The 72,089-nt window shown below is 35.7% G+C and overlaps 5 protein-coding genes and 1 long non-coding RNA gene across 6 annotated transcripts; 4 read left to right on the top strand and 2 right to left on the bottom strand.

Moving 5' to 3' along the window:
* The first annotated feature begins 17,115 nt into the window (after positions 1–17,115).
* Positions 17,116–18,066, top strand: LOC127079490 (uncharacterized). Its single transcript, XM_051019868.1, has one exon. It carries the CDS (start codon positions 17,116–17,118, stop codon positions 18,064–18,066), a length of 951 nt encoding a protein of 316 aa, XP_050875825.1.
* A 2,221-nt stretch (positions 18,067–20,287) lies between these two features.
* Positions 20,288–23,376, top strand: LOC127079489 (uncharacterized). Its single transcript, XM_051019867.1, has 3 exons — positions 20,288–21,587; positions 21,678–22,257; positions 22,956–23,376. Exons 1-3 carry the CDS (start codon positions 20,288–20,290, stop codon positions 23,374–23,376), a joined length of 2,301 nt encoding a protein of 766 aa, XP_050875824.1.
* Positions 23,377–40,690: 17,314 nt separating this feature from the next.
* On the bottom strand, positions 40,691–44,695 carry LOC127080960 (uncharacterized). Its single transcript, XM_051021243.1, has 9 exons — positions 44,516–44,695; positions 44,165–44,399; positions 43,254–43,401; positions 43,003–43,153; positions 42,713–42,838; positions 42,535–42,615; positions 42,132–42,324; positions 41,787–42,057; positions 40,691–41,256 (listed from the first exon to the last, which is right to left on the bottom strand). Exons 2-9 carry the CDS (start codon positions 44,369–44,371, stop codon positions 40,979–40,981), a joined length of 1,455 nt encoding a protein of 484 aa, XP_050877200.1. The 5' UTR covers positions 44,372–44,399; positions 44,516–44,695; the 3' UTR covers positions 40,691–40,978.
* Positions 44,696–45,253: 558 nt separating this feature from the next.
* LOC127087511 (uncharacterized) lies at positions 45,254–49,004 on the bottom strand. Its single transcript, XR_007789980.1, has 3 exons — positions 48,887–49,004; positions 47,487–47,546; positions 45,254–45,998 (listed from the first exon to the last, which is right to left on the bottom strand). It is a non-coding gene; the product is annotated as an uncharacterized LOC127087511 (long non-coding RNA).
* Positions 49,005–56,437: 7,433 nt separating this feature from the next.
* On the top strand, positions 56,438–57,127 carry LOC127079488 (uncharacterized mitochondrial protein AtMg00810-like). Its single transcript, XM_051019866.1, has one exon. It carries the CDS (start codon positions 56,438–56,440, stop codon positions 57,125–57,127), a length of 690 nt encoding a protein of 229 aa, XP_050875823.1.
* A 1,412-nt stretch (positions 57,128–58,539) lies between these two features.
* Positions 58,540–59,430, top strand: LOC127079487 (uncharacterized). The gene has a single exon (XM_051019865.1). The coding sequence runs from the start codon at positions 58,540–58,542 to the stop codon at positions 59,428–59,430; it is 891 nt and encodes a 296-aa protein (XP_050875822.1).
* Positions 59,431–72,089: the final 12,659 nt, after the last annotated feature.

Below are 72,089 nucleotides of genomic sequence, written 5' to 3'. Positions count from 1 at the left end.
ACTGACACGCATCCTTCGAAGATCCCCGATGAAGTTACTTATCTTTCCCCAACAAATGGTCACCTATTTAGAAGCTTGTTCATTGATCCTTTCCGAGAGAAAGACTTGGTTAAAGAAGAAACCAAGGCCCATTCGTTGGCTTATGACTTGAATCGTGGATAGGTTTATTTTGCCTTTTCTAAGTGTAATACTTAAGTAAAGAAGAAGTTGAATCATGTTTTGATCATGTAAGCTTATTTGGACTTGTTATTTGAACAGGCGGCCATCTGTACCTTTGACAAACTTGTTATGAAGATATTTCCTTAATTGAAGTCACGATCATTTGGAATGAACTATTGCCCAGGAAGCCCGGATCCATTGGAATTTGCAAATCTTCTTCCTCAGCTAAAGTTGTAATCTTTTCCTCAGTGGAATTTCCTTTTGTCTGTCTCTACAATGGTGTTCCTTTATCCTTGTGTGTTTTCTCAACTAATACTACTCCCCTGTGACATTGTTCCTCATAAATTTCCTGAATCCTGCATGCATATCATATCATAAGCATTTGGCAGCCTCTTAGGGCCAAAAATTATGCATGTTTGTATTTAAGTCTCTCTAATCATGCCGAGATGAAAATTTCAATATCCATATCTCCGGATTGAAGAAAATTAAATAGGGACATCTGTCATACCCTAATTTCAACCCTAAGATGCCACTCATTTGTATCATTTGCATGACATATAGCATCTTTGCATTACTAACCTATTGAAAATACAAAAAGATTTTCTACTTTGTTTGTCTTAAGCCTGGGTTTTGCACCAAGAGCTTTCAAAGATTGATCAATCAAGACTTGGCATGAGTTTCAAAATTTCAAAATCCTCATCTTTACCAAGTGATCAAGTGACTTTCATCAACAAGAATCAATTTCAAGATCATTCCATCTCAAATTCATCAAGGCCATAGTCCATCTGATACCCTCAACTAGGGTTTTGACCCAAAGTCGAATGTTTGACTTTTTAGCCAAGGTATGATCCAAAAGCTTGAAGTATGGTTCAAATACTTTAAATAAATCATAATTAATACATTCACTTCATCCAATATGCCCAAGAGGTCCTATTCATTAACGATTGCAAGAATTGAATTCATTTGATACAAAATCAACTGAGGCAAAGTCAAAGTTTGACTTTTGACATTTTTGGTCAACCATGGACTTCTCAACTCAAGGGTCATAAAAATATGGTTGATGGATGCATTTGATCAATAAAAAATAAGAAATTGGAGATTACTTGCAAAAAGGGCAAGATTTGGTTTTGTAAATTTGTCTAAGTTATGAAAAAAATACATGTGCAAGCACCCATCTTTCGAAGGTCATAACTTGTGATCCAGGCCACCATCTTCTTTGATCAAAATATACGATTAAATTCCCTACTTCATACTTCAACTTTATACTTGATGATTGATTCCAAAAAAATGCAAGGATTTCAAGTTATGAAGTCATGATCTTGGTACCATACAATTAAAACACTTAGAAATATTTTCAACCAAATCTGCCATCAAAAAGTGGTTTACTTGACTATCACTTTTCACCATGATCCACATTGATTAAAGGAAAACTCCAAACATGAAAGTTGTGGAGGATGGTCTTAGCTTTGCAAAAAGTCCAAGATCATGAAATTATCCTATTTTAGCTAGGTGTTTCGAAGAGATGAAGTTGGCTCTCCAAATCTGAAATTTTGGGTCATTTTCATGACAAGTTCATCATGCAACCTTGAGCCAAAGCTACATAATCTTACTTTGCAGGCTATCTTGCTTCTAAGTCTCACCTTAATAAGAAGATTACACAAACCCTTGGTGCATTACACAAGGGATTGAGCCATTGACCAAGTCTTAATGCCCTATTTGAAATGTTTTGCAAAAAGCTTCATATCCATTTTGATAAAGGCCAACTTTTCCAACCACTCTTGCATTGAGCTTCCAACTTGTTTCTTCTGATTACACTTAACCTCTAAACCATAAGTAACATCCTAAACCTCAAGAAAAGTACGTTTAAACTCCTCCTTTCACTCCACCTTTTCATCATGATCCATTATGAATTTTTGTGCAAAATAAAACCAAGTCACCAAACTAGCATTCCAATTGATCCAAGATTAATTTCTGCAAGTTACATGAACCATATGAAGCCTCTATAAATAGAGAGACAAGCCTTGTAACTCAACACACCATAATTGGCACAAAAACTCCATTGTAGCAAATTCTCCAAACCTCAAACTTCCAAATTCTATTGTGCTTGTGTTTTCTCCAAACCAACACTTCAAACAACTTCTGAACATCCATTAGAAGTTGTCTAAACACTTGAACAACTTCTGTAACAAACCTACCATCATCTTACAAATCACATTTTTATAGCTTGCAACTTGATTTGGAAAGGAAGAACCAAGCACTCTAAGCTCAAGCCAGGCATTCAAACACCTTGCTTGAGGTGTAAGAAAGTTGTTCAGATCATAAAATCACATTTGAAACACCCGTATTCCAAAGGACGATTTTCATTTTTGAGGTATGTATTCATTTCTTCAATTTATGATTTAAGGCACCATTTTTGATCATTCTTGTTACCATTTCACTTGCCAAGATGTGAGGAACAAACCCCTATGATCATTGGTCTTAATCGGTGATGTGTGGAATTTAATTTTAAATTCAATTTTTAGGGTTCATATGCATTTTGTTTTATTTCTGGATATTTATGAAAAATAAATTAAATTGGTGAGTACCATTAGATTCCTTGCTAAATTCTAAGCGATTTTGGTCTTTACAACTTTTGATTTCGTTAAGAATTGAGAGAGTTAGAGTTTTGATGATAAGTGAAAATGGTGGAAATTATGGACTACGGGATAAATGAGGAAGATGAAGTTTGGAGCCATTTTTAAATTTTAAAAGTGACTTTAATATATATTTTAATTTATGTAACTTATTACATGAATTGGCATTGCACTCCAGTGGTAAAACACTTGTTTGTTAAGTTACTGGGTGTGGGATTGAATATGGGCAGTGTAATGTTTATTTTTTCTCACTTGTTAAATGTTCATTTTTCTTCATAACTTCATGATCCCTTAACATTTTTGACCCATTCTCTTTGCCATGTGTTCATGAGAATGTCTATTGTATGATGACACCAAAAAATCTCAAAAATATTATTTATTTCACCACTTTTGATTGGATGGAAAACATGGGTTTTTAAGTGTTTTTTTAAGGCTCCTAATTGATTCTTTTGGCTTATGTCTTGTTTGTTCTTGATATTGAAAGTTTGTATGATTAAAGCACACTCTTTTAAATGTTAATTGTTATCCTTAACATGTTTGAACTTGATTATCTTCATACAATGTAATAATTGATTCACCTTGAAAACATGTTTGAATGAATGGTTAGGAGGTGATTAGGTTTCCACTTAAGTTTAGTCTTATCATGAACTTTGATTCAAGTTTAATGTTTATTTTGTGAAGACTTATAATGTGATGCATGTTTGAACTAAATTGATTCATGTTGTGTTTACCATGTACCAATGAATGCTTTTACCATGCTGTAAGACCCCAATTTTGGCCCTAAGATCCATCATGGCATCATAACATTGCATTTGCAAAGCCTCAAGGATCATGAGTGTCTTGGTTCCCTTTGTCTTTGGGTGGGACCTCTTGTGAATGGTTTGAGATCACCAAGCATACTTGAATTGTATATCATTGTTTTTCTCATTTTATTTACTAACCAAAAGCACAAAAAATATGTCACTAACATTTCTTGTTTGTAGCTTGAGCAATCACAAGGTCCAAAGCTCCTAGGAGATCATGAGTGCAAAGTTATGGCCAAGAGAAGATGAAGGCAAGCATGGCAATGGTTCCCAAAGCTCTCATCCATCAAATATGCCTCCCTAGCATCTCAATTCATCATTTTGATCAAAACAAGTCAAAGGGTTTGAAATAAGGGTTTGCCATAATCTGAAATTTTTTATCCTGTCAAACCATGTTACTTTGAATTTTGCATCTGAGTTAACGATCATCTAATATCAATTGTTAGAACGACAACCAATATAGTAAACAAAAGTAAAAGACAATGAACACAATCGATCTTTGTTAACACGGTTCGGTTAATGGTGCCTACCTCTTCTACTATAGAGGAACTATAGTTCCTTTTATTTATGTTTTATGAATTATGATTTTGGTGTTACAAGCCATATATATAATACTAGGATCCAGTTTACCTAAACTTTAATCCCCAATTACCTATAACAAAAAGTTATCTATATCCATAATAATCTATGCAATATGAGCTATACTAAAAATTTCCCATTATAATATCCACAATATGAGTCATACTTAACAAATAAAAAAAATATTTTATTCTTAAAAATTTAATTCAATTAAGTTCTAAATCCATTTGAGCCAAAAATCTCTAAATTTGAATTTTACAATTGATCATTAGTGCAAATTTCTTCTATATATACCTCGAATCTTTCATCATTGTGAATCCCCAATTTTTCACCGCTCCTAATTGTTCATCACTTGAACATAAAGCATTCATCACTTAACCATAAATCCTTTATCTCAACACAATTGTGTTTCCATTTTTTTTATTTTATCGTGTTCTTCAACATCAACATGTCTAATGAGAAGTATGTTTCCATGTATGATATAGTTTTTCATTTCGATTTTTGTGTCTCCCTTATCTCATTTGTGTTTTCATTTGTAGTACTTTTCATAATTGTTATTGTTTTTTAATGTTTGTTGTGACCCCTTGTAAAAATGTTTTTGTTATTATTTTATCCATATGGATAGGACAACTTCTAGCATAAATTAATATGCAAGACAAATTTTGATCCCATCATTTTAATATTGGCGTGTGCATAAACACAAAGAAACAAGTGGTTATGCTTAGATTTAACATATGATATACTTCTAAATAAACATGTGAGATGGTATTTAGACAACACCGTGTTTTAAATAGATTGAAATTGAAATGTGAGAATAATATTTTATATGCAAATTGAAGGAATGAAAAAAAATATCAAATGTTTATAGTACTAAAGTCCTAAGTTTTAATTTGCTCGTGAACTAAGACAATTGAAAATGGATCAGGGTGTTCAAAATTTTGTTGATCAAATTAAAGGATATAATTGATTGATTTCTATGTGCAGCATAATGTTGACAACCCCGTAATATCCAATGAAATAGTAGTATAAGATATTGACCTAATAGGTGGTGAAAAACACGGTGAAGAAGTTAATTTTGAAGAACAACTTTTTGTTCAACTAGTTGGAGAAGGAATTGGTAAGGAGGTTGAAATTTATGGTGAAAATGGTGGTGAAGAAATAAATGTTGAAGAAGATCCTTTTGCTCAACATAAAGAAGAAGGGATTTATGAGGAAGTTGAACTTTGTGGGAAAAATGGTAGTGAATAAGTCAATATTTAAGAAAATTCTTCTGTTTAACAGGATGGAAAAGAAATTTGTGAGGAGATTGAACATGGTGATGAACAATTCAATGTTAAAGAATATCATTGTGTTCAAAAGACGAAGATGAAAGTTAACTTAATCCTAATTATATTTTTAGCAATGCGAATTTCAGGATGATGAAATTTACTTTGAAGAATGGGATTTTTATGAATCTCTTGACGTTGAAAGTGGCAACACTAAGGCTAAACAACAATTCAATCACACATCAGTTTTTAAGACCAAAGATGTTAATACATATAATTTTTGTTATTTATTCACTCTACCAACATGTGATGATGAAGATGTCATGGATAAGTTTCCAACTTTTAAGGTAAGCACTAAGTTTGAGCTGAGAATGGTGCTCAAGGATAAGTTTCAAGTAATAGAAGCAATTAAATATTACACACTGAAGATTAACAAAAATAATTCATATCCATTTTGCATTCCTTGATGACATTTACCTCAATTTCTTTGACTATGTTCATCCTTAGGTGTTATGTTTCCTTCCCCATAGGATTCATCAACCTTAAGCAGAGAGTTTATATCCTTTCTAATTCCCCACTGAGTTCATTCTTCATGAAAGATGGTTGCTTTAGTTGTCCTTTTCCATCTTGGGATAGGATAAAATCCCAATTGATCTTCATTCCCCATTGGTATAGTCTTAATTGATTGTTTTCTCTCTAGTTATTCCTGGAGTGAGACAAATATTTGGAAATTAATGGTGAATCTCTCTAGGTTGTTAAACCTAAATCGAGAGTGCATTTATTTTGCATTTCTCCCCAGAAGAAACATCTTCATTATCACCAGTGAAGACATATAATTTTCCCCGGTATTGAACACAAGTGGTTATCTCTTTTGAGAAGCATGTCTATTTCGAAGGAATTATCAACATAGAAGTTTTCTTCCCTCGGATGGTTTTCTCTCCAGAGAAGTTTGATGAAGACTTTCAACAGGTAGTTGTCTCTTTATTTGAGAAGCCTGTTTCATGATCTCTAATCCCCAATAAGTAGTTGTCTTTTCCCAAGAAGCTTATTGACACCCATTTTTGATAACAGATGACAACCTCTTTTTGAGAAGTTTGTTTACCCCTAATGAAATTATCAACATATCAAACATTCTTTCCAACAGATGGCCATCTCCCAAGAAAATTTCGTCAGAGAAGTTTGTTGAAGACTACTACAAGCACCTTTCTTTTATCACATGACTTTATATCTCCGGTTAGGTATTCTATCGCAGGACTTATATCACCAGTGAGGTGTTAGTCACAACCAATGGTACTTTCCCCAATAAATCACGGTGGAAGTTTGTCGAAGATCCTCACTGTGATTTTCTCTTTATTTGAGAAATCCCGTTTTTTATAAGAATAACTGACACGCATCCTTCGAAGATCCCCGATGAAGTTACTTATCTTTCCCCAACAAATGGTCACCTATTTAGAAGCTTGTTCATTGATCCTTTCCGAGAGAAAGACTTGGTTAAAGAAGAAACCAAGGCCCATTCGTTGGCTTATGACTTGAATCGTGGATAGGTTTATTTTGCCTTTTCTAAGTGTAATACTTAAGTAAAGAAGAAGTTGAATCATGTTTTGATCATGTAAGCTTATTTGGACTTGTTATTTGAACAGGCGGCCATCTGTACCTTTGACAAACTTGTTATGAAGATATTTCCTTAACTGAAGTCACGATCATTTGGAATGAACTATTGCCCAGGAAGCCCGGATCCATTGGAATTTGCAAATCTTCTTCCTCAGCTAAAGTTGTAATCTTTTCCTCAGTGGAATTTCCTTTTGTCTGTCTCTACAATGGTGTTCCTTTATCCTTGTGTGTTTTCTCAACTAATACTACTCCCCTGTGACATTGTTCCTCATAAATTTCCTGAATCCTGCATGCATATCATATCATAAGCATTTGGCAGCCTCTTAGGGCCAAAAATTATGCATGTTTGTATTTAAGTCTCTCTAATCATGCCGAGATGAAAATTCCAATATCCATATCTCCGGATTGAAGAAAATTAAATAGGGACATCTGTCATACCCTAATTTCAACCCTAAGATGCCACTCATTTGTATCATTTGCATGACATATAGCATCTTTGCATTACTAACCTATTGAAAATACAAAAAGATTTTCTACTTTGTTTGTCTTAAGCCTGGGTTTTGCACCAAGAGCTTTCAAAGATTGATCAATCAAGACTTGGCATGAGTTTCAAAATTTCAAAATCCTCATCTTTACCAAGTGATCAAGTGACTTTCATCAACAAGAATCAATTTCAAGATCATTCCATCTCAAATTCATCAAGGCCATAGTCCATCTGATACCCTCAACTAGGGTTTTGACCCAAAGTCGAATGTTTGACTTTTTAGCCAAGGTATGATCCAAAAGCTTGAAGTATGGTTCAAATACTTTAAATAAATCATAATTAATACATTCACTTCATCCAATATGCCCAAGAGGTCATATTCATTAACGATTGCAAGAATTGAATTCATTTGATACAAAATCAACTGAGGCAAAGTCAAAGTTTGACTTTTGACATTTTTGGTCAACCATGGACTTCTCAACTCAAGGGTCATAAAATATGGTTGATGGATGCATTTGATCAATAAAAAATAAGAAATTGGAGATTACTTGCAAAAAGGGCAAGATTTGGTTTTGTAAATTTGTCTAAGTTATGAAAAAAATACATGTGCAAGCACCCATCTTTCGAAGGTCATAACTTGTGATCCAGGCCACCATCTTCTTTGATCAAAATATACGATTAAATTCCCTACTTCATACTTCAACTTTATACTTGATGATTGATTCCAAAAAAATGCAAGGATTTCAAGTTATGAAGTCATGATCTTGGTACCATACAATTAAAACACTTAGAAATATTTTCAACCAAATCTGCCATCAAAAAGTGGTTTACTTGACTATCACTTTTCACCATGATCCACATTGATTAAAGGAAAACTCCAAACATGAAAGTTGTGGAGGATGGTCTTAGCTTTGCAAAAAGTCCAAGATCATGAAATTATCCTATTTTAGCTAGGTGTTTCGAAGAGATGAAGTTGGCTCTCCAAATCTGAAATTTTGGGTCATTTTCATGACAAGTTCATCATGCAACCTTGAGCCAAAGCTACATAATCTTACTTTGCAGGCTATCTTGCTTCTTAGTCTCATCTTAATAAGAATATTACACAAACCCTTGGTACATTATACAAGGGATTGAGCCATTGACCAAGTCTTAATGCCATATTTGAAATGTTTTGCAAAAAGATTCATATCCATTTTGATAAAGGCCAACTTTTCCAACCACTCTTGCATTGAGCTTCCAACTTGTTTCTTCTGATTACACTTAACCTCTAAACCATAAGTAACATCCTAAACCTCAAGAAAAGTACCTTTAAACTCCTCCTTTCACTCCAGATTTTCCTCATGATCCATTATGAATTTTTGTGCAAAATAAAACCAAGTCACCAAACTAGCATTCCAATTGATCCAAGATTAATTTCTGCAAGTTACATGAACCATATGAAGCCTCTATAAATAGAGAGACAAGCCCCATAACTCAACACACCATAATTGGCACAAAAACTCCATTGTAGCAAATTCTCCAAACCTCAAACTTCCAAATTCCATTGTGCTTGTGTTTTCTCCAAACCAACACTTCAAACAACTTCTAAACATCCATTAGAAGTTGTCTAAACACTTGAACAACTTCTGTAACAACCCTACCATCATCTTCCAAATCACATTTTCATAGCTTGCAACTTGATTTGGAAAGGAAGAACCAAGCACTCTCAGCTCAAGCCAGGCATTCAAACACCTTGCTTGAGGTGTAAGGAAGTTGTTCAGATCATAAAATCACATTTGAAACACCCTTATTCCAAAGGACGATTTTCATTTTTGAGGTATGTATTCATTTCTTCAATTTATGATTTAAGGCACCATTTTTCATCATTCTTGTTACCATTTCACTTGCCAAGATGTGAGGAACAAAATCCCTATGATCATTGGTCTTAATCGGTGATGTGTGGAATTTAATTTTAAATTCAATTTTTAGGGTTCATATGCATTTTGTTTTATTTCTGGATATTTATGAAAAATAAATTAAATTAGTGAGTACCATAAGATTCCTTGCTAAATTCTAAGCGATTTTGGACTTTACAATTTTTGATTTCGTTAAGAATTGAGAGAGTTAGAGTTTTGATGATAAGTGAAAATGGTGGAAATTATGGACTACGGGATAAATGAGGAAGATGAAGTTTGGAGCCATTTTTAAATTTTAAAAGTGACTTTAATATATATTTTAATTTATGTAACTTATTACATGAATTGGCATTGCACCCCAGTGGTAAAACACTGGTTTGTTAAGTTACTGGGCGTGGGATTGAATATGGGTAGTGTAATGTTTATTTTTTCTCACTTGTTAAATGTTCATTTTTCTTCATAACTTCATGATCCCTTAACATTTTTGACCCATTCTCTTTGCCATGTGTTCATGAAAATGTCTATTTTATGATGACACCAAAAAATCTCAAAAATATTATTTATTTCACCATTTTTGATTGGATGGAAAACATGGGTTTTTAAGTGTTTTTTTTAAGGCTCCTAATTGATTCTTTTGGCTTATGTCTTGTTTGTTCTTGATATTGGAAGTTTGTATGATTAAAGCACACTCTTTTAAATGTTGATTGTTATCCTTAACATGTTTGAACTTGATTATCTTCATACAATGTAATAATTGATTCACCTTGAAAACATGTTTGAATGAATGGTTAGGAGGTGATTAGGTTTCCACTTAAGTTTAGTCTTATCATGAACTTTGATTCAAGTTTAATGTTTATTTTGTGAAGACTTATAATGTGATGCATGTTTGAACTAAATTGATTCATGTTGTGTTTACCATGTACCAATGAATGCTTTTACCATGATGTAAGACCCCAATTATGGCCCTAAGATCCCTCGTGGCATCATAACATTGCATTTGCAAAGCCTCAAGGATCATGAGTGTCTTGGTTCCCTTTGCCTTTGGGTGGGACCTCTTGTGAATGGTTTGAGATCACCAAGCATACTTGAATTGTATATCATTGTTTTTCTCATTTTATTTACTAACCAAAAGCACAAAAAATATGTCACTAACATTTCTTGTTTGTAGCTTGAGCAATCACAAGGTCCAAAGCTCCTAGGAGATCATGGGTGCAAAGATATGGCCAAGAGAAGATGAAGGCAAGCATGGAAATGGTTCCCAAAGCTCTCATCCATCAAATATGCCTCCCTAGCATCTCAATTCATCATTTTGATCAAAACAAGTCAAAGGGTTTGAGGTTTGTTCCTCAAGGAAACCCTAATTCATCTGATCACCCACAATACCTTGCTAATGAAGCAACCTCAGCCCATGGTCAAATACAATCAAGGTAAGTTCTATAATTCATCATTCATGCATATTTGAGCTTATTTGAGTGTCCCCAATCATCAGTTTATCAAGATATGAGTTGTGGACTTGAGAAATTGATCAGTCAATTCATCTGACTATTTTGAAATGCACTGAGACCTAACTTTTTATGTGTTGGTAAAATAGAGATTATCCCAAAATAAAAAATGTTCTTAAGGACAATATGAACAACGTTAATGTTCATCAAAAATTGATTTGAATCTTGGAAAGTCATCTCCCATTCCAAGACATTATAGGTCATTTTGACTGAAACCCTAATTTTGGGTCAACTTCCCAAGAACATAACTCATTCATTTTTTTATGATTTTGAGGTGGGATAAAATGAATTGGAAATCTTATTGTGTCTACTTCAACTATTATGTTGAACAAAATTTCAAAATCTCAAAATAAATACATGTGATAATGCAAAACATTATAGGTCACTTTGGACCAAATGCATTGAAAGGCAAAAAAGTCCAACGTCAAGTGCCCATAACTTCTTCATCAAAAATCCAAATGATGCAAAATTTAAATCCATCTTGATTGTCTTGAAAATATCTACAACTTTGAAGTTGGAGGTTTTTCCATTTGAGGCTTTCATCATCAAAACAGAAGGGCTTGAAGTTGGTTCAATTTGGCAAAATTCTCAAAAGCATGTTTTGCACTATGAACTTCATGGCCTGTTTTCATAAATTTCCACACTTCAAATGAGTTTGTGTCCAACATAACATTTGTTCCTTATGTCAAGACCATTCCAACCATTACCCATATGCTTATGTTTGGATTTTCTAATTGACATTTTCGAAGAGATGAAGTTTTAGGCACAATTATGCAATTCATGATGAAGCTTCATGCACAAGCCATTGCCTTGCAAATCACACGTCCAAACCTTCTCCAAACAAGCTCAGCATCCATTTGCACCAAGTTTTGGGCGTCACATGCGCCTGTACAGGCCCATGCATGGAGGATCCAATTCTCATGCACACGAATTCTTTATGACTTTGCATCAGCTCCATCTATAAATAGAAGGCATTGCTCACTTCAAAACTCAACCTAAAGGCGCCTGAAATGCTGCAAGAGTGAATTCCCAACCATACCAAAGGAACTAAGTTCACATTTCTTCAAAATTTCAGATCTGAAATTCAATTGAATTTGGTTGAATCTTCAGATCTAAAGTTCCTAAACCTTCATCATCTGATCCATTGAGGTTCTGTTTTGCAAAAGGAGCTAAGAAAAGGGACTCAAAACTTCACAATTCAAAGGTGTTCATCAACTGGTTTTTTCTTCGAAACTCCTTATTCTTTGATCTGTTGGCCTTGATATTGTGTTTTCTGAAGTCCTCTCTATAGAGGCATCATTATTATATGCTCAATTTTTGAAATCCATGAAGTTCAGCATGAACACCATATTTTTCTCCTTCTGATTTCTCTTACTATGGGGATCTAGAAGAGAAACTAATGGTACAGGGGTGATGTACATCACCCCAGCTTTAATTTGGCATATGGATCGTGAGTTTTGGTTAACTTTTGCAAACCTGCAACTCTGGTCGGAGCTGGTGTGCTCGCCGGAGAAGACGGTGGTGTACACCACCGTCTACCATGCCAGATTGAATATGGACCATTGGATGCGCTTCCCACGATCTAATCCTGGCCCTTGTTATGTTTGACTCCATTTAATGCATGGTACCACGCGCTTGACTCATGTACATGGTAAGCGCGCACTTGTGGAGCGTTTGATCAGCCACGTCAATTAATGAGGCTTGATCAGACGCCTCTCCTTTTTTCTGATTTTCTTAATTTCCATTTTATTTCTTTTATTTCATTTAACTTCAAAAATTCATAACTCTCTCATTTTTAATCCAAAAAATATGGGACCAATTGCATTATTTCTCTTTTTAATTCTAGTTTCTAAAAATGATTTTTATAATTTTTTTATTTCATCATTTGATATTTTTTGTGAATTTTCTCTTTTCTGGCTATTTTTAATTCATTTTAAATAGTTTTTGATATTCAAAAAATACAAAAATATTTTCTCAACCTATTTGAATGATGATGGATCTATGAAAAATATTCTCATCAATTTATTAATTGATTTGAGATTTATTTGAGATTTTAGTTCAATTAGGTTATTTTTTATTCATTTTTAATTGATTAAAAATAGTTTCTGACTTTCAAAAATGCTGAAATTTTTTGTCAAACCTTGTTTGACCTTGTCGAACTTGGGATGAATCACTTGGACTTTCCAAAGTTGATTTGAAGTGATTTTGAAGTTTGACCTTTATTATTTTAATTCAAGTTTATTTTGCATATTGAAAATGCCAAAAATATTTTGTTCATTTCTTGACTTCCAATCTTCATCTCACTTCTGTTTTTTATTGTTTGACCATGATCCTCAATTACATTGGTCAACACTTGTTGATTGGTACATTCCATTTCATTTAATGCACTTTATTCTTTCCATTTTCATTATCCATTATTCTTCTTCTCCTTCTTCTTCTTTTCTTTTTGATCAATGAGTTAAAGGTTGATAAGTTAGCATTGATTAGGGAGGCTTAATCTTCCTTGATTCAAATCTAATTCATCTTGATCAATTGATCAAATGAATGGCTTTGCATTAAGGATAGGTTGCTTCCTAAATCATGCAAAGGACTTAAACCAATACAAGATCAATTCTCTTCTTCTTTTTGGCATGGCAAGTTGTTGAAACTTGGTTCACTAATCAAGACTTCTAACTTGTGTTGTTGCCTACATTATTATTGACCGGCCTCAGATAGTTGTGACTTCTACATAAGTTCAATTACGATTGCTTAACATAGCGCTAGATTTGCCTTATGGCACACTAACTACTAACACTAATCATTAACCATTAACATTTACTTTTTCCATTTTACATTTATGCAATTTACTATTCTTGTACATATTATTCATTTGCTTTTTCCTTTGCTCATTTGAGCTCATGTTTATGTTAATGCAATTTGCCTTTTGCTCACTTGAGCACATAATTGTGTATATACTTTTGTGTTTGTGTTTTGTTTGATTGTTGTTGACCACAATGCAAAGAAATGGACAAATGGACTTAGACTTTAGGACTTTCCCTATGCAAAATTTGGAGTCAAAGAGAAACTAAGCATTGGGCCTTTAGAATGCTTAATGTTGAAAGATGACCTTGAAAGGACCAACTTCTAAACTCTTCTTGTCCATTCCTTGTTTATTTTGCTAGAATATTTTGATGTGTGTGTTCTTGTGCTAGGGATTCCAACTTGATCCAAATTGAGGAACCATTACCATGAGCTTCTAAGAGAGAGGGACCCAAGATACATTGAGGAGCTTTCCAAGAGTTCATTTGATTGCTTGAGTTTATGCTTATGTGATTGCTTATTCCAAAGGATGGGAGCTACTTGGATCATCAATATGATCTCAAGAGAGGAACTCCATTTGTGGTTTTACTTCTTATTCCTTACCTCTTGTATGTTTAGGACTTTAGCCATTCTTCTTCTTCTCTCCACTCTAACCCAAGCCAAAACCTTTGTGCAAACATTTAACACTTGTTTTCAACATTAGAAACCTAAGCCTTATGCTTTTGATTTTCAAACTTTTCTTTTCATAACACTTATTTTGAATTGAATCTAAGTCAACTTTGACCATATTTTGTAAATACTTTTCATTGGTAAATATAACCCATTCAAATGTCCTTTTTGTGGTTTCAATGGCCACTTTCTTAATCAAAATTTTCACAACCTTTAGCTATTAGGTGTGAGTTATCCTTGAGGTAGATGTGATGCTCACCTATATCCTTAGTGATGGACAATGAGTCTTCCATGCTTATTATAGGGTTAACCCCTAACTAGCATGTTGAAGTTATCCTCACATGGTGGATTTGTGGTTTTAGGTTGAGTTTTCTCCCTTGGATAACAAAAGACCTTAAGGCTTTTGGACTAATCAATTCACCAACTCATTTTTTGAGATTTTTACCCCGAACTACGAGGTTTTGATCCTAACCTTTTTTTAAGGTGGTACGTAGGCAATGGGTTTATCCATCCAAACACAAATGTAAATAAACTTGTACATTCTCTCCTCATCTCTTCAATCATTGTTTGCACAAATAAATTTTCACAAAATACCAACCTTACAACCAATGTGAAAAGGGTTCCCCATGAGTACCTAGGATGTTTTGGGTGCTTAAAACCTTCCCATTGCATAACCAACCCCCTTACCCAGATCTCTGACATTTTTACTAGTTTTTGATTCGATAAAACTTTTAGGTTTTTGTTCGCTTTCTAACCATTCCTTTGGATAAATAGAAGTGCGGTGGCGACTCGACTTGTATGATTTACCTTGGATTTAGTCAATATCTCTAATGGTAACGAATACTCCGCTACACATGCCAAATATGATTTTGTCTTCACCATCAATATGTTGTGTCTTGTGATGTTATGTGAAACTTCGTCATGTTTTGTGATTGCCATTGTATTTAGCCATATTTTGTGCCTTAATGTTAATGAATGTTCAACCTTATTATTTTTTATATCCAAGGGAAAGGAATCATGACATTATTGTCATTTTGTATATGTGTGTTCATCTGCATTCTATACAACTTTGCTTCCCCTTAATCCAAAAACTTCTAGATATAATCTTAGGTTCCCATAAATTTAAACCTTAGGATTCTATATCTATCTCCTTCTTATAACCACTTTCATAATAAACTTTGACTTAGGTCATTGTTTCCCCTTTTATTTCTTAATCAAATGCTTCAAAACACTTAAGCATATTCAAGGATCTTTTCATACGGCCTAAAAAACACAAACTTAATTCAAACCCTTTTGCCACTTTGACTTTTCCATGTTTAAAACATTTTCATAAAAGGATTAGACATGAGTCATCCCTAGTTGATATTTAAATCTCCTACGCCATAACATTGTTGAGATTTTGATATTGATTCTTTTCCATTTGGAAGAGGTATGTGGCATACTTGTTAATTTTATATCCAAGTGAGAGCCCTTCTTTCAATTTGATACAAAGATATATCTTCTACATGTTTGTGGTGGTTTAAAAGTGAGTTTTCTCCTTAAGATGACAATTTGTATCTTTCTCATAAAATCAACCCCAACAAATCCCTTCTTACTTTTGAACCCGAACTACGAGGTTTTGATCACTCACGGGTACGTAGGCATAAAACTCAATGTCTTTCCAAATCATCAAACAACAAAAAGATGTTCTTTTTTTCATCTCCCTAATCAAATAGCAAACAATTTTAAACCAAACACATATATTTAAAAGGTTCCTGTAGAGTACTACAGATGATTAGGGTGTTAATACCTTCCCTTTTCATAACACACCCTTGTACCTTTAGAATCTCCCCCCTTTTTGCTTAGCTTTAGTTTAATCTTCTAGCTTTGCATATACATATTGGGTTTATTTTTTAATCTATTCCCCTTCCCTTGGATAAATTAATGTTCAGTGGTGATATTTTTATCCATGAGTCAAGTTTAATCAATAGCTTGGTCTCCGATTCTTCACTGCGACAGAAATGGCGACTTCACTAGGGAAGAAATATTAAGTGGGTGATACCTAACTTGTTTATATGTGTTTATTATTATTTTTTGCTATGTTTTCTTGGGTTTCATTATGGAGATCTATAAGTGGTGAGGAAATCCTAACCCGGATTAAAGAATACAAATAAGATAGGATGGTGGTGTAATCAAAGTTACATGTCTGGAGTAATCCTAAGCATGATTAACATATGATATAACCCCACTCATTGGAGACCCCTTTGATGGTAATATTTGTTGTTACGAGTAAATCGTAGTGGCATTATCATCTTCGATCTGGGAGTCTAAGAAACTGAGGACCTTTAGAACCTTTTCAACCCCTCTAAGCCTTTTTAGGATGTAGTGCGAAGATTATCTAGGTGTAAGATCTGAGGTAATTATTACGCGATACTACACTCAGACGAGTTTCTCTTGAGAATATTATTGGTCTGCGAGCAAGTCGTTAAACCGATAATATCTGAAAGATGGATCTATGACTATGGGGACCACTTTAGAACCTTATTCTACAGGTACAAAATAAACCTATTAGTTAATACATTGTGGTATGGTTAGACCCTTGTCTCCATGCTTAATGTCAAAATCCTAAACCCATATTTGTGAAACATTCATTCATGCATTCATGCATCCATAAAAACCTTTTTGCATAAAAACCAAGAAACTCAATAGTTTTCTTTTACAAATATCGATAGATAAAATGGAACTTGGAAGGAGGAATACCAAGAAATACACTTTCAAATGTCCTAACTTAACAGAGTTGAAGAAGCTTGGTTCTATGATAGTTAGTCCAGGAGATTTCAGAGCTCAGTATGGAAGACTTATGGGTATCTTGAAGACCAAGGTTGAAGATGGAGTTCTCAACACCCTGGTACAGTTTTATGATCCACTCTACCATTGCTTCATATTTCCAGACTACCAGCTTATACCTACTCTAGAAGAATACTCTTATTGGTTTGGTTTACCAGTCTCTGACAAATTACCATTCAGTGGTTCAGAGAATACCCTTATACCGGCAGCTATTGCAGAAGCATTTCACCTAGAAACGTCTGTTGTGAAGGACAACTTCACTAAAAAAGAAGGAATTTTAGGTCTAACCTCTAGATTCCTGTTGGAGAAAGCCTTTATCTTTGTAGAAGCAGATAGTAGAGATGCCTTTGAAGCCATTTTTGCTCTACTCATTTATGTAATTGTGCTCTTCCCAAACATTGATGACTTTGTGGATGTTAATATTGTGCGAATCTTCTTAATTAGTAAACCAGTGCCCATATTACTTGGAGATACCTACCATTCTATCCATCATAGGACTAAGAAAGGTGGTGGAACCATTCTTTGTTGTGCACCTCTCCTATATAAGCGGTTTATTTCTCACTTACCCAAATCTAGGCTCTTCAGGGAGAATCCACAAAAGCTCAAATGGTCTCAGAGGTTCATGTCCATTGATCAAGGGAGTATACATTGGTATGACCCCTCCTATGATGTTGAAGTAATTATTGACAGTTGTGGTGAATTTCCTAACGTACCTCTCCTTGGTGTACATGGGGGAATTAACTATAACCCCATCCTTTCCAGACGCCAATTAGGATATCCTATGGCAGATAAACCTGATAACCTTCTGTTGTCGGGTTTCTTTTACCTCAATGGAGAATAAAGGTCTGATTTGAAGGATAGAGTCATACATGCTTGGTGCAACATTCACAGAAAAGGAAAAGACTGATTAGGAAGAAAGAATTATGTTGCTTTTGAGCCCTACACCCAATGGGTTTGTGCTAGAGCCAGTGAACTTAAGATGCCCTATGCTCTTGAGAAGCCCTCATTCCCTTATGCTATAACATCATCATCCACCATTCCTATTGAGAATAGGTAAGAGTTTCAAGAAATTTTGGATAGGTTGAAATTGGAAAGAGACACTTGGGAAGGCAAGTACCATGTCTTGAATGATAAGAAGATGAAAATGGAGCAGCAACTAAAGGAGAAGGATGATATGATTGAGATTCTGGAACAACAAGATGTGAAGAAACAGGAGAAACAAGAAGGTTTACTTCTCTCTAAAGTCCAGCCATTTCATGAGTACTCCAGCATACCTCTCACCTTAGGTGCTTGGAAGGGAATCGTCGATAAGCTTATGATCGAGAACGCTCAGCTAAAGAGGAAGAAGAGGAAGCATCAGCCAATAGCAGGACCTTCTACAGATGAGATTCCTTAGGACTCATAGACTTAGCTTTTTTCCTCTTGTATAATTTTGGATCGTTGAAATTGTATCTCATCCTTTGTAATCCCTCAATTGTTTAATAAAAAGAGGTTTTTGTTCAGCTTATACCAAATTTTGTCTCTATAGTATTTGCAATAAATGATTGAGTTTCTTTAAAAAATTAAAACTCATTTTTTGCATCTGTATACAATGCATCATTCAAGCCCAAGTTCATGTATTTCAAGAAACTTACATGTGTCTTCTCCCTCCAATAGTCAAACTGAATCACCAGTACAATACTCAAGCCAGTCGCCGGAGAAGGATGAGTCAGTTTGAACAAGAAAACCAAGAGCTCGGGGAGGAAGTAATCACCTTGAAAGACAGTTTGGAAAGGCTTACTGCTATGATGGACACTTTGGTGGTTGCTCAGAATCAGTCATCGAAGAATTCTCAAGATCCATTGCAACGAACAACAATCTCTGAGAACGTCTCGACGCCCATTCCAGTGGCGGCCGTCAATGATCAACAATATCACATGCCACCTGGTTTCCCTTGGGGCATGCCTCACGGTTATATGCCAACTAGATACCGCCCTTAAAATGTTGAAGCTCTAGTAGTGATTGTTGTGATGTTTGTACCTCCTCCTATGGTGCATACAACTCCTTATAATGAAGAAAACATTGTTCACGCTGCTCTAAGCGAAGTTGTGGGAGTAGATGAAAGGTTAGAGGGATTTCAAGATCAGTTCTTAGAAATGCAAATGGAAATCAATGTTCTTCGAGGTAAGGATCTTTTGGCAAGACCGCTTCCAAACTCTGCTTGGTTCCTAATGTTCAAATTCCGCCTAAATTCAAAGTACCAGACTTCGAGAAATACAAAGGAAATTCATGTCCTCAAAGTCATTCGGTGATGTATGCTACGAAGATGTCCACTCAGACTGACAACCATCAGCTTCTGATCCACTACTTTCAAGACAGTTTAACTGGTGCCGCTCTTAAGTGGTACATGGGCTTGGACGACGCGAAGATTCGTACTTTCAACGACCTTGGTGAAGATTTTTTTCGTCAATAAAAATATAATGTAGATATGGCTCCAGACAAAGATCAACTCCTGGCCATGTCTCAGAAAGACAGAGAGAGTTTCAAGGAATATGCTCAAAGGTGGTGTGAAATTGCTGCACAAATTTTCCCTCCACTTGAAGAGAAAGAGATGACTAAAATCTTTTTGAAAACTCTAAGTTCATTCTACTATGACCGCATGATCGCAAATGCACCCGGTGATTTCACCAAGATGGTAAACATGGGCATGCGATTTGAGGAAGCAGTCCGAGAGGGACGTTTGACTAAGGAAGTTGGCGCTTCTAGTCATGTTAAGAAATTCGCCAATAATTTCTCCAAGAAGAAAGAATCAGATGTTAATGTCGTTTCATATGGCAGACAAAGAAGAAAGTATCAACATGTTGCAGCCGTTTCACCAATCATTAGTACACCAATGGTAGCGTCAATTTATCAGCCACGGTTCTCACATCAACATCAACAACATTATCCTCAATAGCATCAGCAATAACAACATGTTCAACAACAACACCAAATCAACGACATCAATATCCTCCACAACAGGCTCGCTCTCAATTCAACAATCAAAATCATATTAAAAAAGGCCACAGTTTGATCCTATTCCAATGTCCTATGCAGAATTGTTTCCTGCGCTGCTAGCTAAAAATCATGTACAAACAAGGTCTCCACCACCTGTGCCAAAGGACCTTCCCTATTGGTACAAGGCAGATCAATTTTGTGCTTACCATCAAAGGGCACCAGGACATAGCATTGAAAAGTGTTTTGGTCTAAAGTCAGATGTTCAGAGGCTCATCAAGAGTGGTATCCTTTCATTTAAGGATGTAAACCCCAATGTTCAAGTTAATCCTCTACCGCAACATGATTCATCCTCAGTTAACATGGTATATGGTTGCCCGGGAAGTTTCTGGATCTACGATGTACGGTTGGTGGGCGAGAACTTAGTAAAGAAACACACTAGATATAGCAAGAATGGTTTTGTGCCTCCACATAACTACGCCTCTTGTAGGGTTTGTTCTGGGAACTCTCAAGGATGCCTAACTGTTGTAACAGATCTCCAGGATCAAATGGACCAAGGTTACATTGTAGACTACCGAGCCAGAGATTATAATCAGGTCAATATGGTCAATAGTGACAACAAAGTGAATGTCATAGTTCCTCAGTTCAACAATTTCGAGCCTATACATATTACTTATGACAGTCGGAAGACTTTTGTGACTCCTCTGGTCATTAACTTATCGGGCCTAGTTCGCTACCAATTTTATAAAGTTGTGCCTTACAAGTACGATGCTACAATGACTGAGAATGGAAATGATGTTCCTCTACCCTCCATTGTTAACATCGTTGATGTAAGCAGGGTCACAAGGAGTGAGCGTATATTTGCAAAAAGGATTGAGGATGTCGCAGAAGGAAAGCAGGCTCATGTTGAGATCCTTTTTGAACCGGTTGACCAATCTGATAAAATGAATCCGAAAAGTGATGACGATGAGGTGTTGAAGCTCATCAAGAAAAGTGAATACAATATGGTGGAACAATTACTGCATACACCTTCCAAGATATCTGTGTTATCTTTGTTGATGAACTATGAGGCTCACCGTGAAGCTTTGCAGAAAGTCTTAAAACAAGCCTATGTAGACCATGATGTGACGGTCAGACGGTTTGATGGTATCGTCGCTAACATCACGGCATGCAACAACTTGAGTTTCAGTAATGAAAAGCTCCCCGAAGAAGGAAGAAATCATAATGTGGCACTAAATATCTCAATCAACTGTATGAATGACTCTTTGTCAAGTGTGTTAGCGGATATAGGCTCGTCTCTCAATGTCATGCTGAAGTCGAAACTTTCCAGACTTTCTTTTCAAGGTGCTCCTATGAGGAGTAGCGGGATTATTCTCAAATCTTTTGATGGTTCTAGAAAAACAGTCATTGGAGAAGTTAACCTTCCTATGACCATCAGACCTCATACTTTCCAGATAACATTCTAAGTGATTGACATAGAAGCTACGTATAGTTGTTTATTGGGTCGGCCTTGGATCCATGAAGCTGGGGCAGTCACTTCCATTCTGCATCATAAGCTTAAATTTGTGAAGAAAGGGAAGCTAGTGACAGTCTATGGGGAGAAAACACTGGTTGTGAGTCACTTATCATCTTTATCTTATCTTGAACCTAAAGAAGCTGTTGGAACTCAATTCCAAGCCCTTACTTTGATTGACAAAGATGTCAAGAGAGGAGTATCCATCTCTTCATTCAAGGATGCACAACGACTAATAAATGATGGTATAACCGATGGTTGGGGAACATTTTTGGATCTCCCAGAAAACAAACACCGAGAGGGTTTAGGCTTTTCTCCTACTTCCAAGAAGATTGCAGAAGGAAGTAGATTTGTTTGTTCAATCAAAGAAACTTTCCATAATGAAGGGTTCATCAATCCCACTTTGCTAGAAGTTAGTGTCGTCACTAAGGATGATGATTCAGCATGGGAACCCTACTGCGACGATCCTGAATATGATATTGAGGCAGATGATGCATATGTGCCTTTCTATTTTCCTCATCATAGAAAACTTGAATACATCCCGGGGTAAGAAGACGAAGCAGCTGAAGCTAATACCATTGTGGAAGATAATCCTAAAGATGTTTCGGCCGACTTCATAGCTCGCGGAGTGATTCGCCAAAACTGGACCTCTGTTGATGTTCCTGTTGTTGTTCACATTTCAAAGTAATATTTTTGTTGTCTGTTTTCTTTTTAAAAAAAACCTTTCGTTATGCCTAAGGCGAAAGTGACAATATTTGGGCTTGTGTTTCAAGAATTAAATCAATGAAAATGTTATTTTGTTTCCATATTGTTGTTTTTATTGTCTTGCTGTTTTTTCTGGAAAATGGTAATCTAAAAAAATATAAACACTTTTAGATAGTTGCACATAACTTCACACTTTTATATGTTTCTAAAACAAGCATAAAATCACATGTGCAGATTAATTCATGACACATCTATTAAAACCAATGACCCTGTGCCCTCTTGCAACTTTGAATTCCCTGTGTACGAAGCGGAAGAAGAAGAGGAAGACATTCCAGATGAAATCTCTAGACTGCTCGAAAATGAAGAAAAGACCATTTAGCCATTCAAAGAGCCTATGGAAGTAATTAACTTGGGGTCTGAAAAGGATAGAAAAGAATTCAAAGTTGGAGCATTGCTCATGCCAGAGGTCAAAGAGAGGATGATAGGGCTTCTCCAAGAATATATCGATGTGTTTGCTTGGTCATACCAATACATGCCAGGGTTGGACACCGATATTGTGGAGCATCATTTACCGTTGAGGCCAGAGTGCCCACCGATCCAGAAAAAGTTAAGAAGAACTCGTCTAGACCTGGCGATCAAATCAAAGAGGAAGTGAAAAAGCATATTGATGCAGGTTTCCTTGTCACATCAGAGTATCCGCAGTGGTTGGCCAACATTGTGCCAGTTCCCAAGAAGGATGGGAAGGTTCGCGTGTGCGTTGACTACAAAGATCTAAACAAAGCCAGTCCTAAGGATGACTTTCCTCTGCCACACATTGACATGTTGGTCGATAGCACTGCCAAGTTCAAGGTCTTCTCTTTCATGGATGGATTTTCCGGTTACAATCAAATCAAAATGGCGTCCGAAGATATGGAAAAAACAACTTTTACTACATCTTTGGCATATTTTGCTACAAAGTAATGCCTTTCGGCTTGAAGAATGTTGGTGCCACCTATCAACGAGCTATGACTACTTTTTTTCATGACATGATGCATAAAGAGATTAAAGTCTATGTAGATGATATGATAGAAAAATCAAAGACTGAGGAAGATCATGTTAAGTATCTTTTGAAACTGTTTCAGCGTTTGAGAAACTACAAACTCCGCTTGAACCCAAACAAATGCACCTTTGGGGTTCGATCAGGAAAGCTCTTAGGCTTCATTGTCAGTCAAAAGGGTATTGAAGTTGATCCCGACAAGGTTAAAGCCATTCAGGAAATGCCATCACCTCAAATAGAAGATCAGGTGAGGGGATTCCTTGGACGTTTGAACTACATTTCAAGGTTCATATCTCATATGACTGCTACTTGTGCTCCTATTTTTAAGCTCCTCCGAAAGGACCAGGGTTATGTTTGGACAAATGATTGTCAAAAAGCCTTCGATAGTATCAAAGAGTATTTGCTAGAACCTCTTATCTTGTCCCCGCCAGTTGAGGGAAGACCATTGATTGTGTATTTGACCGTACTAGAATAATCTATGAGTTGTGTCTTGGGTCAACAGGATGAAATAGGAAGAAAAGAGTATGCCATCTATTATTTGAGCAAGAAATTCACTTACTGCGAGTCCCGATATTCCATGCTAGAGAAAACTTGTTGTGCTCTAACTTGGGCTGTCAAGCGTCTCCGTCAATACATGATGAATCACACAACTTGGTTGATATCCAATATGGATCTGATTAAGTATATCTTTGAAAAGCCTGCATTGACCGGAAGAATTTCTCGTTGGCAGATGCTCTTGTCCGAATATGACATTGAGTATCACACCCTGAAAGCTATCAAAGGAAGTGTCTTGGCCGATCATTTAGCTCATCAGCCAATCGACGACTATGAGTCTATAAATTTTGAATTCCAAGATGAAGATGTGATGTACTTAAAAGCCAAAGATTGCAATGAACCACTGCCAAATGAAGGGCCATAGCTAAGTTCTCAATGGGGTTTAATATTTGATGGAGCAGTTAATGCTTATGGTAATGGTATTGGGGCAATAATCATCACTCCTCATGGCTCGCATATCCATTTTACTACAAGATTAACATTCAAGTGCACGAACAACATGGAGGAATACGAAGCCTGCATCATGGGTCTAGAAGAAGCCATTGATCTTAGATTAAAAAATCTAGATGTTTATGGAGACTCGACTCTAGTTGTCAATCAAATTAAAGGAGAATGGGAAACTTGTCAACCCGACCTAATCCCATACAAATACTATGCAAGGAGGTTATCTACTTTCTTCAACAATATTGAATTTCATTACATCCCTCGTGAGGAAAATCAAATGGCAGATGCCTTGGTAACTTTGGCTTCCATGATCATTGTGAATCATTGGAATGATGTGCCTAAGATCGATGTTATGCGTCTTGATAGACCTGCTCATGTATTTGCAATGGAAGAAGTCTCTGATGACAAGCCATGGTACCACGACATCAAGTGTTATCTCCAAAGTCAAGAATACCCACCTGGGGCATCAAACAAAGATAAGAAGACCTTGAGAAGACTGGCTAATAACTTCTTTCTGAATGAAGACGTGCTATACAAGAGAAACTTTGACATGGTTCTGCTCAGATGCGTGGATAGCCACGAAGCAGACCTGTTGATGCAAGAAGTTCATGAAGGTTCCTTTGGTACTCATTCCAACGAACATACAATGGCTAAAAAATGTTAAGAGTGGGTTACTATTGGCTGACAATGGAAGATGACTATTTCAAGTATGTGAAGAAGTGTCACAAATGCTAGATTTATGCTGACAAGATACATGTAGCTCCGACTCTCCTCAATGTTCTCTCTTCTCCATGGCCTTTGCCTATGTGGGGCATCAACATGATTGGTATGATTGAGCCCAAAGCTTCCAACGGGCATCGTTTCATTCTGGTGGCTATTGATTATTTCACAAAGTGGGTTGAAGCAGCCTCATACGCCAATGTGACCAAGCAGGTGGTAATTATATTTATCAAGAATCAACTTATTTGTCGTTATGGTGTGCCAAGCAGAATCATCACTGATAATGGTTAGAACCTGAACAATAAAATAATGAAGGAAATGTGTGAAGAGTTCAAGATTGAACATCATAATTCCTCTTCCTACAGACATAAGATGAACGGTGCTATTGAAGTTGCCAACAAGAACATCAAGAAGATCATTCAAAAGATGGTAGTGACTTATAAGGACTGGCATATGATGCTCCCTTTTGCTCTGCATGGATACCGTACGTCCGTCTATGGCATGGAAGCAGTGCTCCCAATAGAAGTAGAGATCACGTCAATGTGTGTCTTGATGGAAGCTAAGTTATCCGAAGTCGAATAATGTCAAAGCAGGTATGACCAACTGAATTTTATAGAAGAAAAGAGGATGACGGCTTTATGCCATGGTTAGTTATATCATCATAGAATGAAGAAAGCATTCGAAAAGAAGATTCGACCTCGCGTATTCAAAGAAGGTGACCTTGTGCTTAAAAATATTCAATCTTTCATATCTGATTCTAGGGGCAAGTGGACTCCTAATTATGATGACCCATATGTTGTCAAGAAAGCCTTCTCCGGGGGGCCTTGATTCTTACAAATATGGATGGTGAAGAGCTCCCACGTCCTGTGAATACTGAAGCAATCAAGAAATACTTTGCCTAGAAAAATAAAAGAATAGATCGCTAAGTCGAAAACCCAAAAAGGCGGCTTAGGCAAAAATGAGCGTCTCGGTGGATTGAAAACCCGAAAGGACGGTCCAAGCAAAAATTAGAGACATAAACAAAAAATGATTATCCTGGTAGATTGAAAACTTGAAAAGTCAATCTAGGCAAAACAAAGGATTATGGCAAGTAATTGCATCGGATCAGATTGGATCACTTGAAGCAACGCCTGCCTGTCAAAGCTCTCAATTGGCTCTTATCATAAGCCCAAATACATCTGGAATTCAAATTTGTTAGGGAGAAAAGTTTCATTGTATTTTAATGTAGTATTTTCCCATATTACCAATTTTCTAACTTTGTAAATATCCATGGGATCACGCCATTTACGGATCACCATTCTATCAATAAAATTCAAGACTTATCCATTTATTATCAATCCTTATTTTATTTCTGCTCCGCAAAAATATCATTTTTAATTTGATAAAGATTCTTGAAATGAATATTTGAAAAAAAATTGTTTTGATCTATGAATGCAAAAAAGAACGCTCATAGTTAAATCCCCAAGCGGCGAGTAAGTTGTGAAGTGTTGGATGTTGGAACTCAATGTTCCCCACCAAAGTGTTAAGCCTGGATTTTCTATCAAGCTTTAAAATAAACAGTCAAGATTTTTCAACGATCTTCATTATCCCTGGTGGAAGCTGCAAATTTTGATGATGTCCCTAAAAGAATCATTTTGAAGGTTTTCCTGACTGATCTACACCTGTCCTTGGTAGAGTCTACATGTTTTTTTATTTCCTAAGTGAAGTCTTCTTCTCCAGAGAAATTGGAACCCTACAGCAAGATTTTTGCTCTGTCAAAGGTTCACATTTCATCCCCAGACGAAACATCTTCCTCTCGCTAAATAGAATTGGACCTCGTGACGAGACTTTTTCCTTTAATGACCTTTAACTCATCTCCAGTGATGTTTTCCACCTTAATGATACTAGCCAAGCTCATGTTGAGCTATGAAACATATTATGTCCTCAGCATGTCTATTTTGTCTGTTTTTGTTAGCATAAACATAACGTGCATACATGCATATACACATACATGCACATATATCATGAATAACCAAATTCACATCCATTTTGCATTCCTTAATGACATTTACCTCAATTTCTTTGACTATGTTCATCCTTGGGTGTTATGTTTCCTTCCCCAGAGGAGTCGTCAACCTTAAGCAGAGAGTTTATATCCTTTCTAATTCCCCACTGAGTTCATTCCTCATGGAAGATGGTTGCTTTAGTTATCCTTTTCCATCTTGGGATAGGATAAAATCCCAATTGAGCTTCATTCCCCATTGGTAGAGTCTTTATTGATTGTTTTCTCTCTAGTTATACTTGGAGTGAGCCAACTATTTGGAAATTAATGGTGAATCTCTCTAGGTTGTTAAACCTAGATCGAGAGTGCATTTATTTTGCACTGTCTCCCCCAGGAGAAGCATCTTTCATTATCGCCAGTGAAGACATATCATTTCCCCCGGTAATGAACACAAGTGGTTATCTCTTTTGAGAAGCTTGTTTATTTCGAAGGAATTATCAACATATAAGTTTTCTTCCATCAGATGGTTTTCTTTCCAAAGAAGTTTGATGAAGACTTTCAACAGGTAGCTGTCTCTTTATTTAAGAAGCTTGTTTCATGATCTCTGATCCCCAATAAGTAGTTGTTTTTTCCCGAGAAGCTTATTGACGCCAATTTTGGATAACAGATGGCAGCCTCTTTTTGAGAAGTTTGTTTATCCCCAATGAAGTTATCAACATATCAAACGTTCTTTCCAACAGATGGTCATCTCCCAAGAAAATTTCGTCAGAGAAGTTTGTTAAAGAATACTACAAGCACCTTTCTTTTATCACGGGACTTTATATCTCCGGTGAGGTATTCTGTCATAGGACTTATATCACCAGTGAGGTGTTGGTCACAACCAATGGTACTTTACCCAGTAAATCACGGTGGAAGTTTGTCGAAAATCCTCACTGTGATTTTCTCTTTATTTGAGAAGTCCAGTTTTTGTATAAGATTAACTGACCCGCATCCTCTGAAGATCCCCGAAGAAGTTACTTATCTTTCCCTAACAATCGGTCACCTTTTTAGGAGCTTGTTCATTGATCTTTTCCGAGAGAAAGACTTGGTTAAAGAAGAAACCAAGGCTCATTCGTTGGCTTATGACCTGAATCGTGGATAGGTTTATTTTGCCTTTTCTAAGTGGAATACTTAAGTAAAGAAGAAGTTAAATCATGTTTTGATCATGTAAGCTTATTTGGACTCGTTATTTGAACAGGCAATCATCTCTACCTTTGAGAAACCTGTTGCGAAAGCTAGACCACGTTATTTGAACAGACGATCATCTCTACCTTTAAGAAACCTGTTGCGAAAGCTAGAACATATTATTTGAACAGATAGTCATCTCTACCTTTGAGAAATCTGTTGCGAAGATATTTCCTCAATTGAAGTCACGATCATTTGGAATGACCTATTCCCCAGGAAGCCCGGATCCATTGGAATTTGCAAATCTTCTTCGTCATATAAAGTTGTAATCTTTTCCTCAGTGGAATTTCCTTTTGTTTGTCCCTGTCATGGTGTTCCTTTATCCCTGCGTGTTTTCTCAACTAATACTACTCCCCTGTGACATTGTTCCTCGCAGAATTCCTGAGTCCTGCATGCATATCATATCTTAAGCATTTGGCAGCCTCATAGGGCCAAAAATTGTGCATGTCTGTATTTAAGTCTCTCTAATCACGCCGAGATAAAAATTCCAATATCCATATCTCTGGATTGAAGAAACTTAAATAGGGGCATATGTCATACCCTAATTTTCAACCCTAAGATGCCACCATCATTTGTATCATTTGCATGATATCTAGCATCTTTACATTACTAACCTATTGAAAATAGAAAAAGATTTTCTACTTTGTTTGTGTTAAGCTAGGATTTTGCATCAAGAGCTTTCAAAGATTGATCAATCAAGACTTGGCATGAGTTTCAAAATTTCAAAGTCCTCATCTTTCCCAAGTGATCAAGTGACTTCCATCAACAAGAATCATTTTCAAGATCATTCCATCTCAAATTCATAAAGACCATAGTCCATCTGATACCCTCAACTAGGGTTTTGACCCAAAGTCAAATGTTTGACTTTTTAGCCAAGGCATGATCCCAAAGCTTGAAGTATGGTTCAAATACTTCAAATACATCATAAGTGATCCACTCACATCATCCAATGTGCCCAAGAGATCACATTCATTAAAGATTGCAAGAATTGGATTCAACCGATACAAAGTCAACTGAGGCAAAGTCAAAGTTTGACTTTTGACATTTTTGGTCAACCATGGACTTCTCAACTCAAGGGTTATGAAAATATGGTTTATGGATTCATTTTATCAAGAAAAAATAAGAAATTGGAGGTTCCTTGCAAAAAGGGCAAGATTTGGTTTTGTAAATTTGTGTTATGAAAAAAATACATGTTCAAGTACCCATCTCTCCAAGGCCATAACTTGTGATCCCTACCACCATTTTCTTTGCTCCAATTATCAGATTAAATTTATTACTTCATACTTAAACTTTGACCTTGATGATTGATTCCCAAAAAATGAAAGGATTTCAAGTTATGAAGCCATGAAGTTGGTACCATAAAATTAAAACACTTAGAAATATTTTCAACCAATCCGCCTTCAAAAAGTGGCTTACTTGATCATCACTCTTCACCATGATACAAATTGGTTAAAGTAAAACTCTCAACAATAAAGTTGTAGAGGAGGGTCTTAGATTTCCAAAAATTCAAAGATCATGAAATTATCATATTTGAGCTAGGAGTTTCGAAGAGATGAAGTTGGCTCTCCAAATCTGAATTTTTGGGTCATTTTCATGACAAGTTCGTCATGCAACCTTGAGCCAAAGCTACATAATCTTACTTTGAAGACTATCTTGCTTCTAAATCTCACCTTAATAAGAATATTACACAAACCCTTGGTGCATTATACAAGAGATTGAGCCATTGACCAAGTCTTGATGCCATATTTGGAAGGTTTTGCAAAAAGCTTCATATCCATTTTGATAAAGGCCAACTTTTCCAACCACTCTTGCATTGAGCTTCCAACTTGTTTCTTATGATTACACTTAACCTCTAAACCATAAGCAACATACTAAACCTCAATAAAATTACCTCTAAACTCCTTATTTCACTCCACCTTTTCATCATGATCCATTATGAATTTTTGTGCAAAATGAAACCAAGTCACCAAACTAGCATTCCAATTGATCCAAGATTGATTTCTGCAAGTTACATGAACCACACGAAGCTTCTATAAATAGAGATACAAGCCTCATAACTCAACACACCATAATTGGAACGAAAACTCCATTGTAGCAAATTCTTCAAACCTCAAACTTCCAAATTCCATTGTCCTTGTGGTTTCTCCAAACCAACACTTCAAACAACTTCTAAACATCTATTAGAAGTTGTCTAAACACTTGAAAAACTTATGTAACAAACCTACTATCATATTCCAAATCACATTTTCATAGCTTGCAACTTGATTTGGAAAGAAAGAACCAAGCACTCTCTGCTCAAGCCAGACATTCAAACACCTTCCTTGAGGTGTAAGGAAGTTGTTCAGATCATAAAATCACATTTGGAAGACCCCTATTCCAAAGGACGATTTTCATTTTTGAGGTATGTATTCATTTATTCAATTTATGATTTAAGGCACCATTTTTCATCATTCTTGTTACCATTTCACTTGCCAAGATGTGAGGAACAAAATCCCTATGATCATTGGTCTTAATCGATGATGTTTGGAATTTAATTTTAAATTCAATTTTTAGGGTTCATATGCATTTTGCTTGATTTCTGGATATTTATGAAAAATAAATGAAATTTGTGAGTATCATTAGATTCCTTGCGAAATTTTAAGCGATTTTGGTCTTTACAACTTTTGATTTTGTTAAGAATTGAGAGAGTTAGAGTTTTGACAATAAGTGAAAATGGTGGAAATTATGGACTACGGGATAAATGAGGAAGATGAAGTTTGGAGTCATTTTTAAATTTTAAAAGTGATTTTAATATATATTTTGATTTATGTAACTTATTACATGAATTTGCATTGTGCCCCAGTAGTAAAACACTGGTTTGTTAAGTTACTGGGTATGGGTTTGAACCTTGTTAAATGTTTATTTTTCTTCATAACTTCAAATATTCATAACTTCATGATCCCTTAACATTTCAGACCCATTCTCTTTGCCATGTGTTCATGAGAATGTCTATTTTATGATGACACCAAAAAATCCCAAAAATATTATTTATTTCACCACTTTTGATTAGATGAAAAACATGGGTTTTTAAGTGTGTTTTTAAGGCTCCTAATTGATTCTTTTGGCTTATGTCTTGTTTGTTATTGATGTTGAAAGTTTGCATGATTAAAGTACACTCTTTTAAATGTTGATTGTTATCCTTAACATGTTTGAACTTGATTATCTTCATACAATGTATCAATTGATTCACCTTGAAAACATGTTTGAATGAACGGTTATAAGGTGATTAGGTTTCCACTTAAGTTTGGTCTTATCATGAACTTTGATTCAAGTTTAATGTTTATTTTGTGAAAACTTATAATGTGATGCATGTATGACCTAAATTGATCCATGTTGTGTTTAACATGTATCAATGAATGCTTTTACCATGTCAAATATGATTTTGTCTTCACCATCAATATATTGTGTCTTGTGATGTTATGTGAAACTTCGCCATGTCTTGTGATTTCCATTGTATTTATCCATATTTTGTGCCTTAATATTGATGCATGTTCAACCTTATTATTGTTTATATCCAAGGGAAAGGAACCATGACATTATTGTAATTTTGCATGTGTGTGTTCATCTGCATTCTATATAACTTTGCTTCCCCTTAATCCAAAAACTTCTAGATACAATCTTAAGTTCCCCTCAATGTAAACCTTAGGATTCTATATCTATATCCTTCTTATAACCACTTGTAGCACCTCAAATTTGCACCTATCTTTGTACATACCATTTCATATTAAGTCATAGCATATCATGATCCATTGCATAGCATTTGCATTGTCCCCAGTTGCCTCAAGAGCAAGCAAGTTAAGAATTAGGTCAAACTGATCAGGAGATCAGTCAACCAAGCAAGCAAGGGTGTTTCTCAAGGAGCCAAGGCCCTAGGGTTTGCCCAACAAGTTCACATGACTTGGGGGTCCATTTGAAGTGTTCAAGTCAAGGGTTGGATGTTCAGAAGCCATCAATTCATGCACAGACAGTCAGAAACCCTAGAAAGTCAAAGTTGGTCAACTGTGGTTGATTTTATGGTTTTGATGGATGGATTTGGTTTGAGAGAGCTTATTCATGTCCTAATAGGCCTCATATGTCATGGCAATCAACATCATTGAAGAATTTGAAGCCAATCAGAAAATTTCCCAAAATAGAAAGTGGACCTGTAATTTCAACTGCCAAAAATGGAAACTTCTTGATCTTAAACTTACATCATGATACAAGCTTCAAATGAATTTTTGCCCAACATGAAAGTTGAAGATCTTGTTCTCCCATTTTCAAAAAGTCCAAGAACTCTCAAATCCCATGTGTGGTTGTCAAGATATGATCAATTCATTTTCACCAATTTTTGAACTTCAAAAGGCCATATCTCTTGAACCATAAGGCCAAATTTGGTGGGGTTTTTTCCTACAAACCACATTTTTCCTCCTCTTTCCAAAAATATAAATTTCACCCTCCAAAACCTTGCCAATCAAAATGGCATTTTTTGACCTTTTCATTTAAAAATCAAAGTTTGACCAAACTTTGACTTTTTGATTCATTGACTTTTTACACAATTGGCCAATTGGGACTCACTTTATATGGTATTTGAAACTTGCCCCAAGCATAATTTCATGTTCATTTCATCATCATGCCATCATTTTAGACCAAAGGCACAAACTTGGAAATTTGGCAAATGGCTTCATATAAGCAAATCAAGTACAGCAATTCAAGAGCATATGTCAAACAGCAATTGGCAAGGTCTGTGTACAGCCTGTTCGAGGCCCAATTTGTCCAACACATACACCTCCATTTCCATTTGCTCACAATTAGCAAAAATGCAAATACTACATTTCAAGCTAAGCAAGATTAGCATTCCCTAAACCAACTCTAAACAGACCAATAAAAGCAACTTTTCTGACATTTGCCAACCCTAGACAAGCAGCCATACACGACCAAATCTTTTTTTTCTCTCAAATTGCATTTTTGCACCAGAGCATTTTCTGCACAAAAACTTCAAAAGACCTCGAGTTTTCTTCATAGCTCCACCATCTGGACGATATTTGTGAGCTCATTCAAGCAACAAAATCCAACTGGAACACCCTTCTAAGCACTGCATCTTCAAGCTACCAACCATGGTGAAAGGAGATTTGAAGAGTTCCATGCACCTTTGAGCCAAACCACTTCAAGATTCCATCATTGTAGAGCATAAAGAGGATCTGTTTCAAGGAAGATCATCCAAACAAGCACTGTTCCATCGAATTCCTTCAAACAAGTACCCTTTAGTTGCTTTAGTTGCTTGCTTTGCTTTTTAGCAATTGCTTTGAGGTATAAACCTTTCTTCTTCATGTAGTCTGGAGACCCGGTCTGTTATTTGACCGGGCAAACTGTCTGAAGTCCTCCTTAAGAGGCAATGCTTGTGTATGTTTAATTTGTCCTTGTACAGAGTCAAAGACCTCCTAAGTGAAGAGGCAATTGGCAGAACCAAGGGATAAGCAATCTATCCCCTGCTATTCAGTGTGTCTTCTGTCTTGCTCACACCACTGTGTTGATGCATTTCAGATAAAAACCCAAGATCTTGTGCAATTGCACAGTTGAGTCAGTATCAAATGTGTAGAAGGGTTCCCACTTTCTGAACCCACACATTCTTGTCAAATGCTCTCCCTGATCAGGGATAGAAGCAATGAGGCACACCCCTCATCTCCTTTCATCTGCTTCACCTTAGCCCCTCAATGGCAAGGTTAAGAGCAACACTCACCCCATTCCAGAGGTTTGTTTGTTGAGGTTGATGTGACCCCTCGACTAAAACCTAACCCTTGTGTGAGCCTCTTGTGTGCATATAGTGTGTGCTTCCTGTGATTGTGTTTTGCTTGCTTTGCCTCTTAGGTTTAGCTTAGACTTGCTTCCTGTGCAAGTTAGGTTTAGTTTAGACTAATCCGTGCTTGTTTTCGCCCTCGTTGCGATCCTTTCTCTCGCCCTCGTTGCGATCGAGACTTTCCCTTTCTCTTGCCCTAGTTGCAATCGAGATCCTTTGTCCCTGCCGGCCGAACTACGGCAACTCTGATTCTCATGTTCAGGTGAGATACGTAGGCACGAGACGCGATGTCTTGTCGAGTTTGACTAACAACTAATCCTTGTTTGTTTTCGCCCTCGTTGCGATCCTTTCTCTCGCCCTCGTTGCGATCGAGCCTTTCCCTTTCTCTTGCCCTAGTTGCAATCGAGACCTTTGTCCCTCCGTAGCCGAACTACGGCAACTCTGATTCTCATGTTCAGATGAGATACGTAGGCACGAGACGCGATGTCTTGCCGAGTTTGAGTAACCACTAACACTAATTCTCTTCTCTCGCCCTCGTTGCGATTGAGACCTTTCTTTTCTCTCGCCCTCGTTGCGATTGAGACCTTCCCTTTCTCTTGCCCTCGTTGCAATCGAGACTTTGCTTCTTCCTGTGTCTGCTTAGGATAGGTTGGCCCTTGTGCCATTTAGCTAGAAACCATAACTTAGGGTTGACTTTGCATGACAACATCTAGGCTCGAGTCGTAGTCTCCCTAGTGTTGTGTCTCCCTCTGTTATCTGGTTAGGCTAGTCCTTCTTTTTTCCCTGCGTAGGGGAACTACATCGCCCTGATCTTCATACCAGATGAAGTATGTAGGCAGGAGATTGAGCTGATCTCTCCGGGCGCCCTTTTTGTGTGTGTTTGACAACTATTAGGCTCGAGCTCTAGTCTCCCTTTTAGTTTGTTTGTTCGCCCTTTTTCTTTCTCAATCCTTTGCGTCTTAACCACCCTTGTGTGTGTTCTGGTTGGAGTCCGACATAAGTCCAGCAATTGGCAGTTGGTTTCCTGTGTGCGTTTTCTGGTTCGGATGCTGATGTAAGTCCAACGATTGGCATTCAGGCTCCACGTTTGCCTGTGTCTTGTTTGTTTGTGTGCGTGTCAGCCGAGCTACGAATGCTCTGATTCTTCTCTCGTCCGAGAAGATACGTATGCATAGGATACGATATCCTAGCGAGCATGTGTCGTTTCCCCCAGTCCGAACTACTTCGACTCTGATGTCTATGCCTGATAGACTAAGTAGGCCCAGGATGCGATATCCTGCCGAGTCAGTTTCAGTCAGTTTCTTTTGTCTCTTTTCAGCCAGTGTGTGTGTGTTTGAGCAGTGTTATAGCAACCAACTTTCCTTCCTTCTGTGCGTGGATCCCGTAGAGTACTACGGATGCGTAGGGTGCCTAACACCTTCCCTTCGCATAACCGACTCCCGAACCCATTCTCTTTGGTCGCGAGACCATGTTTTTTCCTAGGTTTACTTCGAGCGTTTCCTTTCCCTCTTTTGGGATAAATAACGCACGGTGGCGGCTCTGTTGTTTCTTTCTTTTCCCGCCGGTTTTTCGCGTGATGCGACACCACTTTCATAATAAAATTTGACTTAGGTCATTGTTTCCCCTTTTATTTCTTAATCAAATGCTTCAAAACACTTAAGCATATTCAAAGATCTTTTCATAAGACCTAAAAAACACAAACTTAATTCAAGCCCTTTTGCCACTTGGCTTTTCCATGTTTAAAACCTTTTCATAAATGGATTAGACATGATTCTTCCCTAGTTGAGATTTAAATCTCCTAACCCATAACATTATTGAGATTGATATTGATTCTTTTCCATTTTGAAGAGGTATGTGGCATACTTGTTGATTCTATATCCAAGTGAGACCCTTTCTTCAATTTGATGCAAAGATCTATCTTCTGCATGTTTGTGGTGGTTTAAAAGTGAGTTTTCTTCTTAAGATGACAATTTGTCTCTTTATCATAAAAGCAACCCCAACAAATCTCTTCTTACTTTTGAACCTGAACTACGAGGTTTTGATCCTTCACGGGTACGTAGGCATAAGACTCAATGTCTTTCCAAATCATCAAACAATAAAAAGATGTTCTTTTTCTCATTTCCCTAATAAAATAGCAAACAATTTTAAATCAAACACATATATTTAAAGGCTCCTGTAGAGTACTACAGATGATTATGATGTTAATACCTTCCCTTTTCATAACACACCCCTGTACCTTTAAAATCCCCCCCCCCCCCTTTTTTGCTTAGCTTAAGTTTAATCTTCTAGCTTTGCATATATATATTGGGTTTATTTTTGAATCTTTTCCCCTTCACATTGGATAAATTAAAGTTCGGTGGTAATATTTTGATTCATGAGTCAAGTCTAATCAATAGTTTGGTCTCTGATATATACGCGTATAGCTTATTTCACAGCAGATGCAAACGAAAACCTCTGTGAGCAATGGATGCACATGAAACAATTTCATATCCATATGAAAGCATCACAATAAAACAATACAATCAGAATATACAACCATAAACAACCCGCAAAGTTCTATGAAATGAAACAAAAAGCGTCAAACTCAAGGCAAACGGCAAGATAAATTATAACATTATGCAAAAAGCTGAACTAAAATGTTACTGACCGACTTTTACTATTGTTACGTTTGACTTTGTTGTTGTTTAACGGAGAGCTCGCCTAAGATTGTGGTTGCAGCGCGGTGTCGCTTATGGTGTTCAAGGTTGCCCGTGTAAGGTGTGTCGTATCCCAAATTTTGACTACATCCTCTTAACCTAGAATTTAGATCACTAACATGTCCAGAGACCATATAAATCATCTGGCCATATTCTAATTACCTAGAAAGTCAAAGGGGAACCATTTTGACTTCTTAGTCCCACTTAGAAGTTGATTATTTTGACTTTTCGAAATAACATAATTTGTAGGATTTGCTAAAAGAGTTTATTGTTATTGAAATTAATTTTTAGGACAAATAAATAGGATTAGTAATTAGAATATTATATCTTATTAGATTATATTATTTTTAAAAAAAGGTAATTAAATATAATTATTATATTAAGGTATTAATTATTTAATGAAATTATAGATTAATAGTTTACGGGGATTTTTTAAAAATTAAGCAAAAAATTTAATTATTATTTGCTATGAAAATATTTTAGTTATCTAAGTATTTAAATTATTATCAAACTATTTATTTTTATTTAAGTATTTAGAAGTATAATTTTATTTTGAATGAGCGCAATGATCTAATGGAGGGTAGAACATAGTAGGGGTGGCAAAACTATTTGATAGGTTGTTTTGAATTAAGAAAAAAATGGTTGAATCTTATTGTTTAACAAGGACAATCTACTCCTCGTAGGTCGGTTTTCTTTACTCCATCACTTATATAACTATTTGATATGTTGTTTTATTTCTTGTTTGATGTGTGATACTTGATTAGTGTATTGGTTTATTTTTATTGTTGTGGATCATGTTGATATTGATTATGTTTTAATAATTATAATTATTTTACTCATTAAAAATTTTCACCAAGAATACACTATTTATACCTGTTTTTTCTTTAAAAAAAATTCCGCACCAAAAAAGTAATAATAATTAATAAATAAATATTTATTAAAATTTTAATTAATTAAATCAAAATTAAAATAAACAAAACGTGGTGATGAAATTTCAAATCCTAAAACTTCTCTAACAAAATATTTCCCTAATAAATAGCTAATAAAAAATATCAATTTAAATAATTAATTAATAAATCAAAACTAATTAAATATTCATTCATTTATACAAAATTGTATCAAATCAAAACTAATTAAATAGTCATTCTTTTATCTTATTCTTTTTTATGTATTTTAATAATTAGTTTTAGGATAACTATAATAACCTATGAAATTCCGACACGTCATTCACACAGTATATCGCCGTGTCAGATACGTATCGGACACTGACACGTGTACGACACGCGTACGACACGAATTAGACACGTTGAGACGTTTTTGAAATGTTCAACAAAAAAAAATTAATTGTTGCGGACACGGATACAACACCTTATTTCAAATAAAGGACACGGTCAAATTCATAAAATTTCAGAATTTTTTGTTAAAAAAAATCCTAACTAAAAACTTTTCAAATTTTAAAAAATACATAGGTTTTTTAAACTTTCATATTCCACTTCTTTACTATAAAAATAACACAGTTAGGATTCCTTATTTTTTTTATATTTCGTTAATTTTGTCTCCACAAAATTCTTTTAACTAATTTCACTAATTGCTTATATTTTACTATAAAAACAATACAATTAGGATTCCTTATATTTCACTAATTGATTCGGTTTTCACAAGGTATCTATGAATATCAATTATCATTATTGAAATTTGTTTGAAAATGTTAAAAGAATTTTTAATTATTTTATCTTAAATAAAGATAAATTTTACTTCTTATTTTAAACTCTTTACAAATTTTGCCCATAAATTACATTATTATATTAATATATATAATCATGTTTGTGTCCTATGATTTTTATATTATCAGGGTCCTCGTGTCCATGTCCGAGTCCGGACTTCATAGATAATAACTAAAGATCAGTAAATTTTGATTAGTTTAATTAGATTAATTTAATTAAATATTATAAAACAAAACAAATATTTATTTTATATTAAATATTATAAAATTCCAAAAAAATACAAATATCATAAAAATACAAAAATCTCATATTTTTTATATTCAAGTTTAGTTCAACTTCATTTGATTTTCATTAGATTTTTAAATTTATTAAATTTATTAAATGTTTATTACAAACACAAAAAATTAGTTTACCTAATTTTATTAAAATAATTCTATAAACTTTTTCATAAATCAGTAACTAAAAAATAAAAATTATGGATTAACTTCATATATTAAAATCAACTTCATACACCTAAATATGAGATAACAAATTAAATATTTAATTGATTATGAATTAATATAATAAAAAATTATGATTAATTGATTAAGAATTTTTAGGATAATTATGGAATAAAAAATTGGGGATAAATATGGGATAAAATCTTGGGATTTTAAGGATAAAAACAAGGAATAAATCAAATGAGATAAAATTCTATAACAATTTTTATGGATAAAATCAGAGACTAAGGGATATGGTATTTGGGTTTTTAAGTTAAATTTTTAATATTGGAATAATTATATAATATTAATAGGGTTATTTTCTTGAAATCAAAGTAATTGGATTCTTTTGTCATCAATGAAATGGGATAAAATTAATCTAATACATCTCAAATTATAAGTCTTCTATCCGAGTGCATCGAGACATTTTTCTAAAATCAATTACTTGTACGTCTCCGGTATGTGAGAATTTTTTAAATCATCCAACCACATTTTTGAGACGAACTTCAATTAACTTGAAGAGACCTAGGCAAGGTAGCGATGAGAAATGTTTCTTTGAGTATTAGCTAATTAATCATGTTTTTTTTTAGATTATCTTGTGAGCTAAAATTTTCGGATTTCCAATAATTTTATTTTCGGTCGATAATTGCAATAGAAGATTGAGATGAGAAATATATCTTCGAAAAACACATATTTTTCTTCGTTTTAAGGTTAATTATACATATTATGGTACGAGAGAATTGTATTATTCTTAAAGATGTTGCTTGTTGTATCATTTGTTTGTTTGATATGTTGTTACTTTAGGATTGTCCATAGAGATTGTGGTACAAAAGGGTTGTATTTGTTTAGGAATAAGTTGTCTGCATAAAATTGGTATAAAATCATATTATTTACTATTATTGTTATTGCAGTGAGGGAACTGTGATGGAGACGATGGTAATTGAGGTTTTAAGAAAACCGACAATAACGCTGAAGACTCTATATATGGTTTACCATTAAGAGAGGTTTGAGGGAAGACCGTTCATTCTCATATTTTTTATTGTGTGCTGAGGTTATTTCTAATAATGTATATTAATTAACCTTAAGGACAAATACACATAAAAAATAGTGTTAGGCACCGTATTTGTATCTATGAAATGTAATCTAATAAAAGAGGCGGGGGGCACTATCGAGCAATATTTCCTTACTCTGTAATCGCCATCTAAGATGTCTCAAACTCTCGTCCTCATTCCCTTAATCAAATTCATTATAAATTGCATTTAACAAATCTGAGCACGCATGCATATTATTTAATCCTTAATCAGGAAGCCTGGTGAAATAGAGTGAGAAACTTATTTCATTTTTTGCTTAGATTACGACAGCTGGGAGAAAAGAAGCCACGATGGGAAAAGCAAGATGGAAAAGAATACAACACTTGAGTAGAGAATTGATTGGAGTACAGAAACTTGAGTAGGAAAGATTGGCAAATCGTAAAGCTACCACTCTGATTATTGTTTGCTTTTGTACCTTTACTGCGTATTTGGCATCACTGCCCATACAAGTTACAAACCATACCATGTGCAAAGTGCAAACGAATTTTAACCATATGCCACAAAGCAAAAAAGAGACAAATAAAAAGATGATTTGACAATTGGCATTGTTCACAACATTCTATGGTCCAATTAATGTAACGATAGATTACATCAGAAGCAACATCTGGTGATTTAACCAGTATAACACTTCATACAGATTTGTTACCAACTACAGAAAAAAAAACCTTGCATGACGTGACGTACATGACAAGGAAAAAAAACTGAATGATACAAAACACTAAATGGTGTTACAGTTTCAAATGTTCTTTCAACAGATCGAGATGATCAACCCAGGGCAGCAATACAGTTAACACAATGCATCAGTTAGACCAAACATGAACTAGACCGTGCCTATTTCCCGTATAGATCTCATTGCGATCTTCATCATAGAAGAGAGCAGTAATATCTTCCAAGGCTTCGGCAACTGTGCTTCTCATTTTGGAGACACTGGAGACATGCTTTCGCTTTTTTGAATTACAACTTTCACTTGAAGAACTGTCACAGCAGCTGCACTTGTCGTCCTTTGAAGAACTATTGCTTGCTCTTATTTTGGCAAGACACTTGCCAGATAAAATGTTGCTGACATTGATGGAACCCGCTGCATAAAAGAAGCAGAGCCTGTTAGTAATGCAGTTTGGAAGATAGGAGCTCCTTACAGCAATAGATAAACACACATTGCAAACTATTTAATTATTGTGATTTGCTATTCTGTTTTATTTTTAAACAAATCAAGTCAAAACCTGGAAAGAAATAGCTAAGAGTCGGTTTGGATAAACTTTTCAATAAATACTGGCAGGAAAATAACATTGAAATAATCCTACAAGCACTATGAATCTTCTAATAACAAAATAAATAAGTTGAAATGAGTCTCTGCAATTCAACATTTTTAAAAGCTCTCATATTCTTTCTTCATAACCAACCTCAAAACCTTTAAGTGTTTTTCATTAGTTAAGAATCAAATGCATATCTTAATTGAAAAGCCCACATGGCAAAAGTTAATCCAAAAAGGACCTACATCAAATTTCAGATCTGGTGATATAAGCTGAAGTTTAAAAACAAAATTCTTCAATTGTCTCACACAAGGTGCATTATTACAAAGGGACAGAAGGAATAAAATAGGGAAAGTACCACTTCCTTCAGATAACGAATCATCTGAATCAGCTTTGCAGTAGGATATGATAAGATCCTGGTCACTGGTTATGTATATGTTGTTTGTATTGCAGTCAGGGTGCCACAAGAGATGGTCCTCAAAAGAAGTTACAAGCTCTCCACGGAAGTTCCACACAGCCACAGTCCGATTTCGAAATGTTAAGAATAGTTGGTTCTCATATAGAAAGATAAATGCAGAAGGTGTCATAAATTCACTTCTGCTAACTTCTCTCAGCTCAAAATTCCGCACCTAAAATGTATATGAAGTGAGATATTCGGATGTAGAACCAAGTATATAATGCAAGGAAGAGGAAAATTACTTACATCAAGAATTTGAAGGTTTTCATTTTCTTGCTTGACAAGTAGCTTTTCGTTGAACTGTTCGATAAAATCCACCTTCTTATTCCGATAAAGGAGATGGTTGAACGATTTTAAAACAGTACCATCTTCTATTGAAAGGATTTTAAGTGGGACATGGCTACTTGCTTTAGCAAAAATCAACAACATGATCCCCGGACTAGTCACAAGAAATCATCAAACAGGATCAAAGTGGTGTAAGTAAAACATGACCACTCAAGGAGAGTAACAGAGAAAGACGATTAAAAATATTAAAAACATGAAAATTATTATATGATATGATTTCAGAATTCTTGCAAGACCAATTATAAAGCATGTCTATGGAAGAGTTTTTTACAAGTGAAAGAAAATCCACATCGAGAAAAGTTACCTGATCTTAATCTCCTGGACATTTTTATCAGAAATGGAGTACAACATTGAATAGTTTTTCAGGTCAAATACCTTGTATACACTATAGGACAAAAACGAGCAGATATCACTATCAATAAACCTTGATATCTTATGTAATTATACTCAAGCAAAAAAAGTTTCAGGACAGAAATATTTACCTATCCAGAGCAGAGTACGTAAGTACCTTCCCATTTACATCATCAAACTCTACAAACCCTGGCCACTTCAGAGACTCGGATTCAAAAAGAGGAAAGCCAGAATCATGTTTGCCCCTCCTAATGTATCTGAACAGCATAATAGTTTTAGCATAGAACACAACAACTAAAATGTGGAAATAGTTTTCTATTTGTTATTCCGCATTTTGAATGATTTGATTTTCTCAGTGTTTATTCCTCGAGCGAAAGAGGGTAAGAGAATGAATTATAAAACAACAGAGAACTATACTTACTCAATCCTTGTGCTTCTGCATTTCAAGGAACTATAACTGTCTGATGCATAGACAGAAACTGTGATAAGTGAGTCGTTATTTTTGTTATAAAATAGACTCCTTATAACTTCATCTGGACTGACATTTAAAAAGCATATCCTTTGATTGGTTTCTGCATAAGACAGTTTAAACATGCAACACAAATAACATATCAATTATAAGTTACAAACAGAACTAGAAGGCTTATTAGTACTAGTAGTAAATAATTCTACCTCGGCTAAATGCTGCACAAAGACCAGATTGTGCAAGAGCAAAAACAATATCTTGTGCTGCCACAATCTCAATAATCTTCGACCTTTTTCTCAGAAATGACAATATCAAAGCCGAAGGACCTTTGGGATCATGTGTATCATATTCTTCCTATAAATAAACACATCAGATATGGCACAACAAGTGAGGGGGAATGAGCATACTTATAGCAAAATACACGTCCCTCTCACTAATCAAAACGGGAGGAACAAAGAAGTATTCAACATCAATGATTTGCAATGATTTCAATACACAACTAGAAGCAATAATTTCAAACGCTGACTAAACTCGAAGTGGGGAATTGCAATTGCTACAGCCACAAACAAAAAACACACTTTATGAATCAACGGTATTGCAGTAATACATGAAATCATTCCACTGCAAAAACAATAAAAAAAAACAGTAATACAGGAAACCAAAATCCCCAATCCATATTCTCTCAACTCCTCTGCAATGACCATACCGTAACCTAAAAAGAACTTCACTTCACACACGACGAAAATCACATTTTCACACCACGCTGCTTCTCAATTCCCAATTCCCATTCTCGCATTCATGACACACCCTTTGTTTAATACAAAAAGTATACAATACAAGCATGCGGGAGCAGGCTTATACTAGTGGTCTACAAAACTCTAAACCCAATAACCACTACAGAAGAAAGAATACTCCATTCCATCCATCAACAACCAAAGCTACTTAGCTCAAATAATAATAACAAGCAAAACCATATTCAAAATCATGATAACGATATTATACAGCATTAAAACACAGCTTCGAGTTGGATCCAAACGAATAAACCAAAACCCTCCACACTTCAACTCAACCCTAACCTAAGAAACAAAACATCATAACATAGAAATCCAAACCAAACCTGCAAGCTTATATTCCTGAATCGCTCTTGAGCATCGGTCATACTAAAAGCCCGATCACGTTTGGAGCTGATTTCCCGTCTCTGAAGCTTCTTAACACTGTTGACAAATCCGTCACCCGTTCCACCACGACCAGTCTTCTTCGCAATCACTCTCCTGCCGCAGCAAGGACGAGGACTCACCGTGATCCTTCTCCCGGTACTCTCCATAGTTTCTTCACAGTAAAAGCTTCAGCATCTGCAAAATACGAGAATTAGGGTTTTATCTAGAAAATGTTACTGTTACTGTGAGAAATTGAAAATGTGAAGAACGAAAAGAGAAGAAAAAGAAAAAAAATGGAAAATAGAGTTCACCAATTCAATAAGCGTCGAAGTCGATCCCGTTTCAAATTTCTGAACTTCGAACACTGATTGAAGCTGTTGATACTTTGATTATTATTATTATTATTACCGTAAATAAATAATAAAGAAAAAATAAAGATAAATATAAAACGAACACTGCGGAACCTTGTCCTTGACACCGTGTTATTTGTAGTAGGATGATAGGCCCAAATATTTAAATTTAAGCCCAGTTTCTTGAATTTTTATATGGATTTTTTGGCGGTAAAAAACATTTTGAATCAAATTAAAAAAATATCTTGGGTTGGAATTGAAACCAGAATAAGAATGTTATTCAAAAATAAAAATTTGACATCAAATTCTAACCTTATATGTATTGTTTACTCTATCTATACGATATGGTTTGGTCAACAAAATATTCTCTTCCATTTTTATGAAAAAAAGTTAAATGATATAATAGAGATATTTTCTAACAAATAAAATTTATGTAATTGACCATTTCAAGCAATGTCATTTAGGGGAAGTAAAAAATTATTCATAATATTTAGAGGGAATAGGATTGTATCGTGAATCATTAGGTAGTATTTACCTATGTATAACTAAAACATGTTAGACAAGAATAACAAGAATATAAAAATAGTTATTATCAAGATATATATAATTGAAGTTATGTAAAACTAATCTTCAAAAAAAGATAAGGAAACATGCATTTGATTTATAAAGAGGATTAATAAGAACTTTAGCATCATGAATAAAGATTTTTCATCCACATAGTAATAAAAGTAAATACATATATTGAAATCACAAACTTCTATCATATTTGAATGAGTTGAAATCACACTTCCATCACATTTGTAGGTGTAGGTGTGTTCCTATTAAAAAAATGTTTTTGTTTATCTGTCGGGACATATAGATTAATAATATGTGTCAACTATTTTTCATATACAGTTTTTAAAGTGAGACCAATATGAATGGTCATATCTAAAATATGGAGAAAAAGAGTCAACATGATCAAGAGGTCTAATGATGTTTTCTCTAATTTGGATAGAACTTTTAAAATTTTATTGAAATGTTTATGGATAGTCTAACCTGAATGTTGAAGCAACTCTTGGACATTTCTATATTAGGAATGCTAATTTATCATATATAAGAATGTCACGACTCTTTCCTCTACTCCAATGTGTTTGGTAGGTGTCAATCCACAATTATTGGTCAACTCGCATGCCAAATGCCAAAAAGACTTGCTTCTTCATCTGAAGTTGCTCAAAAAAAAACTATTGTCTTTTATAGTTATCAATCCAGTATATTATTTGTATCCTGAGAGAATTGAAGTAATTTTCTTTCCTTTGACAATGGTTGGTTGTTAACACTTGGTTTGTGACCCCAAAAACAATCACAAATGTTGCAATATCGATGTCTAATATTGTACTGGACTTTAATTTCCATTTCAAAAGTAGTATTACTTTCATCTAAATTCTCATATGATTTGTCATTCATCCTGTGACACAAAATATAAAATATTTGGATAGTTAAGCAACATGATAACTTAAAGTAAAAGTATATGAATCCAATAATGATAAATAACATAATACATCAACAAAACCAAAAGAAAATAAAATATGGGATAAAAACATAATAAAAACTCAAAATTTAATAATTTCAGTACGTCAAGAATGACATTTTCATTATGTATCAATGTAATAAATTCAGTATGATGAATATCATATTAATATCAACCTAATAAAAATAAAATAGTTCCAACGACTAATATTATCATCAAAGAAGCATATCAACATATCAACGATCATGCGCCTCACCTTTTTCTAGACTAGTTTATAGTTAATCAATGGTCATATCAGCAATGGTGATATTCACGAAGTGAGCAAATGTTATCGCATTTTCTTTATTGGCAAGGATTCTCACAACCATAAAGTATAAATGTATTCATTTTATCAAGGATATAAATCCATCCAACATTTTCAAACATTTTGTATAAATAGGGGTGTGATTTATCAATTTTTGTTGGCTTTGACTCAATCCATTGATGATAAGATCAAGAGATAATTGAAGTTCCTATGTTGCCCCAATTTTCTCTAATTTTCTTGAAATGTTTTTTTTTCTCAACTTCAAAACTATCTTCATCTCCTTCAACCTCAATAGATGTAGATATTCTCATGGTTGTCTTTAAAGAGAGATTTTGATCATTTACAAGGTAATTAATATGTATATGGCTTACAAATAGAAACTCCGACAATTATTGCACCTTTAAAATATTTATCTAACAATTCAATAAACTTAGGTCCTTCACTTTTTTTTATTACAAAATATTCGAATTTCTTGATAAAGAAATAAACATACACAAAAATTATATAATTAATAAAAAATATTAGTATAGTATACTATGACACACCCATATATTACTCTTTTCAGCCCATCAATCATCGCCAACTAATACAAACTCAACAAGTAAGCAAGAGAAGCTCAAGACATTCTTACAAATTATTAGATAAGCTCGAGAGATAAGCAAGAGAAGCTCAAAATGTTCTTACAAAATATTGCACTACCTTGAGACCTAACTTTATAAAATTATGTAACATACTAGCCTTATCTCTAACATTCTTATAAAAAGATGTAAGTGAGACAAGATCAAGGCATGTTCATAGGTTCCTAAAATTATCGATGAAGATAAAATGAAGTGATGTGTGATTCTCGCTTAAATAGCTACTATTTTCTCGCATAAAGAAAAATAAGACAACAAATTGCATAATCTACAAACCCTTTAGTCGTGATGCCTTAACAAGTTGACAAAGAAAATAAATGCACCAAAGATAGAGATATCCTAGACCAACATAATTGAAAATAAAATACATGTATATATCAAATAAGATAAGATATATATTTTATAACACTAGTAGTTTAATCTTTCGGCATAATTTCTAATTGCAATGAAAAAAGGAAATGATATATGTGGTTTAGATACAAGTACCTTCTATCTTGGTCACCACTCGAAGGATTTTATGAGAAATGAAATTGACTTCTTGTCTTCCTATGATAAAAATAAAAACAATAACAATATACTTAAAAAAGATAATTTACAAGTCAACTAAATAAATTAAGACCATAGTTAGAAGATAAAAATAATTAAAACAAACACACAATACAATATAGAAAATTAAGAAAACATATAATCTTGTAACTTAAAATATACTTTTATAAAATGAACTTTTAGTTATATAACCTTCATAAAAGAAAGTAAAATTACAACAAATATTTTGGTGACATGGAAACTCAATGGGTTCCTAGTTACTCGATGGAGTCACAGGTTCAAAGGACTTGATGTATTGCCTACAACAATCTCACAGTTGAACAATGTTGGCGATAACACTACAACATATGTATTAGAAAGTGTAGTTTATCCAAACAAAAATACATATTGTGTTGCTTTAGTGAAATAGTTTTTTAATGTATAAGCATGCAATCAAATTTCATCATATCTGTGTTATATTATTTCTTATTAAAATAATGTTTCAAATTACAATAATCTTTGTGGTTGTGTTATAGTCCTTCCCGGTTTTTTATGTAATGTTATGGAAAGACATGTAAAACCATGACATAGTCATTATTATGGTGACTTGTCAAAAGTTTCAAAGTACAAGCCCAAATTCAAATTCTTCAAAATGAATGAGAAAAGATAATAGAAAATTAAGGTATATTATAATCAATTGAAATCAAAACATAAACAATATGCATCACTTAGTATTGCACTAAATTGTGATATTTATTCCTTATAATTTTAAATGTTTTCCCAAAACACTAGTACAAATTTCTTGACAAATGAGTTATTTTGACCATGTAGTTATATTAATTAGAGTGTAATATAATCAATGAAAAACAAATGATGATAAGAGGACTTTTAAGCCCACATTTTGATGCATAAGCATCATTTTTATTGATTTAAAACAAGAAAGAAAAAAAGGACAAATAAAAGTTTAAAAAATATTTACAAAACCTAGAATAAAATCATCATTAGTTAAGGCATCAAGTGGTTTCAGTCTCCTCTCAACCACAATTGTGGGAGATCGAGTTGCGGGAGATCAAACAATAATCCTTCCTACCAAATTCAATGTCAATCACCACTAAAACAATGGACACGTGCATCAGAAACTGGAGGGAAAAAATTAAAACAAAACAGAAGAAGAAAAGAAACAACATTAGAAATGAGAGGCTAAAGCTGTAGAAATCCAATCCCTAAATTATATAAAATTTATATCATAGATTCAATTTTCCTTTTAGAAATCGAAACCCTAAAATGAGAAAAAATAAGATACGTAAACGAATAAATAGCAAAAAAAAGTGATAAGAAAAACATGTTCAAGTTATTCTTACCCTACTTCAATGAAGAGATGAACGCCAACGGAGAGATGAATACGACAACACCATCGAGGAGAAGAAGAAACTATTGCTCATGAGTTCCAATTTGAAATATGATACACAATGAAGAGAAACCCTATAGAAAAGATTGTTTTAGTTTTGTAAATTATGTGAGGATAATTTTGTAATTAGGCACTTGATTCACTTAAGTTTTCTTGTTTCTCCGTGTTTTCACAATTTCTCTCTCATGTATCGTATAATGAATTTTGAGAAAGTCACAATATTAGTTTTTCGTGTTTGGCAAAAAAGTGATTTTTTAATAGTGTTTTCCGTGATTTTTTTAATTGTATTTGTCGTTCCATGTATGTTTGCAATTGCTCTCTACTTGTGTTTCATATTTCTTCAATATATCATACATCAACTTCTGTTGGATCTTATCATTCAAAAGTAGTATATTATTGTGTTAGTCTTTAATTTCCATTTTAAAAGTAGTATCACTCTCATATGAACATTTGTATAAAAGGGCATTCATCTTGTTACACAAAATATAAAATATTTTGATATTTAAGCAAAATGCCAACTTTTAAGAGTATAAAAACTCAGCAATGATAAATAAAACAACACATAAAAAAACCAAGAGGAAACATAAAGGCAAATAAAGATATCACAAAACAAAAGAAAAATCAATAACTTCAACAAGACAAACAAAGACATCATAAAAACTACAAAATTTATTACTCAAATGATGTTATCACCCGATTATTAAAGCTTCAAACACAAATGGAGTGTGTTATGGAAAAGATAAGAAAGACTATTTAAACATTAGGATAAGCAGAAAAAGAATAAATTAAAAAGGAAATATGAAAAGAATGATCTCAATGGCTAAAGCATATGTTTGGTTATCTTCTAACAAAGTTTAAATAAGTTAATATGTTGGCAATTTAAAGAGCATGGGTTGATTTTTTTACAATGGCTAAATCATAAGCATGCTCACCTTTATTTTTACTAGAAATGATGTAGTTCAAGACAATATTCTCAAAGAAGAAGTCATTCATTCCTTGGTGATTGATAACATCTACAACCTGATTGCTCTAATACCCTATAGAGATTAAATTCAAAATGTAGTTTTTTTAATGAACAAACATGGTGTATCTAAACTATATGGGTTTGGTCCATTATTCTTTCAAATTCGTTAGGATATAATCAAAGATGGCGTGTTTAATGTTGTGTTTGTTTTTTTACCACTAATTGGATCATGCATAATATGGATGCCAATACTATAGTGCTCATTCTGAAAATCCCTAATGAAGACTCATTAAGTAAGTATAAACCAATTGTCATGGCTAACTTCAAGTTCAAGATTATTTAAAAAGTGCTTGTAGGTAGGCTTGATCAAATATTGTAAAACAACATCTCAAAAGAACAAAGAGGTTTCATGAATATAGAAAAATCAATGATTCCACATGTCTCGCCTTAGAGGCCATAAACATGTTACATCAATAGTCTTTTGTAGGAAATATAGCTATCAAGTCTAAAATTGCCAATGCATTTGATACTATTGATTGGAGTTTCTTGTTAAAAGTGCTAAAGGTTATTGGTTTAACCGTTTATTGCTCAACTGGATTTTAACTATCTTACACTTAACAAAGCACTATATTTATAGTATTGTAAAAAAGAGGCTATTTCTATACTCTAGAGGTATTCAACAAGGAGGTCCTTATCTCCACTGCTCTTTTATTTAACTAAAGAGGTGTTCAATCTAGGGCTCGGTAAACTGGTGGAGTTTAATCAATTGAAGTATATCAAAGGCATTATATCTATTCATGTTCCTTCACGCTTTCTCTATGAAGATTATGTTATGCTATTTGGTAAATGAACCACAACCAACATTTATGTCTTAATTGATTTCTTTTCCATATATGTTCAAACCTCTGGTCAAAAGTCTATAATTTTTGTTGGCTATATGACTCAACTCAGATTGTTTCATATTGAAATTTCTTTATGTTTTGATATAGGAACCTTACCTTTCATTTACGTAGGTGTCCTTAATTTCAAGGGAAAGTCAAAGGCATGTTGCTTTTATCCAATAATATACAAGATCATATCCAAGTTGCCATCTTGGAAAGGTTCTTTATTATCCTTTGTAGACATAATTTGCCTATTTATAAGTGTTTTGTATAGAATGTTGATTTATTATTTTACCATTTGTTCATGGTCAATTAGCTTAATCAAAGACTTGAAAAGATATACAAGAAACTTCATATGGACTGGGGATCTTAATAGTAGGAAAATTTCCATAAATGTCTGAAACACATTTTTCTCTCATATTAGAGATGGTGGCCTTGACATTATATCTCTCTCAAAGATCAATGATGCTTCTAACCTGAAACTTTGTTGGTAAATGATGCATTCTAATAACCATTGGGTTGTATTCATGATGCGTATTATCCACAGGTATACTGAGTACATGAGAGAAATATAAAAGATTATCGATCCCACGAAGATCAATGTTAATTTATCGTTAACTATTGTTATGGTGTTTATCTAAGGTGATATCAAGAATGTTTGGAACGGAAACAGGATGAAAAAAATAACATTTAAATGAATTCAAAGATGTAATACTGGAACGTGGATCACATCCATCAACAATACTTGTATTATATCTAATTAGAACTACCTATGGGGCATGTTTTCTTCTGTGAAAAAGAGTTAATAAAAAAGGAACCATCACTTTCGATTTTTTGGAACTAGACTTTATCTTTAATTTATACCAGCCGCTCACGGTGCACTGGCCGCGTCTTGCGTTAAAGTAGAAAATCCTTTTTTATGTAATCACCTATTTAACTCAATTGAAAAGTAATTTTGATTGAAAACTTTAACTTAAAAGAGTTTCTGGCATATGCTCGGACAACCGGATTCTAAACCTACAAACGCGTCCGAAAATAGTTTCAAAACCTCCTTCTAGTAATAATAAATTTTCCTAATTAATTAACAAAGTGCTTCCGCTGTTTTTATTAATCAAAAATTACTTGGTCACGATACTACTTTCTTAGTAACCGATCAGATGAATCACAAAAAATTGTATTAAAGTCAAAACAGCCCCAAAAGCACTCTTACAAAGACAACATATGGAGTATCATCGAATCGATGATCCTCACATTCCAGCACTAATTGTTAATTCTTGGTTGTTTTGATTGGCAATAATGTTGGTAAAACTAACCTAGATGCAACATGTTGAACAAGATGTCCTAACATATGGTTGTGACATCTTGTCTAAAACAATTTTTTACCTTGGTAACGTTTGTAGGGTTAACTGTCTACGGAATATTCTAGGAATATTATGCTTTCCCTTGTGACGTTCGTGATTGAGGAATCAGAGATGTGAATTATGGTTAATAGATTTTGTTTCCTAAATGTTAAGATATTTTAGGAAACTTTTGATTGATTACCTAATATTGTGCAGCTGGTGCTTGTGGGATACAAGGCCCAAATCCAATGCATTCTATGGTAATAAATAGAATGTCTCAAAACCTAATTATTTACGCATAAGAGAAGACAGTTGACCCTATTAGGGTTTGAGTGTTTGTGTTATTTTGTGAGCATCTCAAATATCATCTTGATATATGAGTAGGGCTGTTGATTGGTTATAAGTATTGTTAAACACTCATAAGCTTTTAAGCATTGAGTGATTATGTATCCTTGAAGTGTATCTTCTGATTTTCTTGTAAGTATTTAAATATCATTGTTGTGATTGATAGGGAGGTGAAAAGGGTCTCACACCTAGGGGTGTCTTAGGTAGAAGTTAGGCATGGGTAGTGATTAGGGTGTATTATGTAAATTGGAGATAGTTTGCATAAGGCATACAAACTAATACTATTTAGTGGATTTCCTCCCTGACTTAGTAGCCCCCAGATGTAGGTGTTGTTGCACATCGAACTGGGTTAACAACTTTGTGCGTTCTGTTATTTTATGTTCCTCTATATGTAAGATGTTATGTTATTGTTTAGATATCAGTGTCTCAACATCTCTTAGGACATCTGATATCTGCATACCATAATTTTAATTGGTATCAAAGCAGGCATCCTGCTCTGTTTCTGGGTGAGATTCAGGGAAGATACTTTCTGGTACAATGGACAAGGAATGGGGCTTTGTGAACAAACCACTCATTCTTTGTGTAACTAACTATGACTACTGGAAAACACGTATGCTGGCTTTCATCAAATCCATGGACAACAAGGCATGGAAATTTATGGTCAAAGGATGGGATAAACCAATGCTTAGGGATAAAGATGGCAAGATCGCTTAAGAGTTAAAGCCTGAGGAAGACTGGGATGATGAAGATGACAAATTAGCTCAGGGAAACTCCAAAGCTTTGAATGCTCTATTCAATGGAGTGAACAAGAACATCTTTAAACTAATAAACAATTGCACCATTGCTAAAGATGCTTGGGAGATCTTGAAGACTGTTCATGAAGGAACCTCAAAGGTTAAAATGTCAAGACTTCAAATTCTGACCACCAAGTTTGAGAACTTAAGAATGAAGGAGGATGAGAGCATCCATGACTTTCACATGAATATCATTGAGATAAGAAGAAAAGAAGAAAAGTCAAAAAAGAAGAAAAGTATAGCCTTTGTTTCTAATATTGAAGATCTCGAAGATGATTGTGACCTAAATATAAATGAAGGGATATCTAATGTCATTGTCTTACTTGGGAGACAATTCAACAAAATGGTGAAGAAGATGGACTAGAAGACAAGATCTAATGTCAAGAACAAGCCATTCGACATCTCCAAAAATTAGGAGTTTGGTAGAAGGCCCAAAACTGAAGAAAAAACTAACTAAGGAAAATGAATACAATGTCATGGATGTGAAGGGTTTGGTCACATAAGGTTTACATTTCTCAAAAAACAGAAGAAGCATTTGTGTGTCTCTTGGTCAGAAGATGATTCTGAAAGTGATCCATAAGTGGAACCTACCAAACAGGTTACCGTCCTTACTGGAATTTGTGACTCGAATGAAGACTCTGACTGTGAAGAACTAGCCTTTGAAGAACTTGTTGAATCCTACAAAGAATTATGCCTGAGAAGTGAAAATGTCTGTAAACTGGGAGAAGATCAAAAGAAAACTATTGCTTAACTACAGGCTGAGAAAGTGGAACATCTTTCTATCATCTCTGATCTGAAGGAGGAAGTTGTAATGCTCAATTCAAGAATTGATAATATGACTAAGTCTGTGAAAATGCTTAACAATAGTTCAGATGTACTAGATGAAATTCTTCAAGCTGGTAAGAATGGTGGAAATGTTCAAGGTTTAGGCTATGACTATCGAGGAGGAATGAATAAAGGAAAATGTCCTACAATGAACTTTGTTCCACCCAAAGGAAAATTGAAACAACATATGTCAAATCAAATGTCCCGACATCAATAAGAGTGTCAAAAGTTTTATTCAGAAAGCAAGACCCAAAGATGGAAGTGTCATCATTGTGGGAAGTTTAGGCATATAAAACCTTACTATATAAATTGCATGGCTATCCTAAACCTGCTTCACAACTCAGAAGAAATCAAACCACGGTGAAGCCAAAGAAAAGATGGATTCCCAAAAATGGTATGTCAGGTCTCATAGCTCACACCTCCCTCAGAGCATCAGCCAGAGAGGACTGGTATTTTGATAGTGGCTGCTCTAGACACATGACTGGTGTCAAGAAATTTTTGGTGAATATTAAGTCTTATTCCACTAGTTATGTCACCTTTGGAGATGGATCAAAAGGAGAAATAAAGGGGATTGGTAAGCTGGATTATCCAGGATTGCCTAGTCTAGATGATGTTCTATTTGTTAAAGGACTAACTGATAATCTTATAAGTATTATCCAACTCAGTAACCAAGGTCTCAAGGTAAACTTTAATAAATCCGAATGTATGGCAACAAATGAGAAGGATAAAGTTATCATGAAGGGAGCCAGATCAAAAGATAACTATTATTTGTGGACTCCTTAAGAAACTGATTATCTCTCCATTTGCCTAATGTCAAAAGAAGAAGAAACTAAGCTATGGAATCAAAAGCTTGGTCACTTACATCTGAAAGGTATGAAGAAGGTGATGTCAAAGGGAGCAATCAGAGGAATTCCCAAACTGAAAATTGATGAAGGAAGAATCTGTGGTGAATGTCAAATTGGGAAACAAACAAAGATGTCCCACAAGAAGCTTCAACATCTGACCACCTCAAAAATTCCGGAGCTACTTCATATGGACTTGATGAGACCTATGCAAGTTGAAAGTCTAGGAGGAAAGAGGTATGCTCGTGTTATTGTTAATGACTTCTCTAGGTTCACATGGGTGAACTTCATTAAAAAAAAGGTCTGAAGTGTTTGAAGTGTTTAAAGAACTCTGTTAAAAGATTCAAAGAGATAAGGATTGTGACATTATCAGGATTAGAAGTGATCATGAGAAGGAATTTGAGAACAACAAGTTTGAGGAATTATGCACCTCTGAAGGAATTAGTCATGAGTTCTTTTCACCCATTACCCCACAAAAAATGGTGTGGTTGAGCGTAAAAATAGAACCATTCAGGAATGTGCCAGGGGCATGCTGCATGCTAAGAAACTCCCATATCATTTTTGGGTTGAAGCCATGAACACTGCTTGCTATATTCTTAATAGATTAACTATCAGATTTGGGACTTTTTCCATATTGTATGAACTATGGAAAGGAAGAAAGCCAATTGTAAAATATTTCCATGTATTTGGAAATAAATGTTATATTTTGGCAGATCGTGGGCAGAGGAGAAAGATGGATCCTAAAAGTGATGAGGGAATCTTTCTAGGGTACTCTACAAACAACAGAGCTTACAAAGTCTTCAACTTCGGAACTAAGGTAATGATGGAATCCATAAACATTGTAGTGGAGGACTTAACTAACGAAGTTGATGTCACAGATAATGTTGAAACATCAATGAATAATGTCCTAGAAGATGTTGCAGATACAAATAATATTGAACCTACAGAGAATGATTCAACTAACAAAGGGCCCTCCATCAGAATTCAGAAAGATCACCCCAATGAGCTTATTATAGGAAATCTAAATGAAGTAATTATCACCAGATCAATGGAAGTTACGTCAAATGACTGTGTTGTCTCTAAATTTGAACCCAAGAATATCAAGGAAGCTTTGACTAATGAGTTCTGGGTTAATGTTATGCAAGATGAACTTGGTCAATTCAAAAGAAATGAAGTGTAGGATTTGGTTCCTAGATCTGTAGGAACAAATGTCATTGGCACTAGATGGATATACAAGAACAAGTTTGATGAATAAGGGGTTGTCACTAGAAACAAAGCCAGACTTGTTGCTCAAGGATAAACCCAAATGGAAGGAGCACACTTTAATGAAACCTTTGCTCTAGTTGCTCGCTTGGAGTCTATCAGATTGTTACTTGGAATGGCATGTCTTTTAAATTTCAAATTGCTCCAAATGGATGTTAAAAGTGCTTTCCTAAGTGGATATTTAAATGAAGATGTGTATGTTGAATAGCCAAAAGGATTAGTTGATCCTACAAGAGCTTGGTATGAAAGGATGACTGGGTTTCTCATCAATCATGGATATAGAAAGGGTGGAATTGATAAAACCCTATTTCTCAAAGAAAATGATGGAAAACTTATGATAGCTCAGATCTATGTGGATGACATTGTGTTTGGAGGGATATCAGATGAGATGGTCCAACATTTTGTCAAACAAATGCAATCTGAGTTTGAAATGAGTTTGGTAGGAGAACTAACATACTTCTTTGGCCTCCAAGTCAAACAGATGGAAGACTCCATCTTTCTATGTCAAATCAAATATTCTAGGAGTATTATGAAGAAATTTGGATTGGAGAATGTTAGTCACAAAATAACTCTTGTACCTACCCACTTGAAGTTATCTAAAGATGAAAAAGACTTAAGTGTTGACCAAAGCTTATATAGAAGTATGATTGGCAACCTTTTATACATGACAACAAGCATACCAGATATAAATTTTGTTGTTGGTGTGTGTGCTAGATATCAAGTTGAACCCAAAGTAAGTCACATCAATCAAGTAAATAGGATTCTAAAGTATGTGAATGGCACAAGTGAGTATGGAATGTTGTGTTCTCATGATTCAAACTCTATGTTAGTTGGATATTGTGATGCTGGTTGGGATGGTAGTGTTGATGATAGGAAAAGTACCTTTAGTGGATGTTTCTTCTTGGGAAACAATTTGATCTCATGGTTCAAAAAGAAATAAAATTGTGTATCATTATCCACTGCTGAAGCTGAGTACATAGCAGCAGGCAATAACTTCTCTCAACTAATATGGATGAAACAAATTTTGACAAAATATAATGTCACACAAGATGTCATGACATTATTCTGTGATAACTTGAGTGTTATTACTATCTCTAAAAATCCTATTCAACATAATAGAACTAAACACATTGACATCAGGCATCATTTTATCAGATAACTTGTTGAAGACAAAGTCATAACACTTGAGCATGTTAGCATGAAGAATCAGCTTGCAGATATTTTTACCAAAGCCTTGGATACAAGCCAATTTGAAAAATCAAGAGGGAAACTTGTGATTTGTGTTAATGATCATTTATAGCAACTACAACTAATTAAGTGTGTCAAGCAAGAGCACATTTCTCATCATTACACTAGACACGCTTACCTAAACCCCTTACCTCATTATGTACCCATTTGGATAAAACCTTACTACCTTTTCCAGTCAAACGCCTCATTCCCCTACAATCATTTGGGATCTCTCTCTCTCAAAAACCTTTCCCCATTCCATCTGCCTCAAGCGTCTACCAACGTGTCTCAACATTCTTCACCCATTCACATGCATGTCCTAGTTGAAACTAGTGGATCCTCCTCACCATCATCTAGGGAAAACACAACTTTTCAAATGATCAACCTGGAAGATCTGATTCTGGACGTTGCCCCTCTGTCCATGGTTCATCCCCCTCCTTAGAAGAAAGTTACACCGTTTGTGTCAAAAGTTGTCAAGACTTCTGGTAAGTCTTCTGAACCCATAATCCCCAGTAAAGATAAGAATATTGCTGAAGAATAATCTAGGCTTAAAAGGTCTAAACTTAGAAACCCTAGCATGCATGCTGACTACCCTGTAAATACCACGGCAGCAGAAAGAAGTGCAACTAATAAGGAACTTAGGAAGTTTGTTGCATCTGTTTTGAAGGAAGTAAACTCTAATGTTTTGCCAGATGTTCAAACATCTTTGGCAAAATATCCAAGCCCTGACAATAACTCAAGGGAAAAAGCTGAATAAAATGCTCCTGGTCATGTTGCTCGTGAGAGAAGAAGTAAGAAGAAAGTTGAGCCTATTGTCAATGTTGAAGAACTCACCTCTGATGAAAAACCCCTTACAAACATTGTTACTCCAAGCATTGCCAAGAGATTGCAAAGATGTAAAGGAAATACTATTTCTTTTGAAGATTCTCCCTCCAGGGAAGTGAAGAGAAAAACTGATGGTTGAAAGGAACTCCTTCTAGAAGCTCCACAGGAAAATCTCATGTTGGACCCATTAGGTCTTAGAGTAAAGTTTTTACCCCTACTAGAAAGAGGAAAGTTATCTCCTCTAGTGAATCCGAGTTTGATGTTGCACAGGATGTCTAGGACAATGCTTCTTTACATTATATGAAGAATGCAGAAAGGTGGAAGTATGTCATTCAGATAATGGTAGCCCTAGAAAGGGAATTGGGAAAAGATACCCTTAAGTGTAAGGAGGTCATGGAACTGATAGAAGTTGTAGGGATGATGAAGATTGTCACACACTTTGGACCTTGCTATGAAAACTTAGTAAAGGAGTTTGTGGTGACTATCCCTGGTGGATGTGATGATAAGAAGAATGTTGGCTATGGTAAAGTATATGTGAGAGGAAATGTTCTAACATTCTCCCCAGTTATGATCAACAAGTTCCTAGGAATACCAAATGAACCTCGGGCTAAACTGGAAGTCACTGATGATCAGGTGTGCAAAGAGATCACGACCAAGCAGGTTAGACATTGGCCAAACAAAAGGAAGTTGTCTGTTGGTAATTTGAGTGTAAAATATGCCATCCTGCATAGGATTGGTACTTCCAATTGGGTGCCCACTAATCATACCTCAACAATCTCTATTGGTCTAGGAAAATTCATTTATGTTGTTGGTAAAAAAAGAGCATTCGACTTTGGAAAATACATCTTTGAACAAGTGTTGAAACAAGCCTTCTCTACTGCTGTAAAAATGCCCATTTGCTTTCCATCCCTCGTCTATGGAATCATCCTAAATCAACACCCTAGTATTTTGTTGCCCATGGACAGTGTAAAGAAAATGGAGTCTCCCTTATCACTCCACTACAAACTCTTTGCAGGAACTCATGTCCCAGACATTTCTATGACATCCTCTCAGGCTTCTGGCCCTGCCATATCCAAGAAGAGTGACATTGCTCAACTAAGGGAAACATGTAAAGAGATGAAGGACTCCATCAGATTTAGCACAACAACAAAGATTAAACTGGAGACGTCGATGAAGGTTATGATAGAATAGGAGAAGAAGGAAACTGTATAGGGTGGTGATGCTAATGAAGCAACTGATGATGAAAAGTATGCTGGTGAAGAGGGTGCTAATACAGAGAAAGAAGATGAAGCAGAAGAGCATGCAACAACTGACTTAAATAGTCAGGAAGATATCTTATTGCAGTCTTATTGTGTTTTGTTTGTTTGTTGGGGGTTTTTGGTCTGTGACCAGGATATTTTGCCCCTTGTGAGGGTTCTTGCACTGTATGAATATGGTTTTGTTTTAGTTTATGGTTAGATGCTGATCGGGAAAATAAAAAGTGTATTATTTTGCCGATGTAGTAATAATAGGGAAATTCCCAAATATTGATCTCGAGGACTGTGTAGTCATATTAGTTTAAATCGTGTTTCGGTTGAACAAAAACAAGAGTTTTTGGTTTGGAATAAATCTGCACCATAATGAATTTAAGCAGAATGTAAAATATGGCTTTTACACAAATATGAGAATTATGCCAGGGTACAATGTGTGATTTTTCCCTGCAATGACCTTGAATTTAAATCTCCTCAACTTGCTCAAAGATTCAATTACCAAATCTTAATATTGTTTCCTCCTAAAACCTTATAGGGAAACCTTTGGTTATTCATCCTAATATCTAAGTCCTTAGGGAAATATGATGAAACCAAGCTTTTGAATTCACAAGATATATCTAGTAACTATAGGGTATCCCTAGCCCTAGGTGATATCTACTAAAGTTTAATCGTGCAAAAACCTTAACAATTGTGATCCCACAAATTGTTAACCGTATAACGATCCTTATTTGTCTGATAACGAAAGCATTAAAAACATTGCATAGTTAAATTGAATAACAAACATAAAATTGAGGGAATTAGGAATTCAAAGTCATTATATGATCAAATTAGGGACACCCCCTGGCATTGGGGGGTTTAGTCGCTCATAGTATTAAAAGAAAATACAATATTCAAATTAGACATTACAAGATATATGGATTCCGTTGATCTTCAATCGCGGTCGTCCAATTCCTTTGTCGTGCAAAACGTCCCCTCTCTTTTCCTCCAAAAGTCCTCTAAATAGTCACTGATCAATTAACAAATGTAGCAAATACCTAAAACACCCTTCGGAGTCAGAAACTCTAAAAATCAAATAAAATCAGAAGATGAAGCGTCCAAGCCAACACGGTCCGTGTCAGGCAACACGACCGACCATGTTGGCTTACTGTTTCTCCGCTTCACCAATGCAAGTGCCAGACTTGCTGACACAGGTCGTGTCAGCTGACATGGGCACCCGTGTCAGCCTACTATTTTCCTTCCAAACTTCTGCTTTTGTCCTTCTCCTGACACGGGCCGTTTCAGGCGACACGGGTGGCTGTGTCAGGGTCACTATATCTTCCAAAAATCTTTCTCCGCGAGTCCGGAACGCCCGATTTCCTTGACGAGTCTTTGAGAATTCTTGCTTGAACCTGAAAACCAACAAAACTGCCAAAAGAAAGCATAAAATGTAGTAGATTTCCATAAACTAAAGATAATAACCAAATGGGAATGGAAATGCGAACATACAACTTACTCGACAAAATAATAAAAAGGTAAAACAAAGTGTTACTGATTTCGCGAATTCATGCCGAATAAGTGTCAGAAAACTAGTAGAATTGGTGATTGATCACAACCTCAAACTTATCTCATTGCTTATCCTCAAGTAATGCTCGGGACAGCAGGAAGGTCACCCCTAAATTCTTCCAATTCATCTTACCGTAATACTGTCGTGATCTTTCGTGACTCCCTTTCCACTTTTCGTTCACTATTTTCTTCTTCCCCAACTTTTGACGTTCCGCCACACTTTCACATCGAAGCACCTCTTCACCTGTAGCTTTTTACACTCTCAACAAATCTCTCTAGGTTAAAGTGTTTACACTCAATAGTCAGAGCATGCAAATTCAACTCATAAGTTTGAATAACATCTATTTTCATTTCAAATACACATTACACACACTATTCGAGGGCTTTTAAGGTCGTAACGAGGCTTAGGCACAAGGTGGAAAAAATAAACAAAAGGGAGAAACTAGTAGCTTAGGCTCAGAGTCCGTGTTGTCATCCCCATCACTGTGTTATATTGTTCACATTAGAGATTTTTGGACACCGTTCTATTAGGGTTCTTTAGTTTTTTTACTCACATGTTTCTTTGAGCATGCTTTTTGTCAAACTAAATCCTCCTCTAGATAAGTGATTTATTCTACTTGTCATTTTTTTTTCTCTTTCTCTTTTTTTCTTGAAGCTTTTCACAATTTTTTCTTTTCATATATTTGCACTTATCTAGTTCTTACCGGTGTCCCAACCCCAAACTTAGAATTTTCATAGATCAATAATCTACAACACTTATCTTAGCAAGGTATATGAGTGTTTGGGCTTACGGTTACTTACGGCGGTTCATAACAAAAAAAGAGGGAAATATGGCTTAAGATGGGTGAACGAGGGGTAATATTGAATGGTTGACTGGAAAGACTCAGGGTTAAAAACAAATAAGTGCCTCAGTGTGTATATGCGTGTATTGAAATTCCAACATCTACTTACGCAAACTCAGAGTGACCGAGACAGACCTGAAAAACTCTCATGATGATAAGTGTTTGGCTTTTTATGATCCTCACCATGTTTGGTATAGCTTACAGGTTCCAAGATACCTCTAGTGTGATGTAGCTTCGTCTTCATCTCGGGTGCAAAGTATTCCTGTGTCAGTCCAGTGACGGAAAGTCGCGTCCGATCATTCACTTCAGCAGTACCAACTTTCGGGGGTTTCCTAGAGAGCAAGTATGGGGTGTGTCTTTCATCCACTAGCTACAAGCCTCATCATTCACCCGACACAAATACCCTCGATCTGTAACATGCAAAATACCAAACACACTAATTAAATAAACAATAAACAAACTGAACATGAAATAATCAGAAAAATATTGCTGAAAGTAATACCCCCCCCCCCACACACACACACACACTTGAACCAAACATTGACCGCAATGTTTAATCCAAGATAGAAGGGGAACTCATAAAGCCTCACTACGGCGGAAGGAAATTGCAACATTAACTGTTGCATCAGCGCATGCATGTCATGCATCACCGTTCCTTGACGAGCTCGCTCCACCCCTTGACGTGCATGCTCCGCTTGGAGATCACTGACTCAGTCTGTATCCATGACCATTGGTCCGGGGTCATGGATGATGAGCCTACACCTATATATGTGGTTTCCTCTCATGGAGGGACAAACTGCTCGTGCTCCTGCGCATCCTTCTCATGCTGGTCACCTGCAACACAAGGTTCAGCATTCTGCTCGTCCATATCATCATGGACGACACTCTCATATAACCATTTAGCTATTTCGGAAATGCCTATCCTTGCAGGGTCAGGAAGTGCCATGATAAATTGGTTACTTAGAACTCATCAAAGCATAATAATCTGAGATTTGAGAGATCATACATTGTTGAACTAGAGCATTCATGTCCATATTATTCTTACCTGACACCGGTGTCTCATTCAGGTCAATAGGGTCGTATCCAAAATGGTGGGCTATCTGTGTGATTATACCCCCAATGGAGATTTCGCCCTGAGCAGCTCGACCAACTCTAGCGAGGTAATCAGCTGTAAATGCAGCAGCACTCACAGCAACCATGTTCGTCATGGCAAAAAGAAAGAACAGCTCCCTATGGGTAGCCACCCCAGTACTATCACTCCTACCAAAGAGTGTAAAAGCTAGTACCTTCTAAGCGTAGCGGAAACATGGGTTCTGAATCCCAGATGCCTTAGCATCCTTAGCCACATAATCGGTCCGACCTATGATGGCTAACCAGAAAGTTTTAGCGTCAAAACCATCCGGAATAGCTTCGGGACCATAGAGGGGTAACCGGAGAATATCGCCTAACTACTCAACCGTCAACTCATGATCAACGTTATATAACTTGAAATGCATAGTGCCACCATAGTACATTGTGGTCCCTGTCCACTCTTTCTTCAGTTTAAACTCAATAGTGCTAAAAAATTCCAATGTTATGCGCTCAAAAGTAGGTGCCTCACAATGCACAAATTCTAACATACCTAACACATGAAACATTCTATCCAATTCTTAAGATATACGCAATTGAGATAGAGTGTCATAGCACAAATACCTCATTGGCGTGATCTTACGCTTAACGTGAGACGAATACCGCGTCTCATGCTCGGGGTTGTCGAAGATGATGTTATGAGCATTTGGATGGCGAATGGTTCTTTTTAGAGGCCTCGACGACTCAGCCTCTGCTTGCTTTCCCTTAGCAATACGTCTTGGAGGCATATTTAGTCCCTGCAAAAAAAAACTGAGCATAAATAAAGTATGAAGTTAGGAGAAAATATTACCGTTAAGTTGTAGAGGGCGGAAAATGGGGCAGCTTTTGTGAAGAGAGTAAGCGATTTGGGTGGTTTATGGTGATAAAGGTGTGAGCTTTGATGGTGGAAGCTATTGAGTTTTTTTTTTTAGAGCAAAAGGAGGAAGAAGGAGAGTTAGGTGGGAAAGAGAGAGAAAAGTGGTGAAAAATCTGATTATTAGGAGTATTGATGAGTTAAGATGATGATAATTTGTGAAAAAATCGGGTGGGGTCCATACAAGGGGAAGACAAATCACCCTTTAAGCTGACCACGCGCTTCTTGACACGGGTCGTGTCCCGTGACACAGGCGGCTGTATCAGGCTTCTGGCTGTCCAATCCCATGCTTCAGTATGGCTGACACGGGCGGCCGTGTCAACCTACTGGAAACTCAATTTTTTGCTCCATTTGGTCATACTCTGACACAGGCACCCGTGTCAAGACCCTGTTTTTTATTCTTCATATTTTTGTCGTTTTTCGACCTGTCTCTCCTTTTTTTCCTGGCATATTGACTTCTGCTGATTGAGTTCAAATCTCTCATTCCTACCTACGGGATCATTGCATGAACCTACAGAAAAAACTAAAACACACCAAAAAAACGGAAATGGTTAGAAATAAAAAACGTGGGTTGCCTCCCACGTAGCGCTTCGTTTAACGTCGCATGGATCGACAATCATCCATCTCATCCTCTAAGACGAACATTGTATATCAACCCACTCTCCTTCCCTTTATAGTAATGCTTCAATCTTTGTCTGTTCACTTTAAATGTGTCCCCGTTAGTCTGATTTTTTAGTTCTATCGCTCCATGGGGAAACACTCGGTGAACCAAAAACGGATCGGACCATCTGGACTTCAACTTTCCCAAAAAAAAATTTAACTTGGAATTAAACAAGAGCACCAATTGTCCCTCCCACAAATCCCTTTCTCAGGATCTTCTGATCGTGCCATTTTTTGTTTGCTTTTTATAAAGTTTGGCATTCTCATAAGCTTGATTCCTATATTCTTCTAGCTCATGGAGTTGAAGAATTTGGGATTCACCAGCTTTGGCAAGATCATAATTCAAGAATTTTGAAGCCCAAAATACTTTGTGCTCTAACTCGAGTGGCAAGTGACAAGCTTTACCATACACTAACTGATAGGGGGGACATATCTATAGGAGTTTTGAATGATGTTCTGTATTCCCATAGTGCATCTTCTAGCTTCATTGCCCAGTCTTTTCAAGATACCCAGACAGTCTTTTCAAGGATTTTCTTTATCTGCCTGTTAGACACTTCAACCTGGCCACTCGTTTGAGGATGATACAGGGTGGAGATCTTGTGCTTAACATTGTACTTCTTTAGCATATTTTCCATCAATTTGTTTAAGAAATGGGTACCTTCATCACTGATAAGTTCTCTCGGCACTCTAAATCTCGAGAAAATATTATTCTTCATAAAAGTCACTACAACTCTGGAATCATTAGTGCACAATGCCACCGCTTTCACCCACTTTGACATATAGTCCACTGCTACCAAAATTTAAATCTTTCCAAATGAGGGTGGAAACGGTCCCATGAAGTCTATTCCCCACACATCAAATAATTCGACTTCGAGCATGGCATTCTGCAGCATCTGATCCCTCTTAGAAATATTACATGTTCTTAGACATTTGTCGCACTCCTTGACAATGTCTTGGGCATCTTTGAATAATGTATTCTAGTATAAAGCCGACTGGAGGACTTTAGTTGTTGTTCTGTCACCATTAAAGTGTCCTTCATAGTCTGAGTCATGACAATCTTTAAACACATCCCTTTGTTCCTCCTTTGGGACACATCTTCTGACTAATCCATCTACTCCTCTCTTGTACAGGAATAGGTCATCCCACAAGTAGAACCTACAATCATGTAAAAACTTTTTCTTCTTGTTAGAATCAAAATCATTAGGGATTGCACCACCTACCAAATAATTTGTGTAGTCTGCGAACCAAGGGATACCAATGAAAGCTAGGATGTGTTCATCATCAAACTCATCCTTTATCGGTCTCTTGTCTTTCATTTCTTCAATTGACAACATTCGAGACAAATGATAGGTAACGGTGTTTTCACATCCCCTTTTGTACCTACATCAAACTCTTAGAGGAGCAAGATCCATCTCAGAAGCCTCGGCTCAGAATCCTGTTTAGCAAATAAATTTTTCAAAGTAGCATGGTCAATATAAACAACAACCTTAGATCCTAATAGGTATTGCCGGAATTTACCAAATGCATAAAGAACTACTAACAACTCCTTCTCCGTAGTTGCATAGTTCATTTGTGCAGGGTTCAACACATGACTAGCATAGTAAATAACATGTAACAACTTATCTCTCTGCTGTCCTAGAATTTCCCCTATAGCAATATCACTAGCATCACACATGATCTCAAATGGGAGAAACCAATCTGGGGCAATTACAATTGGTGCCTACACTAATTTGTTTTTCAATGTCTCAAAAGTTACAACACATTCTTCATCAAACACAAAAGCCTTATCCTTAACCAATAGAGTGGTTAGCGGTTTGGCTATCTTAGAGAAATCTCTTATGAACCTGCGATAAAAACCTGCATGTCCTAAGAAACTCCTGATACCTTTTCCATTTACCGGAGGCGAAAGTTTAGATATCACCTCAACTTTTGCTTGGTCAACTTCAATTCCCTTGTAGGAAATTTTGTAACCCAAAACTATTCCTTATCGCACCATGAAATTGCACTTCTCCCAGTTCAGAATCAAATTCGTTTGCTGGCACCTGTCTAAAACAAGAGAAAGTTTAGTCAAACAATTATCAAACGAAGACCCCAAGACAGAAAAATCATCCATGAACACTTCCATATGCTTTTCAAGCATGTCAGCAAAAATGAAAGTCATGCATCGTTGGAAGGTGGTTGGTGCATTACACAACCTAATTGGTATTCTTCTGTAAGCAAATACACCATAAGCGCATGTGAAATCCGTCTTCTCTTGATCTTCTGGAGCAACCGCAATCTGATTATACCTGGAGTATCCATCTAGAAAACAATAGTAATCATGACCCGCTACCCTTTCCAACATTTGATCAATAAATGGCAAAGGGAAGTGGTCTTTCCTGGTCGCAATGTTTAACCTCTTATATTCAATACATACTTGCCAACTTGTAACTGTCCTTGTAGGGATTAGCTCATTCTTCTCATTTCTGATGACGGTGGTTCCCCCCTTTTTGGGGACCACATGCACCGGACTCACCCATGAGCTGTCAGATATAAGGTAGATAAGACCAATGTCTAACAACTTCACCACTTCTTTCCGAACCACTTCTTTCATTATTGGGTTAAGTCTCCTTTGGGTTTGGACCACAGGTTTGTGATCGTCTTTCATGAGAATTGTAGGTGTTTGATTGGCTGCATTATATGGTAAAACACTAATGTCTTGACTGATGTCATGACATGTATATGTGACTACATTATAGTTACTGCAGGACTAGCTAACACAGGATTATTGAATGCTGTGACATTCATACCTGTCAACAGATACTAAGGAACAGAAGTTCTGTTAGAACTTAGTATTCATTTGCAGTCTGGTTATCAAGGAAGAACCAGACCTGGCATAAGGCCTACTGACTGAATGTCAAACTGGATGTTGTGACATTCATCATTGACAGCAGCTACTGAAGATTAGGCAGAGTGGTGTTCTGCTATACTTCAGCATGTAACTTAGTTTGTTCTTCAAGAGAATAACAGAACTAACTTAAGGCCAAATGTGTAAATGTTAAGTTGGACACTTTGACATTTATTAATGTAAGCTGTTACTGTAGTATGGTCATTTTGATCCTGTACAGGTCAGCAAAATTGTACAGTCTGTTTTCTGGAAAAACAGACTCAGCATATGGACCTTGATGTCAAGCTGAATGTCGTGACATTCATGCCTGACAGCATATGCTAAATTGTAGGTTGTGCAGTTTTCTGTTTCAGCTTTTTCTTGGGCTATTCTTCAGGAAGTCAACAGCTTAGAGAAAATCCAGGAAACCAACAACCAAGCTACAATTAAGGAACCTAACAAATAGCCTATTTGTTAGCACACTAATATGTGGAAATTAGTTAGAATCCTATGTGGCATTATTTGTGGAGGTCTTGAGATATTTTAGGAACTAAATGTGGAGATATTTTAGGAACTAAATATGGAGATATTTTAGGAACTAAATTTGGAGATATTTTAGGAACTAAAAGATTGAAGACCTTGTTTGTAGCAGAAAGTTTCTGCTGATGTTGTAACAGCAAAGGAGAAGTTTGCTGCGATTTCTGAAGGCCCAAATCCACTTGGGTGATTAGGTTATAAATAGCTGATTGTAATCTAGTCTCTGTAAGCCTCTTAGAATGAATTTTTAGGGGTGTGTGTAAGGTAAACCTCCCAATCTGTGGGAAGGGTACCATGTGTTTCTCAGTGGTAAACCTGAGAGTGTTTGTTACTCAAAGCCTGTAGGCAAGAGTAATTATGTTCTTGAATGAAGCTGTGAAGCAAGTTCAAGGTGTTTGCACATTACATTGTATTTGTAGTGATAGGAATGGAAACTGGAGGTTTCTATCTAGGAGTTCCTAGGTATAGATTGCATTGGGTAGGGATTAAGTGATGAGTTGTAAACGGGGGAGTTTAACTCTGAATTGATACTACTAATAGTGGATCTTCTTCCTGGCTTGGTAGCCCCCAGATGTAGGTCATGTTGGACTGAACTGGGTTAACAATTTCCTGTGTTTGTTTTCCTTCTGTATGATATAATCATGTCTGCCAAACTGAGCATGTAATTCAGTCTGTTCAGCAAGATAATAGCAGACCTGATACATAGCCTTCTGTTGGAATGTCAAGCAGAATGTTTTGACATTCATCAACAACAGCACATACTGTATAATAAGCTGATGATCTCAGTTCAGTATGTAGTGAAGTCTGGATTTCAAAATCATCACAGACCTGGCCAAAAGATCATTGTGAACCTGTCAAACTGGGTGTCTTGACAGTTCTTCCAGAAAGCTAATACTGATGTAGAGACTGGTTGGTCTTTTACAGTACAACAAAATTTAGCTCAGTCTGTTTTCAGGAACCAAACAGACTTAGCATATGGTTCTGGACTTGGATGTCAAACGGAATGTTATGACATTCACTCCTCACTGCATATGCTAAATTGTTGGATGGTTAGTTTTCTGTTTCAGGATTTTTCTCAGGCTATTCTTCAGGAATCCACCAGCTGATCTAAAATCTAGGAAACTAACAACTAAGCTACAATTAATGAACCTGGCAAATAATCTATTTGCTAGCTCCTTAATAAGTGAAAATTAGTTTAACTTGTTACAACCTTTAATTTAGGAAATACAAGTACATGACCAACAAACTGGAACAATGTAACAGACGATGTTCAAAACAGGATTGAGACATCGTGCTGATATCTGTGTAGGAAAACAACAGAAGAGAAGGTTATGGTGCACATAACTAAGTGTTCCTCCTTTCTAGGATGACATAGAAGGAGAGGTCGTGACACTGTGAAAAGATGCTCATTAGTACAGAGTGTAATAACTGTCTTGCTGTAATAAGTACAATGTTAGATCAGATGTCATGACTTGGAGTAGAACATCTGAATACTGACTACGCCAGAATTTCAATTGGTATCAGAGCTGGCATCCTGTTCTGTCTCTGGATGAGATCCATGGGTGATACTTTCTGGTATCTTGCAAGAAGTTATGGTAGTACTAATGTTGGAACCTGTGAAAGGTTCTGTACTTTCCCTGAATGGTCCCTTGAAGTAGGTGGATGGACTGTTCATGACAGGAATGGTGTGTACCTGTCTCTGGAGGGTGGCAATTGGCCTGTGTGTGGGACAGCTGTGCCAGTATTGAATCACATTCAAACGTGGTATGGTCTTGGAGGCTGATCTGGTGAAGTGTGTGTTCATAGGTTGAGTTGTATTATGATTTCCGCTGCATAATACCTGGCAAAACTCAAACTCTGATGTTGTTTCCCCTCATGTGGATGTAAGGCTGCTGTATTCAAGATCTCATCATAATCTACTGAAGATGTCAAAGATACTTGAGTCCCCTCAAGTCCACTCATCATGACGTTCTCACTTCAGGATGGTAAGAATCACTTAATCACTGATTCTTTTACTCACTTGAGTAGGGTGTATGAAGACCTTGAAGACCTTCAAGGAAGGTTTGTTCCAAGGAGGTGGAACTAATGTTCTATGCGATGTTAGAACATGTTGTTCAACAAGTATGCAGCTACTGGTTGAAGAGCAGATGTTTTTAGGTATCAAACAAAGGGATACTTCTGTTTGGAACCTACTCCTGACCTGGAAGAGGAGACATCTGTGTGTGCTAAGTTGACAAGGGAAGGGTCAACTGTATGTGTGCTCAAGAAGGTCACCTTTAGAAGTCTGATCTCTAAAAGTTGAGCTGGTTGAGATGTGGCAGTGTCCAATCTCCTGCTGTTTGGCATATTCCTGTAGATTGAGCAGGGCTGGATAGGTGTTCCCTGAAGTACTATGCTGTGTTGGAAGACAAGTCCCTTGGATGTTAGCAGTCAATAATGGGGTAACCTGAGTGCTGTATCATCTACGAGGATTGGAACCATGAATCATGTTATTCAAACACCACGTGCAGAAGTGGCAGTTCTGTCAAGGAGTAAGAATATGAAGATTCAGAGGTTGGTTGAAGTAGTATGCCCTGGCAATGCATAACTACTATCGACTGGTATTGTGTGTCTCACTAGTACTTATGGTCAGCTGGAGTCTGATTGGAGGAGTTAGTTGCCACTGGTAGGGATAGTGTATGTCATGTTAAGACATATGTGTACAATGCATGGATATTGGTGTGGAGTATCCATGATTGTTAAGTTGAGGGGGAGTTTTGGTTAACCTCCTCAAGTCTGGTCAGCCTAGGGTCTGGTTGGCTGTTGACCTGTGTCACATGGGTTCTGGTGGTTGTGTGATACATTTGCAAGGAAGAATTCATCTCTCTCATTCCTAAGGGTGAATTTAATCTGGGAAGACTTTCAAAATTGTCTAGGTGCTTGCAAGCAGAAGATGTTGACACAAGAAGAGTATTTTCAAAGTATTCTTATGGTGGAAGTATCTGAAGGGATGATTGGGAAAGGATTTAAGATCAATGTCTACTTGTGCCAAGTGCAAGTGTTTAATTGATTATCCTTGGAGCTCAAGATAACTGATGTTCTTAAAGATGTTGGAACATCACTTCTTCAAGACCCTGTGCAGAATCACAGGAAGGACAGTACATTGGCTTATGATCTATCTTTTTGGTGGCAGCAAAAGCATATGATCTCTGAAAAGGTTTCCTGGCAAGAAACATGTTCAGCCTTGGTATGTACAAGAAGAAGAAGACATCATAGTCTTGATGGTGGTTACTTGGATCAGTTTATTTCTGATCTAGGTAAGGAAGTGCATTAGCTTATGCACACTGTGAAGTCAAGAACAAGTGGCAGCAGTCTTGACATCATGGAAACAGCCTTGCCTTAGGATGTGGAATCCTTGGTAGAGCTGAAGGGTTAGTTTCTAACTGGTCCTTCTGAAGACTCATACATCAGAGTGTCTGATGTCTTTGGAGAAGAAGCAGGGATTCATCAAGGTGTGAGCTTGGATGACTTAACTGCAAACCTGCAGGATGGAGGTTGTTTACTCAAACTTGGTTCCATAATCAAGTCTATGAGAACATTGAACTCTTGTTCTGTGAAGGGAGGAAGTTCTTTCAAGTGGCAGAAGAAGGAGCTGAATTCAACAGCTGGATGTCAAAACACAATGTTGTGACATTTGGTTCAACATCAGATTCTTAGTTGGTGAAGTGGCACATCAACTTGAGATAGAAAGGTCTACAGGGTTGCAGATTGGATACTTCAAAAAGCTTGAAGTTCAAGTCTCACTTGGAAGGTCAGAATATCTTTGGGAGAAGTCTGATAAACTTGGGGAGGTCAAAAAGCAGCATTTGACCTTTTCATATGAGGATTCATGAAGGAGGTAATCAACCAGTGGCATTTGGTCTATCTCAGGAGTGAGTTCGAAGAATCAAGATAATCCATATGGCAGCTGATTATTCTTGAGGAAAGTCTGAGACAAATTACTTTTGAGCAGAAAAGTAGTAAGTTGAAGACTAAAGGAGGTGTTTTCTATTCATCCCTTGGAGCTTGTGGTAGGAGTTCTGAGCTATCTATGGAAGATTATCTCTTGTAATGGGATGAAAATGTATATGTCCCAATGTATGTCTGGGTTCTTCTTGATCAACCCGGTGACTCAGTGATATCTGAAGACTATC

The sequence above is a fragment of the Lathyrus oleraceus genome, chromosome 5, assembly GCF_024323335.1.
Source record: "Lathyrus oleraceus cultivar Zhongwan6 chromosome 5, CAAS_Psat_ZW6_1.0, whole genome shotgun sequence".
NCBI classification, from domain to species: domain Eukaryota; kingdom Viridiplantae; phylum Streptophyta; class Magnoliopsida; order Fabales; family Fabaceae; genus Lathyrus; species Lathyrus oleraceus.
Note: the sequence above shows the minus strand (reverse complement) of the source record. Positions and strands in the feature narration are given on the sequence as shown.

What these genes read in the sequence shown, in the direction of transcription:
- LOC127079487 (XM_051019865.1), top strand. Translation starts at nt 58,540, where the DNA reads ATGAAGAATGCAGAAAGGTGGAAGTATGTCATTCAGATAATGGTAGCC.
- LOC127079489 (XM_051019867.1), top strand. Translation starts at nt 20,288, where the DNA reads ATGTCCTATGCAGAATTGTTTCCTGCGCTGCTAGCTAAAAATCATGTA. An exon ending in TATTCTCAAATCTTTTGATG is followed by an intron (nt 21,588 to 21,677) that starts GTTCTAGAAAAA and finishes TGATTGACATAG; the next exon opens with AAGCTACGTATAGTTGTTTA. An exon ending in AAACTTGAATACATCCCGGG is followed by an intron (nt 22,258 to 22,955) that starts GTAAGAAGACGA and finishes AATACATGCCAG; the next exon opens with GGTTGGACACCGATATTGTG.
- LOC127079490 (XM_051019868.1), top strand. Translation starts at nt 17,116, where the DNA reads ATGGAACTTGGAAGGAGGAATACCAAGAAATACACTTTCAAATGTCCT.
- LOC127079488 (XM_051019866.1), top strand. Translation starts at nt 56,438, where the DNA reads ATGACTGGGTTTCTCATCAATCATGGATATAGAAAGGGTGGAATTGAT.
- LOC127080960 (XM_051021243.1), bottom strand. Translation starts at nt 44,371, where the DNA reads ATGGAGAGTACCGGGAGAAGGATCACGGTGAGTCCTCGTCCTTGCTGC. An exon ending in AAAACCTTCAAATTCTTGAT is followed by an intron (nt 42,058 to 42,131) that starts GTAAGTAATTTT and finishes TATACATTTTAG; the next exon opens with GTGCGGAATTTTGAGCTGAG. An exon ending in TTCGTTATCTGAAGGAAGTG is followed by an intron (nt 41,257 to 41,786) that starts GTACTTTCCCTA and finishes TCTTTTATGCAG; the next exon opens with CGGGTTCCATCAATGTCAGC.